This window comes from Gossypium arboreum, chromosome 11, assembly GCF_025698485.1.
Source record: "Gossypium arboreum isolate Shixiya-1 chromosome 11, ASM2569848v2, whole genome shotgun sequence".
Taxonomy (NCBI): domain Eukaryota; kingdom Viridiplantae; phylum Streptophyta; class Magnoliopsida; order Malvales; family Malvaceae; genus Gossypium; species Gossypium arboreum.
Window position 1 is genome coordinate 23,528,059 of NC_069080.1, and position 72,089 is coordinate 23,600,147.

Below are 72,089 nucleotides of genomic sequence, written 5' to 3' on the forward strand. Positions count from 1 at the left end.
GAGTTTACCTATTAAGTGAAAATATTTCAAATTTGGGGATAAACAAATTAAATTTCGAATTAATCAAATTGAGTTATTTAAATTATTTAAGTCAACTCGAATAAGTAATTCGAGTTTCGAATTTGAATCAAGTTAAATTTTACTATTCGAATAATTCGAATAATTTGCATAATAAATTGGTGTAAATATACTTTTGGTTTCTGTCAAGTTTGAAAATGAACAAATTGGCCTCTCTCAACAAAAATTACAAAAAATTCAAAATAATTTTCAAAAATCCAAAATAGTTTTTAAAATTCAAAATATTTATAAAAAATCAAAATTTATATTTTTAAAAATTATAAAATTTCAAAAAAATCTAAAAATATATAAAGAAAGTTAAAATTAAAATTTTCTAGAATAATAATTTTAGGGACTTAAGTTAATTAATGATTCAAGTTTATCATACCAAATTATTTATTATTATTATTTTACTTTGAAAAATTTTCAAATATATATTGTCGAAACCTTTTTTTTTTTTTTTTGTGAAAAGGAAAGGGTCAACTTGATTTTGAAAATGAAAACAAACATGAGAGTCACCACCAATCCTTTTTTATGAGGTGTGATCGGGTCACCTCATAAAAGTGGTCGTTTTTTAATAAATGGTTTGATTTATTTAAACAATGACTTTGGTCCACGAAATTCAGAAAGACGGGTTCGGGAGTCGGTTACGCACGAGGAAGGATTAGCATCCTCGTAACGCCTAAAATTGGTACTTAGTTGATTAATTAGTGCCTTAGTGTCCAAAAGGGCGTATTTCACATTAATCGAGGAAAAGGATTATATCTCGTAAGTTAGGACACAATGTCTTAAATTCCCAATATGCAAATAAACGCTGAAAATTTTATTTATTTTGAAAGATATTCGATTATCTCGGTTTTAGAAAGAAATCATATTTCGTAAGTTAGAATATGATCTTTTCATAAATCCCTAGATCATTTAAAAATTTATGCTTTAAAAACATTCGTTTATTCAGATTTATCAAGAAAATCGAAACCCCGTAAGTTAGGAAACGACTTTTCAAATCTCGAATTACGAAAAATTGTTTATTTAAAAAAATGAAATTTTATGTATCAAGTAAAATGTAACACGATTTCGTAGTAAAATGAAAAATGAATTATGGTGCCGATATGCATAATCGAATAAAAATGAGTGCGATAATGTAAATAACAATAATAATAGCAAAAATGTAAAATAAACGAATAAGATAAAACAAGCCAAAAAATGATAAATAAATAAATAAATATTAAGTAAAGAAATTTAAGAATGATGATAATAATAATATAATAATAATGATAATAAAATAACTAGTAATAATAGTAATAGAAAATAATAATAATAATAATAATAATAATAATAATAATAATAATAATAGTAGTAGTAGTAGTGGTGGTAAAAATAATAATAATGATAGTAATAATAATAGAAATAATAATATGTTAAATAATAATAGTAATAATAATTACTAAAAATGATAATAGTAATAAAATAAAATGATAATAATAATGTTAAGAGTAATAAAATAAAAATAAAAATAGTAATAATAATAATATTGATAATAAATAGTAATAGTAAAATAGTAAAATAATAATAATAATAATAATAATAATAATAATGATGATGATGATGAATATAAATAATAGTAAAAAAGATAATAATAAAATTAACTAATTTAATAATGAAGTAGCTAAATAACTAAAAGAGGGATTAAATTGAATTTAAAACAGAAAGTTTGGGGCAAATCTAAAAATAAATAAAAGAGAAAAGGATTAATTTGAAAGCGCGAATGACAAAGAGGGACCAAAAGGGAAATAATCCCTACCCTCCAAAATGCGTGTTTCAAGGGGGACTAAATTGGAAACCGAAATAAATTACATGGTAAAATTAAAAATAAAAGAATACTTAATTATAAAACGATAAAAACACACGGATCTTGAAATGGGCCGGGTGAGATCATGGGTAGGCCCAAAACGACACCGTTTCAGGTGCTTGACCTTTAAAACGGTCCAAGGACCAAATTGGGACGAAGGTGAAACTTTGGGCAAAATTAAAAAATAAAAAAATGAAGTAGGACCAAATTGGAATGCACCGCAAACGCCGAAGGACCAAATATGAAAATAACCCATTCGTTAAAAATACGCAGATCCTGCTGGCGGGTCGGGTCGATGCGTGGATCCTAGGCAAAACGAAGTCTTTTTGCGGCTTAAGGACACTGGCCAAAACGGCGTCATTTTAAACGCCTATATAAGTTAGATTTTTTTTTAAAAAAATTCATTTTTCATTTGTTTTAAAGAAAAAACATCTATCCCCCTCCCTTTTTTCTCTCTACAGGGCCTGAGGGTCCAGCCGGGTATTCGATGGGCCACCGCCGCTCGCCTCGGCCGGTGCCGCCGTATACGACAACTGAAACTCGAAAAGTCACCGATTTTCAACAAATTTTTTAGCATAAACTCTTTTCTTTTAGATTTATATATATATGTGTGTGTGTATAAAAAAGGATTCGAAATAAAATAATAATAATAATAATAATAAAAAGATCACCTCCTAAAGTTACTGCCTTGATTTTGTGTTTTGGTTCCTCTCATTTTTTTATGTTAAAACTCCGCTGCTTTTGGTATTTGAATCTCTTTTTTTTTTTTAATATTCGAAAATCTAATGTTTGTTATTGATAATCTCTCTGAAAAAAAATTACATTCGGTTTAATATGGCTTTTATAGCCATATTTTCTTTACAACTTGCTCTTTAATTGATTGCTCCGTTCTTATTGCAGATAAACGAGCAATGGATGTGACAAGAACAGTACTGCAGGCGCAGCTGGTTAAAAGACCTTAGGTGCGGCGCACCCAAGGTTTGTTTATTTTTTGTTCTTTTTTTTTCCTGATTGGGGTTTTGGGTTAGGGTTTTGGTTTTGGGTTTGGGCTTAGTTGTGTTTAGGTTATTTGGGTTAGGTTTGTTGGGTCTGCTTATGGGCTCGGGCAAAAATTGGGTTGTACAACTGCCCCTCTTTACTCGTTATCGTGTAATAATAACAGAGCAAAGACTTTTAAGAAAGGCCAATTTTGCCCGGTCTCACCAAGTCTTGACATTCTTTTGGTGCTTCTCTTCTTCAAGTAGCCTCCTCCCATCCGCTGTGTCTTACTACTTCAATCCGCTCCACTGCAACTTTAGAGAAATAAGACTTGTAGTTCCAATCTACTCCACTACAACTTCAAGGATATGAGATTTGTAACTTTTAGCTTCAATCTGCTCCACTGCAACTTCAGAGATATGAGATTTGTAACTTGTAGCTTTAATCTACTCCACTGCAACTTCAGGGAGATAAGATCCGCTATCTTCAGTCTGCTCCTACTGTAATTTCAGGGAGATAAGACTCGCAACTTCAACCTGCTCTACTGCAACTTCAGGGAGATAAGGTTTGTTATGATTTGCTCTACTGTAACTTCAGAGAGATAAGATCTGTAATCTTCAGTCTGCTCTACTGCAACTTTAGGGAGATAAGACTTGTAACTTTAACCTGCTCTACTACAATTTTAGAGAGATAAGGTTTGTTATAATCTGCTCCTACTGCAACTTTAGGGAGATAAGACTCGCAACTTCAACCTACTCTACTGCAACTTCAAGGAGATAAGGTTTGTTATGATTTACTCTACTGTAACTTCAGAGAGATAAGATCTGTAATCTTTAGTCTGCTCTATTGCAACTTCAGGGAGATAAGACTTGTAACTTCAACCTGCTCTACTGCAATTTCAGAGAGATAAGGTTTGTTATGATCTGCTCTGTTGTAACTTCAGAGAGATAAGATTTGTAACTTATAGCTTCAATCTGCTCCACTGCAACTTCAGGGAGATAAGACTTGTGTCTTTAACCTGCTCCACTGCAACTTCAGGGAAAGAAGGTTTGCTATCTTCGATCTACTCCGCTGCAACTTCAGGGAGATAAGATCTACTATCTTCAGTCTGTTCCACTGCAACATTAGAGAGATAAGGTTTGCGGCTTTAATCTGCTCCACTGCAACTTCGGGGAGATAAGATTCACCATGATAACTTTAACCCATTCCCCTGTAATTTCAAGGGTATAGGATTTGTGGATTTCACCAATCTTGCTAAATCGTCCCCTTAGGGACATGACCTGTAGAATCGATTTAATGGGCCTATACTTATGCCAAATAATTAGGATGCCATGATCAGAATAAATCAATGCTCCTAACTAGATGTATATGAATGATATCTGCATGAATGCAGAATGTCATGATAATGATCATTTCTTAATGTTTGGGTTGTCATTACTTATTGTTCATCAATGTTGCATCACTGACGTAATGTGTTGTCTTCTTGTTCAGTTAGTATCTCTAACAGAAGATTTGAAGAGATAGTCATAATTTGGACTATCTTTTCTCCAATGTTTCTAATTTTTGAATTTGGGTTAGTTCTGACCAGTGGTCTTGTTTCAAGTTCTTGTACCATTTAGAAACTTTTTAGAGTAATATGCAGAACTACTTTTATGTGAATATTATAAGTCCAATGATCATTGTTTCAATGAAAAATACTTGAAAAGACTATCACAATGTAGAAAAGATTATCACAATGAACAATATAGAATTTTATTGAGAGCAATGCTTGAAGTGGACAAATTAATCAAGATAGCAAATTTTGCTAGAGTACAAAATGAATAAGATAAAAACAGGTGCCCCAAATATCGCAGTACGAGCTTCTCTGTTCAAACTTCTCGAAGACCATTTCGAGCTAGATATGTGTTTAGGAGATCTAAAGTATTTATTAATGCCCCAAGCTATAACGCTCCTCCTTCTTACTAATTCTGAGAGAACAATACTACCACATGCCCCATTTTTAAAAATTTGAGCCGCCCGTTTCCGGGTTTTCAACTCAAAACCCTTTTGGTCTCAAAACGCCCTTTGCAGGTTTTCGCCTTGGCCTCTCTATTTTCTTCTTCTTTTCTTTTCTTTTCTCTTTTTTTTAGAAGTTCTCAAAGCGCCCTTTTATGAGTTTTCACCTTGGCCTCTCCCTTTCCTTGGTGAAGTACCTCTTGACGGAATCTGAATTCACAAGATTAGGCAAGTTTTTACCATCTATCTCAGCTAAAATCAACGCTCCTCCGAAAAATGCTTTCTTTACCACATAAGGTCCTTTCCAGCTTGGCATCCATTTATATCTAAAATCCTTTTGTATTGGAAGGATCTTTTTCAAAACCAGATCTCCCTCATGGAATTCTCTAGGGCGAACATTTTTGTCAAAAGCTCGCATAATTTGTTTTTGGTACATCTGACCATAATGGATAGCCCTTAGCCTCTTTTCTTCAATCAAATTCAACTGATCGTATCGAGACTGGATCCATTCTACTTCATCCAACTTCACTTTTGACAAAACCATAAGGGAAGGAATCTCGACCTCGATGGGTAAAACTGCCTCTATTCTAAATAGTGAGAAAGGCGTTGCCCTGGTAGAGGTCCTGACAGACATTCGATAAGCATAGAGGGTGAGTGATAGCTTTTCATGCCAATCTCTATAAGTTTTAGTCATCTTCCCCATAATTTTCTTGATATTCTTATTTGCTGCTTCCACCGCACCATTCATTTTTGGGCGATACGGCAACAAGTTATGGTGTTTGATCTTGAACTGATTACAGCCCTCTACTATTATGCTATTATTCAAATTCAGAGTACTGTCTGATATGATCCTTTCTAGCATTCCATATCGACATATGATCTCTTTCTTTAAGAACTTACAAATTGCCGATTTTGTGACACTGGCATATGAAGCGGCTTCCACCCATTTAGTAAAGTAATCGATGACCATGAAGATGAATCGATTCCCATTAATAGCTTTTTGTAATATCAGCCCAATCACATCTATGCCCCACATTGAGAAAGGCCATTGAGAAGTAATAACATGAAGAGGTGAAGGAGGCACATAACTCTTATCTCCATATATTTGGCACTTATGACACATTTTGGAGTAGTTAATACAATCCCCTTCCATAGTGGACCAATAATAACCAAATATCATACTTTTCCTGGCCATTGTAAAGCTATTAGTGTGTGTCCCACAAGCACCCTCATGGACTTCCTCCAAGATTTTCTTAGCCTCTACAATGTCCACACATCTTAATAGTACTTGATCCTTTCTTCTTTTGTATAGGATCTCCACATCCAAGACATAGTCAATGGCCAGACTTATAAACGTCCTTTTATCATTCTCGGTTGCCTAGTCCAAGTACTTACGGTTCCTCACATATCGCAGTATATCGTGGTACCAAGGGTGATCATCTTTTTTCTCTTCTTCGTCAATATTGCGGGAATGAGTCAGAGCCTCATAAATACTGATTCGGATAGGCTTCATGTCCTCTTGTTTTTTTACTTTAATCATAAAAGCTAAAGTAACTAAGGCATCAGGCATTTAGTTTTCATCTCGCGGGAGGTAACTGAAAGTGATGTCATCAAACTCCTCCAGCAACTCTAGAACTATTTTTCAATAATTGATCAATTTGGGGTCTCTTGTCTCCCATTCGCCTTTGAGCTACTAGATTACTAGTGCAGAATCCTCATATACCTCTAGCACTTTGATCTTTCGTCCTATGGCTGCACGGATACCCATGATACATGCTTCGTACTCTGCCATATTATTTGTGAAATCAAAATTCAGTTTGCTGGTGAAGGGATAATGATCTCCGTTTGGGGACATCAAGACTACTCTGATTTTATTACCTACTGCGTTTGAGGTTCGATCGAAATTTAACTTCCAAGTATGGTTTTTATGAGAGTCATTTTTAGTGGTTGCAACGTACATTAAGTCTTCATTCTGAAAATAAAAGTTTAAGGGTTCGTAATCTTCCAAAGTTCTACTGGCCAGAAAATCTGCTATCGCACTTCTTTTTACAGCTTTCTAGTTCACGTAAACTATGTCAAATTCAGAAAGTAGAATTTGTCATTGAGCCATTCTTCCATTCAAAGCTGTTGACTCCATCATATACTTTAGAGGATCCAGTTTCGAGATGAGCCAAGTGGTGTGATACAACATATACTGTCTTAGCCTTCGGGTTGTCCAAACCAAGGCACAACACAACCTCTCGATTGGTGAGTACCTTGTCTCGTATTCAGTAAACTTTTTACTAAGATAGTAAATAGCTCTTTCTTTCCTTCCCGACTCATTATGCTGGCCGAGTACGCATCCCATGGAATTCTCAAATACCATCAGATACAGTATCAATGGCTTATTTACGTTGGGCGGCATCAGCACCGAGGCATTGGACAAGTACTGTTTGACCTTGTCGAAAGTCTTTTGGCATTCTTCATTCCATACACCTAGGTTGTGTTTCTTAAGAAGATGAAAAATGAGGTCACATTTTTCAGTTAGTTGTGAAATGAACTGAGTGATGTAATTTAGTCTTCCTAGGAATTCTTGAACTTCTTTTTGAGTATGCGGTGGAGGAAAATCTTGTATGGCTTTGACTTTATTTGAGTCGATCTCAATCCCTTTTTCACTAACCATAAATCTCAGCAGCTTTTCGGACCTAGCTCCAAAGGTACATTTTGCTGGATTTAGTTTTAGCTGAAACTTTTTCAATCTTAAGAATAATTTCCTCAGGACTTGTACATGCTCCTTATCTGTTCAGGATTTTACGATCGTATCATCGTGATAAACTTCAATTTCTTTGTGCATCATGTCATGAAAGAAGTTTACCATGGCCCTTTGGTATGTCGCTCCTACATTTTTCAGTCCAAATAGCATCACCTTGTAGCAAAATGTTCCTCACATGGTTACAAATGTGGTCTTCTCCATGTCTTCAGGATGCATCTTTATCTAATTGTATCCTGATAAACCATCCATAAAGGAGAACAGTAAGTAACCAGCTGTGTTGTCCACCAAGGTATCAATGTGAAGTATTGGGAAGTTATCTTTTGCGCTGGCTTTATTCAAATCTCTATAGTCTACACACATTCGTACCTTTCTATCCTTTTTAGGGATGGGGACGATGTTGGCTACCCATTCTGAGTATTTTACCACCTTTAGAAATCCGGCTCGAACTGCTTTTTAACCTCTTCTTTTATATTTAACAAGACGTCGGGCCTCATCTTTTGGAGTTTTTGCTGAACTGGCTTATATTCTTCCTTTATAGGGAGTCAATACACTACGATATCAGTGTTCAACCTGGGCATGTCTTGGTATGACCATGCGAAGACATCCTTGAATTCTTGAAGTAATTTAATAAGGTCTCACTTCGTTTCTGCAGTGATATCAGCTCCAATTTTCACTTCTTTCTTTTCTTCTAAACTCACGATTTCTACTGACTCCTTGTGAGGTAAGATTTGTTTCTCACCTTATTTTACCATCCTCAACAAATCTGGAGATAAGTCACAATCTAGTTCATTTTCAAAACCCTGAGAATCATCTATACACATATCTTGCTCGAAAGGGGACTCTAAGTCATTAGCATCGTTGCTCATATTGTTGATATCTAGGGACATGTTATGGAGGTGAAGGAAAAATCCAAAGAACGAAAGAATCTATGAATAATTATTTACATGGTATGATTATGAATGAAGAATAAAAGAATATTTGAAGAAAAGTCCAAAGAACAAAATAATCTAAGAATAATTATTTGCATGATATGATTATGAATGAAAAATAAAAGAATAAAAGAATATTTGAAGGGAAGTCCAAAAAACAAAAAAATCTAAGAATAATTATTTGCGTAGTGTAATTACGAATGAAAAGAATGAAAGAATCTGCTAAAAAATGCTAGCAAAGATGCATTTTATTAAAATAACGATTTTGAACAAAGGCCTATTTCACAAAAAGGATTCTTAGTACTCCTAGGCCCAGAGCAATAAGTGTGTTTTGAATATTACTCTGTGTTAGTTCTAAAGACTACTAGAATCTCTTCCGCAGTCCAATTGTTCAGAACACTTCCCGGCTTATAAGGGCTAATGCTCGACAAATTCTCTCATTCAGTCCCTTCTTCATATGTAGCGTTGATGTCCAAATTTTTCGACGTTCCTTCTATGGCTTTCTTTCTTAGCGTCCCCCGCTCAGGGTGAATGATTTCTCTAAACACAAAAGTTTTCGATATTTGAGAAAAGATTATTGGTTCCCATTTGATCTCCTCCCCATTCAACCGTGTTTTCCTTCTTTCTTGCTTCTTTTCTAGCTCATTTTTCTTTGTCTCGTGTCCGGCTTGAATCTTAAGCCGAAGAGGTCTTAGTTGTCCTTCATCATCGGTACCTCAACATTTCCTTAGAGATATCTCCCCAATCCTCTTCCTGGTAAAACCCCCTTTCCGACAGTTAACTGCAAGCCCATTCTTATAGTCCTAGATATCTTTAGCATTGGGATCCTATTCCTTTTGGTAACGAATGTCGCATTCACAAATTCCAAAGATCGAAAGGAACATTAGGTTGCTTCACCGTTTGCCTCTAGATACGGAGTGTCACTGGTCATTGCTGCGATAATGTCATCTTCAGCATTTATCGTCACTAGCCGCCCTTCTTTTACGAATTTCAACTTTTAATGAAGCAATGAAGGTACTACCCCTGCTGAATGTATCCAAGGCCTCCCCAATAGGCAGTTATATGAAGGCTTGATATCCATTACCAGGAAGTCTACCTCGTATGTGTTTAGACTGATCAGAAGAGGTATTTCAATTCTACCCATTAACATTTTTTCAATGCCATCGAATACATTCACTATATTTTGGCAAGCTTTTATGTAAGAGCTATCTACAAGCAATCTGTTCAGTGTGGATAACGGTAGGACGTTCAAGCTGATCCGTTGTCAACCAATACCTCCGGTAGCGTATACCCCTTATAACGAGTGGTGATGTATAGAGCTTTAGTCGATCCCCTACCACCTGGTGGTATCTCATCATCATTGAAAAAGATAAATTTTTTAGCACTTATGTTGCTAACCAAGCGGTCTAGCTCGTTGACAGAGATATCGTTAGGGGCATACGTTTCGTTTAAAACTTTCATCAGTGTACTACGATGGACCTTCAAACTTAGGACTAAGGCTAGCATTGAGATACGAGCTGATTGTTTACGTAGCTGCTCCACACCACTGTACTTGCTGTGTTTTAAAAATTTTAGAAATTATTTAGCCTCTTCTTCACTGACTGGTTCGTTAACAAGAGGTTCGGTGCTGGTCGTTTTTTTTTTCTGTTCGACCGCTATAACTTTTCCTTTTGCGGGTTTCGCTCTTGCGTTTGCTGAATCGTAGCACCTCCGCTGCGTGTATAGGAACCCACATCTTGGTCCTTCTTTAAAGCGCCAACCGGGTTCTCTTTTCTTGAGATCGTCACATTACAGTCGTAATTCCATGGAACCTTCTTGCTGTCTTTATAGAAAAAGAATGCAAGTTTTTAGATTATGATTTTTGGTGGCATTCATGTTCCCGCTTCATTTTTTTGGGGTCTTGAAATGATAACTACTGGGTAATTGACTTTTTGGACCTGCGCCACTGATCCTTCTTCTGACGCGCATATATTTCCCTCTTCAGGGCTTTTGACCTCTTCATAAAACTCCACTTCTTTATTATTCATCATGTCTTGTACTAAAGCCCTAAACTCCCCGCACTCTTGAATTTCATGCCCCACTTCATTATGAAACTCACAGTAAATTCACTTTTTTTTAGGTCTCTTCTCCGAATCCAATATGATTAATCATCTTTTCATCACATCCCTCCAAACCCATTTCAAAGGGGTTTTAACTTCAGCAACCTCATATTTGACCTACTTGCTCCTACTTTTGTTTATCCCGTTTACCCCTTGGTCGGCATGATTGGGTAGTGGGTTTCCTACTACATTGGGTGTGGATGGGTCATCAAACTTTACAATTCTCGTTTTAATAAATTTTCAATTAACTTTTTGAACGTTGTGTAATTTTCAATTGAATGCTCAGTGATTCCAGCGTGGTATTCACACTGAGCATTTGCGTCATACCATTTGGGATATGGGGGTTGCATCGGCTTTAAGTAGAAAGGAGACACTACGTGTGCATCAAATAGGTTCTGATATAACTCCCTATATGTCATGGGTCTATACGTCATGGGTATAAGCCTGAACTGTAATCTTTCTGTGTTCGTCTTCGTATTGGATTCTTGTCTCGGGGTGTTCTAATAGTTGGCGGTTACCGTCTTTGTTTAGCTCACTGTAAATGACTTGGAATGACCTTTGTTGTACGTGTTCATGTTGTTCACATCGTTCTCCATTTTCCTTGTGGTTGACTTCTTGGTACTTTCCCCTACATCTATTTTGCAGCTCTTTATCGTATTCTCGATCATTTCACCGGTCATCACTATATCTGAGAAGTTTTAAGTGGTACTCCCCAAAATATGAGTGATGAATGAAGTCTTTAAAGTATTGATGAACAACATGGTGGTCTGTTTTTCTAGGAGAGGTGGCTGGACTTCTATAGCAACCTCCCTTCACCTTTGGGCGTATTGTCAAAATCTCTCATTCTGTTTCTTTTCCATATTCTGCAAGGTGATCCTATCCGGGGTCATATCCGTCACGTGACTATACTGTTTCATGAAAGCTTGAGCTAGGTCATTCCATGAGTTGATCTTGGTATGGCTCAATTGGTTGTACCATTTAGATGCTGTCCCAACTAGACTATCCTGGAATCAGTGTTTCAATAGCTGATCATTATTGACGTACCCAGTCATTCATCTACAAAACATGCTAATATGACCCTCAGGTCAGGTAGTCCTGTTATAGTTCTCAAACTCAGGAGTTTTGAACTTAGGGGGAAGCACCAGGTTCAGAACCAAGCTCAAATCTTTAGCACCGATCCCACAGTAATAGTCAGCACTTTCCATTGCTTTAAACTTCTCCTCTAACCACTTGCATCGGTCTTCCAATTGTTTCGAGAGTTCTACTCTCACTCTTTTGGCTTCCACCATGTCATCTAGATCGGGGACTATAGGATTAGTTGGGTTATCCTCTAGATTAGAGCTTGATCGTACTTGATAGTTGATTGGCATCGAGGCACTGACCTAAAATTGTTGGGGGCTGATTGTAATGGATGGCCTTCGTGTATACATCTTGGCTTGTGTCTAAGTGTTTGTCGGTGTAAAACTAGGAGGATAAAGAGGATTTTCATTATCATCTCCAGTATTGACCATAGGGCCCTTTTTCTTTTTCCTGTCCACCAGTCAGCAGTTGTGTTAGCTGATTCATCATGTTCCTTTGTGATTCCAGAATTTGGTCCCTCATATCCTGCTGGATTTTAGCCAATTGCTCTTGCATTTATGCTTGCAACTGTTCTTGCATCTCTTTTTGTATTTGTTCCGATATTTCTTGTTTTTTATCCATCGTTTTAGTCTTTCTTCGTGTGTTGTAAGGATGCGTTCTTGGCAAATTTTTTTCGATTTCTAGAATACTAAAATGATTTTTTAATTAGGGTCTTTTTATGAAAATTAATGCATATGATGCGATGAAATGCAAATGCATGAATGCAGAAAAAATGCGTCAACTCTGATTCAATTCCATTTAGAACAACTTTACTAAAAAACAAAAATATTTACATAGAAATGGATTACAGATACGGCCTAGCCCTAATGCTCAAAGTTTTAATTTTCCTAAGCAACCAAGCCAATTTTCGATCCCGGTCTGATTCTAACTCATATTTCACACTTAAGACATCTGCTTGAACAACTAAAGTCTGTAGATGGTCGGCCACCTCTCGAATCTGGGCCACAGCCTCACTCATAATGTAGTCTCTATCTCTAATTTGACCTTAAGATCGATGGAGTTGCTTATTACTCCGCTTATTACTTGCTTCAAGAAGCTCAAGCCAGAGCTCACTGTTTTGTAACGCAATCTCTAGTTCTTCGACCTTCCTTTTTAGCCATTCAATCTTATCCAAGCTCGCCTTCAGTTCCATTGCATAGTTACGACTACAATGTTGATAAAGCGATTTTTCTAATTTTGCTATTCTAGCTTTTAACCTGATTTTCTCATTTTGAGCTCCCGACAGACTCTTTTCTAAGACTTCTTTTCGACCTTAAGCGTCTTGATATTTTTTCTCCCATCGACTGGTTTTGGCTTTCTTTTCTTGGATCTCATGTCATCATTGTTTAGATGTTTTTCCCAACCTAGTGGTTCTCATTGATAGGCACAATTATAAGTAATCCGCTTTTAGACCATCTAAATCTTCCTCGGCCTTATTCTTTCCTTTTCCCCATTTCTCGATCTCCAATTTCTGAACATCAACATCAAGTTTCAAATGCATCTTTTCTTCTTGCAATTACTCTATCTTCTTTTCAAGTTCTGCATTCCTTCTCTCAAAGTCCCGCTTTATGATTTCTAACTCGGATGGGACCACTTGTCGATATTCTTCCATCGACCGCGTGCCCTCTTGATTTAGCTTAGGAATATTATCGTTGATTCTCTTACTCCGCCACCCATTATACTCAGTGGTGGTTATTGGGCCTACTACCAATCTCTTCACTCGGCGAATTTGATTCCAAGCGTTGGACATCTCTCGCACATTCTTCTTAAAATTATCCCTCTTATACGGAAACTCATACTGAGCTGGCCCATGGGTCGCTGGTATGAACTGTCTGGATCGGTACTACCTCAACACGAGTAAATGGGCATATCCCACAGCTTCTCAAACCCCAAGTAGGAGGACCCAGTCGAAATCCCCACATCGATACAAAATCTTATCGGGAACCAACCAAAGGGCTCTCCACTCGACATTTTCTTCTTAGAGATTTTGGAGGATCGCCATCCATCTTTCCTCTAATATGTTATCCCGTCTTGGTGTAGCCACTATTTCCTTTAATGGTGAGTAATTATCAGAAAATACCTGATATGACACTTTGTCTACCTTCTAGAAATAGCTATGGAACCAAGCTAGTAGTAGTTGCGCGCATCTTATGAATCGACCCTCACCAGTTCTGCGGCACGCATTCAAGGATCTGAATGTTTCGACTAAAATCGTTGAAACCGGCGTAACTCTCTTATCCAGTTGGTCAAACAGATCATAAACTGCCTCGTCAACATGCCTCAGTGCCTTAGAGAAGACCACTAACCCATAGATACTTAAAGCAAAAACATCCACTCTCTTATTCATGTCGAGGTGTGCTAAAATCAGATCTCGTAAAATTTTTTAGGGAATACATTTGCTTTCTTCTTTCTGTTTGATCCTAGTCGTAACCCATTGCTCACTCATTCTGGTGATATTCATCAATTTCTTCACAAAGGTCGGTACATTAGCGGCTCTAGAATATGCCTTGTCAATCGAAACCCTTGGATAATAAAGTAGGGCGGTATATTCTTCCATTGTGGTCACTAAATCTATGTTCCCGAAGGTGAAACAACTGTCGGCTGGATTCCAGAACTGGGCCAAGGCCCGAAATAGATGCTTGTCTATCTTGCTGTCAAGTAAGTAGGGTAAATCACTGTAATTTTCGTAAAATAGTTGTCTGACTTCATCACCCCATTGGGCCCATATTTCCTTCAATTCCCAAAGATTATTCTGTGTCACGCTGATACGAGTGAAGTCTCATAACTCCAACGTATACTTAGCTGCCAAGCTATCTCCTTTCTCCAATTGCGTTTTCTCCGACCATATACGGACGGCCGCATTATCTTCCATTTTATCAAGAAATTCGTTTTCCATGACAAGCTCTCTATTTAGTAATTGAACTTGAACCGACACCTTTTTATGATGAAAATGTCATGCGATCACAAGCAAAGCAAAAAACATAAGTCAGTACAATTCATATGAGATTAAACTAAGCAAGAAATAACAAGTAGAACACCTATTCAGGCGATCGCTAATGTTTTGGTGTAGCTCTACCTAAGGTGGGCTCCTATGGGTCACTATATGTGGTTCAGTTCTAAAGACAGGGTACTTGAACTAGCAGATTCCTTGATCCTCACCCATTATAGGCCCATATAGATCGAGTTCGGTTCAAAGGAATACATTTCTCTATGGTATCCCGGAAGCGATCCACTATCCTATACGGAGGTGAAAACCTCACGAAAGACTAGTTTCTCACTCCCACTTAAAGGGTAAGACCGAGCGGTCATACAATTCAATATGCAAAAATATTTGAAGACTCGAACCAACAAAGCAGGTATTATGACCAAGATCATAAAGATAACAGATGAAATGCAATGAAAAGATCGTATTTTAAATCGAATTTTCAATTTTCAACGAAAAGACATAAATTAATCAATTTACGGCTTGACTCTCTCATTTAGTCTCCAGCGGAGTCGCCAAGCAGTCGAAACTATTTTTATTTTTTTGGAAAAAAAAAGGTCGATTTGATTTTCAAAATGAAAACAAACATGGGAGTCGCCACCAATCCTTTTTGATGAGGTGTGATCGGGTTACCTCGTAAAAGTGATCATTTTTAAATAAACGGTTTGATTTATTTAAACAACAACTTTGGTCCACGAAATTCAGAAAGACGGGTTCAAGAGTCGGTTATGCACGAGGAAAGATTAGCACCCTTGTAACGCCCAAAGTTGGTACCTAGTTAATTAATTAATGTCTTAGTGTCAAAAATTGAGAACTTTGAAGAAAAACACGATCCATTGTTAAATTATTGCTTAATTAAATTTTTTGAGAAAAAGGGCTTATTTCATGTTAATCAAGGAAAAAGATTATATCCCGTAAGTTAGGACACAATGTCTTAAATTAGCAATACGCGAATAAACGCCGAAAAACTTATTTATTTTGAAAGATATTTGATTATCTCGGTTTTAGAAAGAAATCATATTCCGTAAGTTAGAACACGATCTTTTCATAAATCCCGAAAACATTTAAAAATTTATGCTTTAAAAACGTTCGTTTATTCGAATTTCTCGAGAAAATCGAAACCCCGTAAGTTAGGAAACGACTTTTCAAATCTCGAATTACGAAAAATTACTTTTTTAAAAAATAAAATTTTATGTATCGAGTAAAATGTAACACTATTTTGTAGTAAAATGAAAAATGAATTATGGTGCCGATATGCATAATCGAATAAAAATGAGCTCGATAATGTAAATAACAATAATAAGAGCAAAAATGTAAAATAAACGAAAAAGATAAAACAAGCCAAAAAAATGATAAACGAATAAATAAATATTAAGTAAAGAAATTTAAGAATGATGATAATAATAATATAATAATAATGATAATAAAATAACTAGTAATAATAGTAATAGAAAATAATAATAATAATAATAATAATAATAATAATAATAATAATAATAATAATAATAATAATAGTAGTAGTAGTAGTGGTGGTAAAAATAATAATAATGATAGTAATAATAATAGCAATAATGATATGTTAAATAATAATAGTAATAATAATTACTAAAAATGATAATAGTAGTAAAATAAAATGATAATAATAATAATGTTAATAGTAATAAAAATAAAATAGTAATAATAGTAATAATAATATTGATAATAAATAGTAATCGTAAATTAATGATGATGATGATGATGATGATGATGATGATGATGATGATGATGATGATGATGATGATGAATATAAATAATAGTAAAAGAAGATAATAATAAAATTAACTAATTTAATAATAAAGTAGCTAAATAACTAAAAGAGGGATTAAATTGAATTTAAAACAGAAAGTTTGGGGTAAATCTAAAAATAAATAAAAGAGAAAATGATCGATTTGAAAGCGAGAATGACAAAGAGGGACCAAAAAGGAAATAATCCCTACACTCCAAAACGCGTGTTTCAAGGGGACTAAATTGGAAACCAAAATAAATTACAGGGTAAAATTAAAAATAAAAGAATACTTAATTATAAAACGATAAAAATGCGGAAGGGCCAGGCGCGCAAATAACCCATGCACTAAAAACACGCGGATCCTAGAATGGGTCGGGTTGAACCATGGGTCGGCCTAAAACGGCACCATTTTCAGGTGCTTGACCTTTAAAATGGTCCAAGGACCAAATTGGGACAAAGGTGAAACTTTGGGGCAAAATTAAAAAATAAAAAAAATGAAGTAGGACCAAATTGGAACGCATCGCAAACGCAGAATGACCAAATACGAAAATAACCCATTTGTTGAAAACGCGCGGATCCTGCTGGCGGGTTTGGTCGACGCACAGATCCTAGGTGAAACGACGTCGTTTTGGGGCTTAAGGACGCCAGCCAAAACGGCGTCGTTTTAAACGCCTATATAAGTTAGATTTTTTAAAAAAAATTTCATTTTTCATTTGTTTTAAAGAAAAAAACATATCTCCCCCTCCATTTTTCTCTCTGTAGGGCCTGAAGGTCCGGTCGGGTATCCGATGGGCCACCACCGCACGCCTCTGCCGGCATCGCCGTATACGACGGTTGGAACTCAAAAAGTCACCGTTTTTCAACAAATTTTTTAGGGTAAAATTTTTTCTTTTAGATTTATATATATATGTGTGTGTTTAAAAAATGATTCGAAATAAAAAATAAATAAATAAATAAGATCACCTCCTAAAGTTACTGCCTTGATTTTGTGTTTTGGTTCCTCTCATTTTTTTTATGTTAAAACTTTGTTGCTTTTGGTAGTTGAATCTCTTTTTTTATATTCGAAAATCTATTGTTTGTTATTGATAATCTCTCTGAAAAAAATTGCATTCGGTTTACAACTTGCTCTTTAATTGATTGCTCTGTTCTTCTTGCAGGTAAACGGGCGGTGGATGTAACAAGGGCGGTGCTGCAGGCGACGACTGGTCAGAAGACCCTAGGTGCGGCGTACCTAGGGTTTGTTTATTTTTTGTTGTTTTTTTTTATTGAGATTTTGGGCTAGGGTTTTGGTTTTGGGTTTGGGCTTAGTTGGGTTTGGGCTTAGTTGGGTTAGGTTTAGTTGGGTTTGCTTATGGGCCTGGGCAAAAATTGGGTTGTATATATATGGTTTCAAATTTATGTGCTCTAACATGAAACTAGTTATACTGTAACAAGATTTTAATTTGACATGTTTAATTTTTTTAATTTAACTCGAACAATTTCACTTGATTTGACTTGACTCGAATTTCATTTCACTGGACTTGATTTGAAAATATTTTAAATCGAGTAAGAATGATAAAATAGGACTTGCCAACTCGAAATTTTTCACTTGGTTCGACTTGATTCGATCGAACACTCACCCCTAGTCTTGAATTGGTTAGCTACTAAATGTATTCAAGGGTCAAGCTAATTGCTCAAACGCCCAAAGGTTTATTCAAAATTTTAGAAGATTTGGACAAAAATATTAAGCTCGAAATATGAGCTTGGATAAAAGAATTAAATCAGTTTGAAATATGAGTCGAGCTAGGCTCCAACATTAAATGTCCTAGTCTATTTTCAAAATTTGTAATATATTATATTATATTATTTTTATATAATATATAATTTACAACACATAAAAATTAAATCTATAGTAATATTATAATGAGTAACTATTTGATGCACTGATGATGAAAATTTTTAAAGCACAAGCGATATTAAGATTTTGTCACATATCCTATTTTTAATTTTTTTAGATAAACTTAATGACACATAACAAAATCTTAATCCCTCACGACGTCCTTGAGTCGTTTTTAGCTACGAATAATGATCCGAAAATACAAAATATCAAATTCTATATCAAATTACATTTAATTACAAAGTCACACTTATTTTGTAATTTATTCAATTTAATCCCTAAAATCGGGACTAGCATAGTTTTTAATGTAGACCTTCGGATTAAAATCTGATTTCACATTTACTCATTAGGGACCTCCTACTTTTTATTTCTATTGAAATTCCACGAAAAATTTTCATTTTATTTAATTTGGCCCCTAATGTACAAATCTATCAATTAAACTTTACAATTTAGTCATTTTCTTAAACTAAACTTAATTCCTATCAATTTTACACTTAAATCTTCAAGAAATTAACAATGGAAACTTTCTATAACTTTAACAGTTTTACAAATTAATACATGGACTAGCTAAATCAAGCTCCCATGACTTCAAATATATAATTATAAAAAAAAAAACCTAATTTCACTTACCTATATATGGTCGTATGTGAAAGAAAAGTTTGAAGTTTTGCTAATTGTTGGCTATGGAGGACGGCACAAATGAAAAAAATGGTGAACATCCACTAACTTTTCTTATTTATAGTTTAATTTAATTAAGCTTTAATTTTAATAATCTTTATTAATTTAACTAATGAAACTTAACATCATCATCTACTATCTCCCTGTTAAAAATGGTCTAATAACCACTTTGCCACTTTCGATTAATTGCTATTTAAGTCCTTAAGTCATTTTTTAATTAAAAATCTATAACAATTGAACTTTTATGATTTAGTTTTTAAGCCACAAGTAATCACTAATTCAGCTAAATTACTTAACCAAAACTAAATTCATCAATAAACTAGCTCTATAAATATTCCTATTTAATATTTATGGATTCAATTTGTAGAAATAGGATCTCGCAATCGCATTTTTCGATACCACTGAAAATCGGGTCATTACATTAACTTTTTAATTTCCTTTATTTTCCTTTTTTAAGAATTAATTTTTATTTTTTTAGTAGAGAAAATTTCAAGAATTTAGAGGGAAAAACTTGAGCTTTTACATGAAATTGAGTTACAAGTGAAAAACTTGAGTTTTATTTCAACAGTTTAATAACGTAATTCCTGTATAAACCTAGTTTTTTTTAAATAAATATAATTCTAAAAAGAAAATGAGTGACCAAAATGAACACTTATAAAAGTTAGTGACTAAAATGAGTATATGTAATGACAAATTAACAACGGATAACTAAAATAATAAAAGTATATATGTAACAACAATGCCTAAATTACAAATTTTTATTTTTAGTGTCTAAAATAAAATTTATAAAAATTAAATGACCAACTATATAATTTACCTTGTATTAAACACATAAATTAAAATAATCTAAGGAAAGAAAGAAAAACACAGTAGAAAAACTATAGCATGGTTTCCTGTCCCTGTTGTTACGTACTATGTTTCACATGGAACCATGTGATTCCCTGCAATTCATTTAACTCAGTACTAAAACTTCATACAATAATATCTAGTTGTTGAATTTAATAATTATTTTGCTTCAACTTTAAACTTATTTAAGGTCACATTAATTGTCGAACGTGACATTTTTTTCTTTTCAATGTCTGAATTTAGATTCTATTAAGATATGATGATACGAGAAATTAATAAATTTTAATAATTTATAATTTATATTTTTAGATTTTATATAAATTTTAAGCATTTTAGATAAAAATGTAGCATAATTTCAAAATATTATATAGATATGATCATGGACTGGATCGAGTCGATATAAAATTGTAAGTTCTTTGTTTTAGGCATTGTCCCAACTCGAAAAATGAACTTAAAATTCTACTTAAACTCGATCCAAATTAAAAAGGCTAAACTTGAACCCGATTTGGCCCTTCCGTATTAAATTTTTATATAAAAACAAAATTAAAAATATAATACATCAAATACAGTAAAAACATTAAAACAAATGTTTCCCAACAATTAAAATACATTTAAAAAGTCTTTATACTTAAATAACACCAACATAGTTGCAACTTAACAAACAAATGCATCTAAAATAGTAGCAAATTAACAATAAAACATGAGTTATAAAATATCCAGACAATAATGTTGCATTATGCATCGTATTTTTCAGCTTTTCTTCTCATAGTTAAACTCTATTTTCAGTTTATTACCTAAACTCTGATTAGTGTAGATTATTTTAATATTAGTTTGCCACTTAAGAAAGTTTAGACTGATTCGAGCCAAAAAAATCTTACCTAAAGCTTAGTCTGTTTAAAAAAACGGGTCTTATTTTTTGTGTAAGTCTATTTTTCAAGCCTATATTTTTACTTTAACCCTTCCACTTTTCGAATAAATTTTTGGGTTTGGACAAGTGACCCGACCATATTATCACACTTTAATAAAACAAAATTTAGAGACTACATAAAAAGAATTACCAAATTTTTGGATTAAGGTGAAAAAAAAATTAAAGACTAAATTAAAAAAATTAAGTTTAATAACTAAACGTTGATTTATCCAAAATTAAATGTCATTTGGCATTACGAGGGGCATCATCTTCAAGTTGAAGAAAGAAAAACACAAAATCAACCAATTAAAATACACTGATGTTGCTATTAAAAAAATAATTGATACGACAAATGAAATATGACTTTAGTTTTAATAATAAAATTGAGATATTAAAGGTAGGAGTGAAATTATTTTAATCCAAATTTTAATATAATATTAGATTTTATTAATAGAAATGTTATAATTGAATTGCTAATAAATTTATATTTTAATATTATTAAATATATCTTCTATCCAGTTTTAATTCTTTTATTTAAAGATATATAAAAAATATTAATTATAATTTAAAATATAACTTATTTTTATAATTTTATAACTGAGTTTATCACCCAAGTTAAGAGTGATATCAATTCACAAACTCAATAAAATGTTTAAATATAAATATAATTAAGTTGGTGATATGTTAAGGGTTAGATCAATTCATTAAAATGTTTAAATATAAATATTAAATTAGATATAAATAGATATTGCGAAAAAAAAAATCTATTAAAATAATTTAAGGATAAAAAGTACAAAATTATAGCAGGCTTTCTGTCCCTACCGTGAAAGTGGGCTTTTTCATAAATAACCCATATAAATTAATATATTTATAAAAAAGACTCACTTGTAAAATTATGTACAAAAAAAATCTGTTTTGAACAGTGAATTTTCGTGTCGTCGTTGTCATTGATGGCATGTTGGCTCGTTTCAAAAAAATAAAAAAAAAATTAGTGTTGCCGTTGCCATTTGCTGCACCAAATTAGAATGTGATTATATAAAATATTCAGGGACTTGATAAAGTAATTATCTTTTTAGATTTGATGAAAAAGGGATTACGTCGTGTCTACGACGACACCCAATTAAATGTTTTAAAATTTTTCATCTATTGGTATGCTAGTATGTTCTCCTTTAAAATTAAATTTATATAACTCTTAAAAATATAAAATAATAAAATAAACCCTTTTCATTTTTTATTTTTCTAAAACAATAAATTTAAAAATGTATAAAATTCTTTTTTCTCTTATTTTTGACTTCAAAAAATTCTTGAGGGATATATTTAAGTAATTTAAATAAGAATTTTATATACTTTTAAAATTTATTATTTTCTAAAATAAAAAAATAAAAAGTTCTTTTTGTTTTTCTTATATTTTTAAGTGCTATCTAAATTTAATTTCAAAATAAGATAAATTTAACATAGAAATAAAAAGACACGACATCATGATGGCATTATCCTTTTTTCATCTAATCTAAAAGGGTAATTGCTTCACTAGGTCCCTGAATATTTTACATCTCACATTTTAATTCGGTGCCGTCAATGACAACGACAACACTCACAAAAATTATTATTATTTTTTAAAACTAATCAATGATTGACTCATTATGAAAAATGGTACCGTCAATAGTAATGGCAGCTCTGAAATTTACTGTTTAAAATGGATTATTTATGTGCATAATTTTATAATAAAATCATATTCGTAATTAATAAAACTTTTCATGAAATAAATAAATAAATAAATAAATAAACCGTGAAAGCGTGAGTCGCATTTTCCACGTGAAGCCATGTGATTTGAGTTTTATTCGCCCAACTCTGTACTGAAACTTCATAAAAGAATTATTGTCATTTCTGATTCTATAAAACATCTCCTAAAACAGAAAATCAACAGACTAAAATACATACAGAAAATATTTTGTCCCCTTCTTTCTGCTGTTCTGTTCTGCTCCGGTCTGTCTGATTTAGTAGTGTATTCTATCTGTCCACGTTTCCAGTCTCAAACTAGAAAATGGGTACCCACTCAGTTTTCAATCCAAACCCACTTCCCACCTTTACTTCGTCCACCATTTCCACTAAAGGTAACCATTTATTTAATCTCTATACTACAAACCCCATGATTTTTACTGCAATTTTCTTTTTACTGCGAAGCTATGATGGGGAATGAATGATCCTTCATGTTCTTTCTTTTTGTTTCTGAATTTTCCTTATGAGCTACAATTAATGCTGTGTCTTAATTCTTGCTGAGAAAATTAAGGTTAAAGGAAAACGTATCTTTGTTTGGGGGACTGGTTTAATCAAGTGCTCTGATTGAAGGCCTATTTGGGGGTAAATTGCTGTGTTTGCTTGTATTTAGTGAACCTAGGGAGGATTTCAAGTAGAGTTTATAACTTGTTCGATCCGAATCCGGTCCGATTTGATTTAAAAAGAGTAAAAAAAATAAAATCCATACCATTCAATCTGAAAATGAACTATGAGTTTGAACCCAAAATGATACGAAGTTTTGTGCCTGGATAACTTGGGTCTTAACCCAATTTTAAATGATTCGTGTCTGAAATGACTGAAAATCTAAAGCAAACAAAATGTTTACAGTGAGCCAACCCTAACTTGATCCCCATCTGTCCAATTGATTCCTCTTTTCTTTTCAAGCTTTGTCACTGAAAGCTACTTGGGTTTGTACTTGAATGTAGGGTTGTATTAAAGATGGTATAGAAATATTCTCATCCTATGTTTTTCTATGTCATTGGAAGAAACTTTTAGTGTCATATCTTATACTCATGTTCCATGTGTTCTACACTTAAAAAGAGAAATTAAGGTTTGCTTGGTTGGGTAGGAAAGTGGAAAGAAAACATATTTTGAGTGTCTTTAATAGGGAAGAAGAGTGAGAGAAAAGAGAGAAAGAGAAAACGACAGGTATGTGTGTTAGTTCAAAATTATGCATTTTTCAACTCTATTCAACAATGGATGGAAAGAAAACTACTTTTTCTTTTCATTTTTCTAACTACTTTTTCTTTTCATTTTTCTATCATTCCTACCAAGTGTCGGAGCAATGTAGGAAATATCAAAGGCAAAAATAGAAGCCCAGACATTTGAAGTTTAATAATCATATCATGAAAACTGTGTAGAACTACAACAAATGAAGCACTCTCAACTGCTAGGAACCACCTAAAATTGGAATATACCCTACGTAATGGTGGCAAATCAGTAAGCACGGGTCATGCCGTTTTTGACTATTTCGGGTTTGTGGCTATTGTGGTTTGATTATTTTCGAGTTTGAGCCAGTTTAGATTTTAGATAGTTAGATCATTTATAGATTTATGTAAATGTAACGATATCAGCATGCTATTGAGTTTGGTTGTTTAGAGTTCAACTTTTCGATTTTGAAATTTATTGGTTTTTTTTAAGCAGATTTTCATGTTTGGTTTCATTTTAGCACCGCTATTGCAAATCTTTGAACTTCACATATATCTCTTATACTGAATTCGAGTTACAAGTTTGATTGTTGATTGCAAAGTTCCTTATATTTAATCCTTGTATATAGTATCTTTTCTATTAGGGAAGTAACATTCAATTCTTTGTAGTGTTCTTTTATTGCTTCGATCTTATGCTTTTCGACTACTTTTACACCTCTAGGTGACAAGCAATGGCCTGGATGTCTTATGCTTAATGGAAAACAAATGCATGTAAGGCTTTCCAACGGTTTTAGGGCAAGAGCAAGATCAGTTATAAATGTCAATTCTACAGCAATCGAAATTCCTTGTCAATGGTACAATCTGGTTGCTGATCTAGCTATAAAGCCTCCGCCTCCATTGCATCCGAAAACATTCGAACCGGTTAAACCAGAAGATTTGTCTCCTTTATTTGCCTATGAATTAATTAAGCAAGAGGTTACCGATGAAAGGTTCATAGATATTCCAGAAGAAGTTATCGATGTATACAGACTTTGGCGCCCGACCCCTTTAATCAGGTAAGCTGTTGTCTGAACTGAAGTCTTTGTTTTTCAAAGATATTGTTGATGTTTCGGAATTATAATGTCTTTATTTTAACTTAGAGCCAAGAGGTTGGAGAAGCTTCTTGATACACCTGCTCGGATTTATTACAAGTACGAAGGTGTCAGCCCTGCCGGATCGCATAAACCGAACACTGCAGTTCCGCAAGTTTACTACAACGCACAGCAAGGGGTCAAGAATGTCGTGACCGAAACTGGTGCTGGCCAATGGGGTAGTTCATTGGCCTTTGCCTGCAGCTTGTTCGGTCTTGGCTGTGAAGTAAGAATAAGTTCTTCGATCGAATTATTGTTTCGAATTCTTCATGCTGTAAAGCTATGGACTTTTTCATTTGAAAATTTTCTGCAGGTGTGGCAAGTTCGTGCTTCTTACGATCAGAAACCATATCGGAAATTGATGATGCAAACATGGGGTGCAAAGGTTCATCCTTCTCCTTCTGACATTACCCAAGCAGGTCGTAAAATACTTCAAATGGATCCCTCTAGCCCGGGAAGTTTAGGGATAGCTATTTCAGAAGCCGTAGAGATTGCCGCTGCAAATGATGATACCAAGTACTGCCTGGGGAGTGTTCTAAATCATGTTTTGCTACATCAAACCGTGATAGGAGAGGAGTGTATTCGACAAATGGAGGCCATCGGTGAAACCCCGGACTTAATCATCGGGTGTACCGGCGGTGGCTCGAATTTCGCAGGACTTAGTTTCCCATTTATCAGAGAAAAGCTCAAGGGAAAAATCAACCCTGTTATACGAGCAGTCGAACCTGCGGCTTGTCCTTCATTAACAAAAGGTGTCTATGCATACGATTTTGGTGATACGGCAGGGATGACTCCATTGATGAAGATGCATACACTGGGGCATGATTTCATTCCGGATCCAATTCATGCCGGTATTGTTATTGATTATTAGCATCTGAGATCTTTAACTGATTGATCTGTATAATTCTTTCATTATTGATGCATTTTGCATCCTATAGGTGGCTTACGTTACCATGGTATGGCACCTTTGATTTCGCACGTCCATGAATTAGGCTTCATGGAAGCAATTTCGATCCCGCAAACTGAGTGCTTTCAAGGTGAGTTCATTCATCCGGATTCGAAAACCAGCAACAGACATCTTAATTGATACGATTAGTAACTTCCGAATTCCGATCAAATATATGAAGCTAAGAGGTATGAGTTTTCTTTGCAGGCGCAATACGATTTGCGCGATCTGAAGGGATAATTCCAGCTCCCGAGCCAACTCATGCTATTGCAGCTACTATCCAGGAAGCCGTTCGCTGCAGAGAGAGTGGGGAATCAAAGGTGATATTGATGGCAATGTGTGGGCATGGCCACTTTGATCTGGCTTCTTATGAGAAGTATTTGCAGGGAAGTTTAGTTGATTTATCATTTGAAGAGGAGAAAATTAAAGAATCATTGGCCAAAGTTCCTCAAGTGCAGGCATAGTTTAAAGATTCATTTGTTTTGTTTGAGATTTAAAATAATTTCAGAAAAATAAGCTACCTCTACTATCATAAAATGTATAATTTTAATGAATAAAGTTTATTTTATAAAATTTGCCTAGTTACCCATAAAAGAATTTGCAGATTCTAGTGACAGCTTTGGGAAGTGATTGCATGAAACTATGATTTCACGTCATTTATTTCCTTTTTCAATACGAGAATAAAAAAGTCAATTGAAAATGCTGAAAATCAAGAGGAAAAATCTGATTTGTTATTCTCTTATATTTGATTTGTTATTCTCTTAATGGAAAGAGATATAGATGATGTGGAATTATAGTTTCATACAATTTCATCTTTTGGAGGTAATGTTAGTGGATGCTTATCATAATCAAATGTAAATCTTATTTCATAGTCAAGTATAATTCACAATATCTGAAATGTATACTACAGTCGCTTTGTCTACCACTGAAGCTGAGTATATGGCGATTATTGAGACTTGTAAAGAAGCTATTTGGTTAAAGGGACTCTTTAGTGAACTCAATAAATACCTTCAAATCAGCACGATATTTTGTGACAGTCAGAGTGCCATCTTTCTTACAAAAGATCAAATGTTTCATGAGAGAACAAAACACATTGGTGTTCGGTATCATTTTGTTCGTGATATTATTATTCGTGGTGATATTGTTGTGAGCAAAATTAGTACTCATAAAAATCCTGCAGATATGATGACTAAGTCACTTCCTATAACCAAGTTTGAGCATTGCTTAGACTTGGTTGGTGTTCGTTGTTGACGTTAAACCCTTAAGGGGTTTTATGGAAGAGGTGGAGAACTTGTTCGTTAAGAGTTCGCGATGAAGAACTTGTTCATTGAGAATTCGTGTTAAGGTGGAGATTGTTAGAATTAAGTGACCCAAATCCTTATTTTTATAAAATACAGTGGTAAAATAAAATAAAAGAAGAATCCATATAAAATCACACTTCTTTTATTTTATTTTAGAATAAGGTTTTTTAAACCTTATTAAATTCTATCTATTTGATATTGATTAGAATAAGGTGTTTCATGCTTATTAGAATATGGCTTCACAAGCCTATAAATAGACATAGTCTATTCCTCTTGTAATAATTCGAATTCGACATAGTGAATTTTCTTCTCCTCTGCTTGTGATTTTTTTCCCGAAAGGGTTTTCACGTAAAAATTTGTGTTTCTTTATTTTATTTTATTTTATTTTATTTTAATTTTCACAACTTGTAATAACCTTAGTTAATTGCTGAAGATGAAATGTCTCACATAGGCATTAGAATAGACACAATACTGCCTGTAAATTTCGTTTTAAGTCATTCATGTAAAAAAAAACTTTTGCTTGAAATTAAATTTGATTATGTGAGAATATTTCTCTCTTGAGTTCTTAAGAACAAACAAACTAAATTTATCATGGCTTATTGTTTTGTGGCGTTTTTCTTTCTTTTCTATACTTTCGATTCTTTTTCCTTTCATAAACAATGGGTCGGGCTCTATTTGAATTTAATTCTTGTTTTCAATTATTTGTTGTATAGAAAACGGGCCACGTTCTATAGCATTAGTTCTTTTCTCGTACAAGTTGTTGAATCAATGATTCCTATCTTATTTTCTTTAGTAACAAATACTGTTTAATTCATATATGTTAAAATTATAATAAAATATTGAAGAAATTTATTTTATAAGGCTTAATACCATACCTTAAGTTGATATATTGGTGATGAAGTTTTTAATTTTAAACGAAGTTAATAATATGTAACGTGCATTGTTTATTTTAAAAATATTAATTTAAAATATGTGATAATAGTTTACCAAATAATTATTATGATTAGTATAAATAATTTGAGCATGCCACAAATTTAAATAGATGGGCAAAGTCTCTTTCTAGCTAAATGCCTTGAGTACTGTTTCCCAAAACTCCCATCTCTCCTTCCCAAATGAAGCTACATGCAATGGAGGCTTCTCCTCGTAGAAACCATTTTCAGCCAAAAATTCACTTCGTAGAATCCTAAATTTTTATGTATAAATAATAAAAAATATAAAAAATTAAAACTAAAATACATAAATGTGTGTTATATCTCTACCCGATTTGAACACGTGGCATTATGAGAAGCTACCTAAAAATCACTCATGAATGGCCCTCCGCCTCTCATCACTCAGTTGGTCATTAGGTGAATCGCCACCCGAATAGACCACTCGTTATATTACTATCCGCTTGAGGATCATTGTGGCATAACAACCTTATATTACCTCAATAAGGAGAATGTCCAAGCAATACAACGATTGACGACAATTAATGTGTAATTAACTTGACACTTGGCCAACCACAAGGACATGGCTTCTTCTCCTCTCTACCTCCTTACACTTTTCTAGCTCGCCTGTTGTTGTTTAGAAGAATCAACATCTATTACACCACCATCTTTTTAATTTTATTTCCTCCCCTAGTTCCCTGTATCACAATACTCAACAATATTAGAAGAAAATTATACATCCCCAATATGAGATTCATCAATCTACTTCTTAAACTTTAAATAAAAATTAGATATTAAAAAAAAAAAAAGACTACATTCTCCTATGAAAATAATTTCCAATTTTGAGAGGCACCAAGTGGAATCTAGAATGGGTGAAAGTTGAACAAGCCAACAACTGTAAAGTTTTCTCCTCTCTTACCAACTATGCCCAATCAAGCAATGAATATTTTAATCCAATTTAATTGGGTGCCCTTTTGTATACAATAAGCTTGTAGCTAAAGGGTTCTTTTCACCATTTTCATCAAAAAAATTGACTGATAATTCAAAATTAAAGAATTAAAGAATAACGAAACCAAATTATTCCTTGCCTTCATTACGATTATAGTGCCTGCAACCTTTAATTTACTGCTTTTTGCAAATAAGCCCTCACAAGTTAATTTATATTCTGGCTTATTGAGAATCGAATTATTGTTTAATTCATACATGTTAAAATTATAATAAAATTTTGAAGAAATTTAATATCATATTTTAAGTTGATATATTGGTGGAATTTTTAATTTAAGCAGAATTAAAAAGATGTCACGTCGCATATTATTTATTTTAAAATATTAATTTAAAATAAGTGATAATAGTTTACCAAATAATAATTATTATTATGATTAGTATAAATAATTTGAGCATGCCACAAATTTAAATAGATGGGCAAAGTCTCTTTCTAGCTAAATGCCTTGACTGTTTCCCAAAACTCCCATCTCTCCTTCCCAAATGAAGCTACATGCAATGGAGGCTTCTGGTAGAAACCATTTTCAGCCAAAAATTGTCCTTATTATAATCTTTGTCACCTTAGTTGTTCTCACAGTAATCCCTGTGCTTTACCCTTTGATAGGGTATCCTTTATACGTCTCAAAAGCCTCATCTTCCAGGCCCTTGCCCACCACCGCATACGAGTCTCAACAATCCGAATCCCTGCCTTCGATAAAGATATCCGAAGGAGAGGACTGCGACATATTCTTGGGGGAATGGGTGCCGAACCACGCCGCGCCGTACTACACCAACACGACGTGCTGGGCCATACACGAGCACCAGAACTGCATGAAATATGGAAGGCCTGACACTGAGTTCATGAAATGGAAATGGAAACCTGATGGGTGCGAGCTACCTGTGCTGAACCCAGCTCAGTTCCTGGAGATTGTTAGGGGCAAATCTTTGGCCTTTGTTGGTGACTCACTTGGTAGAAACCAAATGCAGTCCTTGATATGCCTCCTTTCGAGAGTAAGCCACTTAATTCTCTACTTTTCCATCTATACTTACTATCTTCATGCAATCCGTTCTTATTTTATGCCGATTTTATGGATTTATATTTAATATACTAAAAATAAAAACTGTTAATATTATTTATTTAAAAAAAAAAACTAATAATGTGACATGATTTTAGTATACACCATCAATGCATGATTTTAAAATGGAGAAAAATTGCTAAAACTGATTAATATGTCTTTGTTGAAATTCTAGTGATTAATATTGATTTTAGAGCTGAAACTTTTCTATTTTAACAGTAATTTGTGAAATAATTGTAAGTGGTCCCTCAACATTTTTGTCCAATCAATTATAGTTAGTAGCAACGTTAGTTTACCTAAGCCACATTAAGTAAATCAAAGATTAGGTAAAATTATGGGGTGGGAAATATGTGGAATCTTTTAGGAACATAGTTGTTCAATTATTAGTTAGCATAGTTAAAAGCATCAAAATTTTTTTATGTAAAAGATATGACTTTAATTATGAGTGATCATTTCACAGATTATTTTTAAAAATTATCTACTTATAATACATACGCCACAATAATTTATTCCGATCAATGGCACGAGCACATGAATTGTACTAAAATAATATATTTTTCTAAAAACATTGTAGATAAAGTCAAGTTCTCTAACATTATCAAGCTACTAACAAAAGCATAAATGCCAAAAGCTAAAAGCCAACAAGATAATAACTTAGAGAATTTATATGTTTTCAAGCCTTCTTTTTGTTAATTCATTATTTGGGTAATAATGCACAAAAATAAAAACATATGGTAAAATCTCATATGATGGCTTGATGATTAATGGTGTTCACCATTCCATGTATGACTTGAGTTTAAATCGTGCTAATTGCGTGATTGTTCAGGCTTTACCCTATTATTGTAATTAAAAAAAAACATATAACATCAAGTAATTCTTTAACTGTTATTGCTAAATATTTTTAAAGTTAACCTTAATTTTGATTCTAAAAACAAAAACTTAATTATGTTTTTTACTATTTTGGAAATGCTTGGTTGTAAATTGAAGATATTCAGATAATTTGTTTTTTGACAAATTATGGCCACTGAATTGAAGAATTCCCAAACATAAATCATCACTCTTTTGGCCATGTAAATATGATGTTCTTATCTTTGGAAGAAAAATTAAAAAAAAAATTGCCTGTCTTTGTCTCTAATAATTATTAAGATGTTTGGCAACTATCTAGATGGACATTCCAACTAATACCCCAGGAATCTTTCTACAATTATGATGAATTCATCACTATATTTTCATTTAATTTTGATTTTTTTCTAAATTTTAAATAATTTGAAGTTTAGTAAAACTATTCCTTCAAACATCTCACTGAGTTGGTGAGCCTTATTTTCTATTTATTTTATTAAACTTTTCTTTTCGTATTTTTTATTTTATAAAATTATATATATTAGATAAAAAATTCCATCTTTAAAGGAAACTAATGAAAAATTATTTTATTTAATATGATATTTATATGGGATTTTAAAAAAATTTACATGAATACGCCAAATTGATATTCAATAATATCACTATAAAACGATTCCACAATGGACCACCAAGTAATAGAATTTTTTTTCAAAAGGAAAAAGCAAAACAAAGAAAATTAAAAGTTTTAATATTTATAAAAATAAAATTTTTAATTTTAATATTTTAAAATTAATGTTAATTATTTTTTTTATAGTAAAGATAATTATTACAGCCGGCGTATTCCATACCGTTGATGGTAACGTGGGGCTCCTATGTCTGGTATAAGTTTGCTCATAGATCTTAGTTTAGTTTGTTTTGTCGATAAAACATTGAATTGCATTATTTTGGTCTTATATTCTTTTCTATTCGATAATGTTTTGCTTTGATCCACACCAATAGATTGCTTTTCTTATCTTTTTTAATATTTATATATTTATTAATTTTTTATTTTTTATGTAGTACAACTTGAATCATCTTGTTATTCATTGTTATTTTCCTTGCCTACTAAATTTTATTAAGATTTAAATAAAAAAATTAAATTGATTATTATTTCAGATCGAATATCCCATAGATGTTTCGTATACATCAGACGAGAGATTTAAACGATGGAAATACACATCTTATAATTTCACCCTTGCTTACTTTTCGTCAACATATTTGGTGAAATCAAAAGAAAGAGATGATAATGGTCCGACGCACACCGGCCTTTTCAATCTCTATCTCGATGAGTTTGATGAACAATGGACAACCCAAATCGAAGGATTCGACTACGTAATCATCAACAGCGGCCATTGGTTTTATCGTCCGTCGGTTTTCTATGAAAATCATCAAATTGTTGGGTGTCATTATTGCCTAATTGATAACGTTAAGGACTTGACAAAGTTCTACGGGTACCGAAAAGCATTCAGGACTGCTTTTAGAGCTATTAACAGCTTGGAAAACTTCAAAGGCGTAACGTTTTTAAGAACTTTTGCACCGCCGCACTTTGAGAATGGATTGTGGAACGAGGGCGGAAACTGCGTAAGAACGAAACCGTTCCAAAGCAAAGAGATAGCATTGGATGGTGACAATTTGGAGTTTTACATGATTCAAATAGAGGAATTCAAACGTGCTCAAAAAGAAGGGAGAAAGAAGGAAAAGAAATATCGGTTAATGGATACGACTCATGCGTCACTTTTGAGACCGGATGGTCATCCGAGCAGATATGGGCATTGGCCTAATGAAAACGTGACATTGTACAACGATTGTGTGCATTGGTGCTTGCCTGGTCCGATTGATAATTGGAATGATTTCTTGCTTCAAATGTTGAAGATGGAAGGAATAAGATCACATCAAGAGAGGCTTATTTCAGGTGGAAAAAGAATGAGATTTAAGTAAAGAATCTGAGTTTTTATTTATTTATTTATTATTATTATTATTATTATTTATTTCTAATTCGTCTTTTATTAGTCCTTCTTTTGTTAATTGTACTTTTATATCTATCCATAATTAATGCAAGTTCCCATTGAATTTGAGTGAGAAATAATAAAAATTTTCAAGGATGTTGCTAGAAGTAGGATGAATAAAATTCGATTCGATCCGAAAAATTCTATAAAAATTTAAATTTTGAATTACACAATTAGAATTATACGAAAATTGAATAAGAAAATGTAAAACTATATTGTTTTGATAAATATTTACCTTTTCTAAAGTTAAAAGTCAAAACAATTAAGTTAAAAAATAAAATTACGTCGTTGTTTATGTAGTTAAATAATCTTGTACTTCATCTACTAATTAAATAATTGGTTAATGTAAACGCAATATTGAATATAAATAATAAGATTCGTTAACTCAACTCGACTTGACTCAAAAACTTTTAACTCGATTCAACAGAATACTCACCTCTAATTAAAAGCAATAAAATGTACTTAAGCATATAACAACGATATGAAGCAAGCAAGTAAAAACCTTAGCCACCCAAACTAAAATATAAAACAATTCCTTTAAAATTAGAAATATTATAAATTAGTAAGATTAAATTTAAAATTTTCTAGTTGTCTTTTGCAAGCACATGTATCTGAACTTCAACTTCAAATTTTTTTTTAACAATCTCAGTATAATTTTTTATCATATATATGCTCTTTTTAACACAATATTTAGAGTTATTTATAATCACTCTTCAACTCATAAATAAGAAGATAATACATTTTAGTATACTCGAATTCATATTTTTTTACATCAATAATAATATTCATGACGACTAAACCAAAACTTAACCAACAAACTTAAAATATATGTTAAACAAAATATGGATGAAAGAAATAAAAGGAGTGTACATATAGACCACATCCCATGCGAAAATCTATCACCTTTCTTATCAGCATTCATTGGCCCTCCTTATCCAAATTTTTTTAATTATAGAGGAATAAAAATGTTAACAAGCTTTGCCATAATTTCGAAAGATATTCCATAACCACTCTCTATATTACCCCTTAATTAACACCCTAGGATTGTTTATATATTATAGGTACCAAAAAGTCTCTCAATTATTTTTCAACAAATTATAGCCCATATCTTCACATTTATTTATTTTTTCACTTGTATTTTTTTATAAATTAACTAAAATAATTGGGTTTTTTTTCATGATGAGTGAAAAGAATAAAAACCTTTCTAGAAAAACAAAAACAAAAAAACAAAAAGATATTTAGGTCGTATATGAAGACTATGGCCTACTAAAGAAATGTTGATTGGCATTAAGGCTTACCCAAAAGAAAAAATGGTTGCTTGATATATATATCTGAGCTGCACTCTAAAAATAATTCAAGAAAATAAGAAGAAGAATAATATGAGGTTGTTTAAGTATCAATTTGGATATAAAGTTTGCAAGGCTTTGGTGGGTCAAGAGTTTCTTCATCAAAGATTTATTGGATATGATTTGTTCAAAATCATGAATTATTATTTCATTTGTATTCCTCTAAATTAAATTATCTTTTGAGATAAAAGAAGTATGGGGCTACCCTTTTATATCTCTCTCTCTCTCTATATATATATATATATATTTATTTATTTGTAATTAATAAATTAAATAAAGATGTTTCTCTCGTATTTTTACTCATTAATAAAGAAGATATTTTATTATTTAACAATTCACATCAATCTTCTCAAAATTTAAATTCACACATCACGTTTTTATTTTATATATCATGTTGAATTTTATGACAGGATTTTAATTATATCTATTTTTATAATATAATATCTAAAATTATTTATAGTCTCACTTTAATTCATAAATAAGAGAATAATACTAATAATGTTCAAAGCTTAATCTGCTAGAAATTAATGTTTTATTAAGATACCATCTGAGATTTCTTTTATAAAGGTAAAGAATAAGGGTTGTGTCTACTTTATGGATGGTGGTTCACTTGACAGCTATGGACATCTCTTTCTTCTTACTATAAATATCAACAAATGTGATCTAAGAATACGTAATAAATTTTTGTAATAATTTCTTTCTTAATTTATATCAACAAATGTGATCTAAGAATAAATAATAAAATTTTGTAATAATTTCTTTCTTAATTTAGTTTTTATTTATGATGTAAATGGTTTATTAAATATATTTCTAATTAAATTCATGAATTTAAGATATTAGCATGAATGTTGGTTTAAATTCAAGTCGAATCATTAGTGTAATGAATTTGATTTATATAATTAAAGCATAATTTGTTGATATTGTTTTTGATAAGAACAAAAAGGTAAAAAAGGAAGAGAATAGGGGAATCGTTTCATTGTGATAAAGAACTTAATTATCATTCATGATGATGATTTGACAAATTCGTGTTCAAATCACGATCACCAATCAGTTGATGAAAACCCACTTTTCATCCATATTCTCAATCAAGTTTCCTCCCTACTTTTTTCCTTCAGGCTTCCCCCACACTATGAACTTCCAGCTCATTCAATTCTTCACAATGGAAAAAACTCTCGACAAAACAGTTTCCATTAAAGCTTTCCTTCTAACCCTTTCACTCATCTTCATCAGTTCAATCCCTCTAAGCCTTTTGAAAACTTCCCGTTCACGATTCTCATTGCCATTGCCATTCCCATTTCCCAGTAGCTCAGAGAAAAAATGTGATGTTTTTACTGGGAAATGGGTGCCTTATCCGCAAGGTCCTTATTACAGTAACGAAACGTGTCGGCTGATCGTCGACCAACAAAACTGCATCAAGTTTGGGAGACCAGACACAGAGTTCATGAAATGGAGGTGGAAACCACATGATTGTGAGCTGCCCCTGTTTGATGCTGCTCAGTTCTTGGAGATTGTCAGAGGGAAATCAATGGCTTTTGTTGGTGATTCTGTTGGAAGGAACCAAATGGAATCACTAGTGTGCCTCTTAGCTCATGTAAGTTGGACCGGTTCGACCTCTGGTTCGGGTTTTTTATTCTTACATAACTGAACTGCGCAACATGTGTATCTTTCAGGAAGCGTATCCATTGGATATATCTCGCAACTCTTCGGCAGATGTAAACTATTTCAAGCGTTGGTTCTATGCTGATTACAATTTCACCTTAGCTGCATTTTGGTCACCGTTTTTGGTTAAATCCGGAGGTGCACACATTAATGGACATTCCATCAATGGCCTCATCAGTCTTTACCTTGATGAACCCGATGAAGCATGGACGAACGAGATCGAGAAATTCGACTACGTTATCGTATCGGTCGGACAATGGTTCTTCCGACCGCTGCTGTTCTACGAGGCTGGTCGGCTTCTTGGATGTCATATATGTAATCAAAACAACATTACAAGTTTTTCCAAGTACCATGCATACAAAATGGCATTCAGAACAGCTTTCAGAACTCTTTTGACCCTTAAAAACTACACCGGGGTGACGTTTTTACGGACGTTTTTGGCGTCGCATTTCGAGAACGGAGATTGGGATAAGGGAGGGAACTGTCCTAGAACAAAGCCATTTACAAGCAATGAAATGAAGTTACAAGAGTTCAATAAGGAGTTTTACTGGGTTCAAGTTGAGGAATTGAGAGAAGCAGAGGAAAAAGGGAAGAAAATTGGGTTAACATTTGAGTTGATGAACACAACTGAAATCATGTGGATGAGACCAGATGGACATCCAAATGGTTATGGACATTCCATGATTAAGAATGCCAGTGTGTATGATTGTGTTCATTGGTGTTTGCCTGGCCCCATTGATACATTGAATGAGTTTTTGCTTTATTTGATGAAGAAAGATGTCCTCCTACAGTTGAAAGCAAAGTTGATGAGAAATGCCTGATCAAATTTACATTCAATATTATTATTCAAATATATATATATAAAAGATTTGTGGATTTGAGATTATGTTTGAAATCATATCTGTAAAAGCTTATTGATTCATGATACCCATTATTCTGACCCAACTCGTTTTTCAATTTTATTTATATTTAAAATTTCAATTTTACATAATTACTAAATAAATAAAATGTATTTTAAAAAATCACAGAAGAAATAAAATATATACATAAACAAGTTTAAATTACTGATTTCACAAATTCGGACTTGTTTGAAAAAATTTAAGACCCATATTTGTATTGTGTTAATATCATTCATAGCACTAGCTCGATCCCAATTCGACCCATGAATATCTCTCTACCTGATCCAGTACAACAATTAATCATTAAGCCAATAACAGAGCAATTGAAACGATGCAATGTACAACATGTGTGTTCTATACACAATTTTCAGGTAAAAAAACAGTATTATATTACAATAACAAGAATACATCGTTTTCTGTATGTGGAAAAACATTACGATAACGATTAGAGTAATCCCGATGATGTTCTTTAAAATGAAATCCTGATGAAGACCAAGATGTGTAAAGCTAAAATGTAGAGCACGAAAGCCGATCTCAGTAGCATGAGCCTTTGTTGATTCTCACTCCGGCCACCAGTGTGATAAGGAAGCTTGGGATTATAATCAACAGAAAAATCCGAAGAGGACCCCCTATCGGAAGAACCTCTTCCGAATCGATTCCGGGCAGCAGTTGCCTCAGCATTACTACTTTCTAGCTTTGTCCACAAACCGCTCAACCTCTCTAGTTCTTTCTCTTTCAAATGTATTTTACCGATAAGACCCTCAGCTTGTGCCTAAAACATTTAAAATGTTCCTTTCTGAAAATGACATCATAATAGAAGCCTATGCCAACACCACAAAGACAATTTAAAACAATCTTCTTTTAGGACAATGACCAAAAAAAGAATGTTAACGTGATGGAGAATACACATTACACGGAAAGCAACAAAAAGCCAAAAATATTGTTCCAAAGCACCTCAGTTATGATCATTAATTGCGGAAAGAAGGGCATTAAAACAACTTTTCTTTTTTGCAATAATGAAGTTAATCTTAATGGAGAAGACATATTAAAAGGAAAGCTAAGCAAACCCAACATTTTTCAATTCCAATGCACCTCAGTTATGAGCATGAAGAGCAAGCAGCCTACTTGGGGTATATGATCAATGGCTGAAAGCTTATACTGACTCCCAGGCATAACCTTTTTTATACATATGATTCAATCTACTTTAAATTTTATATGATAAATTAAATAACTAACCTGCTTTGCAGCTAGTTGCTCGATTAGGCTGTGAAGTTGTTTATCTAATGCCTTCTCTCTTTGAGCTGCATAATAGAAATTGATTAGTGAAAACCTATGTCAGATGACACAGTTCAGAGCGTCAGATAAGAATATGCATCTGGCACGAGTATATTCAATTTTATCCAAGTTTCTTTCATTTATTTAGAGGGTCCTTGAAGGATTATATCCCAATGCCTACACCTGAATATGTGTCAGACATAGATTTCTTATGTATTTATTCAATTTATCTTCCGCTTTTCTTTTCTTTTTTCTTTTTTTTTTCTCTATTCAAACAATAAAAGAATTCACTTTCATCATTCTAACAAGATTGCAATAATGATCTAAACTAATTCCCTTCAAACCTCGCCCGTGTAGGAACTACAAAATCCCATGGAAACTTCAAATCAAGAATTTAAACCAAGTTCAACCAGAGCTTAGAAAAAAGAAAAACTCTGGTATTGCTTCGGAATAATGGGTTCTTTACAGCTGATTACTTTCATTTTAGAAATGCATTAACAACACTAGGATACAAGCAAAACAATTTTTTTCCAACTTCATTTGTTACATATTCCACATAGTACATCTTTTCTGCTATATCCAATAAAACATGTGGTTTTAATTTAAGTGAGGAACATCAAAGTTTTATCCTTTAAGAACCAGAAAAGAAAAATTTAGAAGGAAAAAAACAACAACTTTAAAGGCATGCTGAAGCATGCAATGATTGAAAAAATATCATATGATACAACAAGGTAGAATATAGTCTCATTGAAATTTATGAGTTGTTGTGAGCTCATAAAGGAAGTACTAAAAGGTCTCTGATGTAAGGTACCTGGAGAAAGCTGCTTCGATGCTTTATTCTGAATACTTTCCCATTTATTCTCTAAATCTTTAACTGTCTCTTCCATTGAGATCTGAGAATATTACGGATCTTTCATCAGCAAAACAAAATGCCAAGCAGCAGCAACTTAACTAAAGTACTTATTTGAAAACAGGAAAATGAATTAATGCAGTGTGTAAAACCAGAAGAGAGATATAATGGACCAATTCGTTTTTCTTCTTCTCTAACTTGTCTAGTATCGCAGATTTTTTTGAAGCTTCGGCATTGGATTCATCTTCTGCACTCATTGTGGATTCAACCACAGAGTCAGCCGATTTTCTAGAATGGCTGGCATGAAAGTTAGTCTCAGCATCTTCTAGTTCAGCTCTCAGATTCTTCTCGATTTCATCCATCTCCTATAAAAGAAAATCCAAAGAAGATCTAAGATGTCATAAGAAGATAAACTGATGAAGGATTGATATATGCTAGTTAAGGGATAAGTAATCCAGGGTTTTATATTAATGGGTTTAATTGCAGCCTTATGTAGATTAGGCCATTTCAAAATATGTTTAGGTTATTTCCTTTCTAAGTACTAGATTTTAGGAATATGTTTAGGTTATTTCCTTTCCAAGTACTAGGTTTTAGGCTCATATTCTGGATTCTTTGTGTTATTTTTATCTTAGGTTTTAGGCTTATAACTTTCTTAATTATTTCCAAATTCATGGATATGCAAGATCTCTAAGACAATGTCTTGGGAATTTGAAATTCATCCGTTTAGACTCTATCAAATGCATAATTGTATCAATCTTAGCTAGCTTTTAGATAATGTTTAACTTCATTTCTCACAATTTCCATTAATGAATCAAATTTAAATCGATCATCTCAGAACTCATTTTTCTGAACAGCATATCTACTCGGTGCACCTGCTCTGTAAACTAAAGATACTTTAGCATGATTGTAAGGAATCCTACAATATTATTTACTTCTAAAAGGGTATTAAGTATAATTTGATGAATAATATAGCATTCATGAACGAAACATGAAAAACAAGTTTTGGGACCTTCGGCCTGACCTTTAACTTGGAACGAAGCATATCTGCTTCCTGCACCTTCTCGTGTATTTTACCATCACAATCTGATATAGCATTTTCATATGCAGTGTTTTCCTGTTGCAACGTCTCCTCTCGCAATTGGGCCTGGTCATAAGAAGTGCCAAATGATTAGTAGGAAAAGGAAAATATATCCATGGATCAAAACGAGCTGAGAAACAAAGAAGTAGCCTCAACATCAGTGCTAAAAACAATGGTATTGAGTCAAAGTCATTTTTTTCTTCACTCCTATAGTCCTATGTACATTATCCACTGACAGAGATAAGATCACAACCTAAGAAATGAAATTCTTGATGCAGCCTCTATTCTATATTATTCAATGTCACATCTCAGAAGCTATCATAAAGCTACAGCAAATGTCAGAAAAAGAAATGCTACAAAGCAGCAACAATTTTGCATAAATAAATTAATCAAAATTTCCGTAAGGAATGTATTGGACATAACAATTGGACAAAGTATGAGCGGAAGATACATGTACCTATCAAATATGAAAATGTTCAATTTATTAGTGTTGTTTTTTCACGTATTTAGATACAATACAAAAAATAAAAATAAAAATAAAAATCAAAGAATCACAACTTAAGAAAATAATAAGTACCCAGAAAAGAATTCAAATGAAAAACGTATACCCAGATCAGAAAATGAAATTAAGAATAGAAAATAAAATCTCAATCCCCAAAAGGAAAAGGGAAAATACCTGCTCACGGGTAGAAGAGTGAGCGTTGAGTTGGAGAGCAAGGGCGGCATTGGAAGCGAGGGAGTGGGCGTGAAGATGAGGGAGGCGTTGGGAGATGTCAGGAGGAGGCAACCTGAGACGTAGATCTTGGATCAGACGGGTGAGAGAGGAAGCCTTTCGATCCAATTCTTGCACGTATTGTTGCTGCTCTGGGGAGAAAATTAACGGGATATTGTTGAAGTCATCGTCTTGGTTGCTGTTGCCGCCGTGGCCTCCGACTACGTCCGCCGCCCATGCTAACAATCCCGCCATATTTCTTTTGTTCTCGAAGTTTTTCAGGCTTTCTGGTTTAGGACTGGGGTTCGCATCGCAATCCTTTTGTGTTATGTTTCTCCCGTTTGCCCCAAAATATGACAATCAATATCAATATGGGTAAACTACACGTAAGATGAGTAAGCTATTAGTAACTTTAACTTTTACCCATTCAACTTCAAATAGTTATTGTTAGACTTGTCTTTCATTTTCTATTTGAATGGTGTATATTAATTAAAGTTTTTTTAAATTAACTTCAATTTTTGATATGTTATTTTATTAATTGATGAGTATTAATTTACTATATCGATCATCAAATCATCACTCAAACTCATTAATCAAACTTTAAAGAAAAGTGACTTCAATAAAATTTAAAAATAGTTCAAGAACTTAAATAAAAACTTTTGAATAATTCAAAATTAAATAATTATTTTGTAATTTTTAAAGTTAAATAACCAAATTATAAATTTATTAATAATTTAGTGACTTCAAAATAAAATTTACCCAATATTATCTATATCTAAAAATTCAAATATATATCTATATATACAAAAATGAGAACGTAAAAGTTTAAAAGAAAAATACACTTTCCTTAAAAAAAAATACACTTAACATTGCAATTTGAAGAGAATATTGGTTAGATAAATATAATTATAATTTTTGAAAAGATGCATTAGAGTTTTTCGATTAAGAAAATCCTCACCCTTTAAGGCTAAATAAAAAATACATTAAAGTTTGCATTTATTTTTTCAATTTTATGTGAAAATTATTAAATATAAAATACATTAAATTTTGGTAAAAAGATCTTTTCAATTTCGAAAGTTAAAAGAGATTAATTTTTTTAGAAAAGAAAATTCTCCACTATCATAACAGTATTTATTTGTTTCAATAATTTTACAAAATGATTTTTAAATTAAATAATTTAAACTACAATTTGAGGAAAATAAAATAGATGAGTGGTTGAGGTTGAATAGGAGTCGATGTGTAGGTAAGGTTAAAATAATCTTTCAAATTTTTACAAAATTAATTAAGCTTTTCTAAGAAAAATGTATTTATTAAGTAAATTAATTAATTGTTTCGGTTATTCTTATTTCGTTCCTAACCATTAAATCAACTATAATGATGGTTCACATCATTAATTTTAACGTCACATTATCACATCAATTAAAAATATAAAATGATAAAAATTTATTAATAAATTTAAATAAATAAATGTTGAGATTCAAATAAATTTAAATATCAGTTTATTTATATTTATTTTAATTGTTAATGTCTTTTATAGTTTTTTCTATGGAAATATTACGATTCACTATATTAATATAACCACAATTGGCATAGGTTCAAGCCTCACAATATGTATGTGTTTATTTTGTTTTGTTAAATGAAAAGTCTAAAATACTTTCGAATAATATAATTTATTTTAATTATAAAAAATATTTTTATAATTTTTCTAATTGAATCTCGTGACACTAACTCAATTAAGAATTTAAATAAACTCATCAACATTGCAAACGTTGAAGAAAATCCCTTTCTTTGCAAACGTTGCTTTCTTCATTCCCTTCAACATTGGGGTTACAATTTGCATATAAATAAACCACTATGTGCTTTGATTGGCAAAGACACATAATCATTTGATTAAATTTTAAACCGGTGAAGCTAAAAGTACCTTGCTCATTACCATGTATTGATGGTATGGGCCCATCGCTATTACTAATTGAGCATTTCACATTCTATTTAGGCCTTGCCTCACCATGCCTGTCCCTTTGTCTAATTTCTTGCCTACAAATCTAAGTCTCCCAGCATTAAAAGTCAACATCCTTCTTTGGTTATTCTCTTTTTCACGTATTCAATTTTTACATATTTAACTCATCAACATTATTATCTTCCTATAATTTCATCTAACCCCAAATCTTGATCTCTTACGTTATTTTTGGTTGAGTTTTCAAATTCCGGAAGTCCTTATCTCTCAAGTTGTCGTTGCACCTTACACATACTAATTGACTGCCAATCTTACATATTGTCCATTTTCTTCTTAGCCTTCAATATCTTTCTAGACTATCAGTGAATGACATCCTTATATAACACGACTATGACAATCACATTCTAATCAAACATTCTATAAGCCATCATATTCAACTCTTTAAAAGTTATCATCAATTTAAATTTTTTAAACAACCAGGCATTTTAAACCCACACAAATTGTCATCCTCAAAAATCTCCATCTTGTAATCTATCTTGATGACTTCTACAATTGAATCTCTTATCACTTTAAGGATACTTTGTTTATACATAACACCAAACAATCCGGCAAATGAATTCAAACAAATACATTATAGGGAAAATCTTATGACATAAAAAATAAATGAGTTCATGATTGAACAGTTAAATATTGTCCATACACCACCAATACCTTTTTGGTAAAACTTTTGTGTAATATTCTAACAATTGAAACTTAACCATATAATAGTCATTTTCTATATCCATTAGTTGTTTTATTTGCAAAGGATCCCCCAACGTATATATCTTATTCAATAGTGCATTTAATAAAATTTTCATGCCCAATAACTTAGATGATCATTGACTTAAACCTGATTTTCCCCATAGTGTATAAACTTTTAAAAAAACTAGATAGACAGGATTCACTAAAAATTCTCAGTTGATCTCATCATCATCCATCCCCTTTGAAGATTTTTCCATGTTGCTCAATTTTCCCATTAACCTTATCTCTCAAAAAAATTTGTTCCCCCATAAACAGTATCCTTTTGGAGAGCCCTCCTACTTCCTCCATCTATTATGGCAATGACGGAGACAACTTTGTTATCCATTTTATCCTTTATTTATTTATTTATTTTTTTTGTAATACTTCTCTTTCCTCTTTTGAGAAATTTATTCTTTACATTTTGTTCAATGTTTTATTTTGAAAGACCAAAAATAACATAAAACTTTAGGATTTAAAGTTTTACTATTTTAACTTAAATATATATATATATATATATATATATATATATATATATAAAAGAAAGGGAGCTTAAATGCTTGCATCTATTCCTCCTTATCATCGATGTCAAAATAAGGAACTTGGCCTTTTCACATCAATGTTCATATTAACCTATAAAATATTAAAAAAAATATATATTTGCTTTGGTTGGTCACTGCTTAAAAAATTGTTAAAAGAAATCACGTGAACAAGTGGCAATGTATTACAATTTTGTTAAAAGACAAGAAGTTGCTAGCGATTAACATCAATTTATCCTTACTTGTAGGGTTAGTTTAGCAATATTTTTAAAGAGTATGTTTGAAATAAAAAATATTTTTAAGGTAAAAGGTATTTTTGAAAGAAAAGTGTTTTTAAAAATAAAAATTTTAACTTTTTAGATACGTTTTTTTTAAATTTCAAAATGTTTCTTAAAAATATTGTTAAACTAAGCTTTAATATTTGATATTATGTATAACCCTTTCTCTCTTTTAAATTAAGTCTTAATCAGCTCGGAAGCCTATATGGTTTAATGAAAAGGGAAAATAATAGTCTAATTTAAAGAAAATAAAGTTACTTGGCTTGAAATTGAAGTTAGAAGCAGACCAAGTTCCATCATTAGCTCAACAAACCTCTAAACCTTCCTGCTGAGTAAAAGTTATGTATATAATTTAATAAAATATTTATTTTATTTAAAATGATATATAGTTATCTGATCCGCAAATAATATAAAATAAATCTATTTAATAATACAAAGTTCTCATGATGTGATTTTGTTTATTGTAACACAGCATATTCATTATTCAACACAAACATGGGCGGTTGGAAGTGAGAATTGGGATCTTCAATTATTCCATTTTTCTCAGCGCTGACTTATTACTATGTATCATTTTAATTATATCATAGTGTAAATAATTTCATGTTCTAAATTCCTTTCCTTTTCTCACGTTTAAATTTTGATGAGTATATTTCACTTAAGGAGGTAATTTTCAAAAAAAATTATAATTTTATTTTATTTAATACACATTATTCCATTAAAAGAGAAACACAAAAACTTTAAAATTAATTTTATTTAATTTAATATCTATTTATTTTATTAAAATAATTAGAATTTTTGGGTAATAAATAGTAACCATAAACGCGATTACAAAGTTAAAAAAAACACTATTAACGGACATTAAGCAATAATTAAATTGCTAGCATTTTAAATAAAATTCTTCTATTTTAAATTCTCTCATAACTGACATTTTGATTCAAAGATAAATTATAAATAAGATATCTAAAAAAATTAAATAAAATTTTATGAATTTTAATTTTAAAATTTAAATATAATTGAAGGACAGATGCTGCTCTCTCAACCACACTTATGATATTAAATTTTTTATCATTAACGTGTCAAATAATTATCAATTATATATGTTTTAATTTATTTATGCTTTTTACTCATGCTATACATGAGTTGGTTGTATGTTTAAATTTAAATATCTTACATTTTTTTGTTAAAATTGGGTACAAAATTTAAATATTCAAATTTAAATATGTTATTTTCTTTGTTAAAATTGAATAGATAATTAAAATTGCAACCGTATTTAAAATTTTAAAATGAAAAATACTTTAAAATTTTAAAGTTAAAAATTTCATAATTTTTCTAAAATATGTATTAAATTATGTGCTAGTTTTATTTGGAAAAATGTTTTTAATTAAATTTATACTTTTAACATTAATTTGGACATGAAACTTCAAATATTAAATACAAATGTGAAATATTGTAAAATATTATCTACCAATTTCAAATATTTAAACAAATCTTCAAAAATTCTCAATATTTTTAACTAATTTAATAACTTAATATTAATATTCAAATATATAAATTTAATTTAAATTTATATGTTTAAAAATATATTCTAGATTTTATAATTAAAATGTAAAATTTAAATTCAATTAAAAATGCAATTTATGAAAATTGATTTAAAATTTAATTTTAACATGATGTTTTAAAATGTTTTAATATTAGAATAATAAAAGTATAATAATAATATTTTGACAAAATAATAAACATTTAAATAAATTTGTGTAAAGAGTATTCGTTTTTCAAATATTCTGAAATTTTAGTTAAAACATATGTTGGGTCAACATTAAAAAGCATATAAATAAATATATTAAAACATTAAAAATTCATGTTAGTTAAAACATAAAAGTAAAGGAATTACTCAAAAAAAAAAAAAAGCGAAACTGAAAATGAAAGGGATAAATAGGCAAAAGTTTATTTTTAAAATAAAATTTGGTTATTTAATTATAGATAATAAAATTTGGGTTTAAAATTTGAAGTTTAATTATTTAAATAGATCATTTTAAATATTTGATTATTCAAATTTATTTTTTTGCATAATATTATTTAAGATAATATAAATATATAATAAACATTTTAAATTTATTTGAAATAATGATAATATCTAATTAACATATAAATTACTTAATTTAAGAAAATACTTCTTTTAAAAATGTGATAAATAAATTTTAAATTTTTATGTCAAAACCAAAATTTAAAATAGATAATATATAAATATTTAAGCTAAATCAAATGGATAAAATATCTAATTAACTACTATTTAATTTTTAAAAAAATTCTGATCATCTAATTAAATATTAAATATTAAATATAATAATTATTTTTAAATACCATTTTAAATTTCAAAAATCTAATAATATATTCATCATAAAACTAATTGAAACGCGGAAAAGGAAAGCTAAATAAATGAGTGTTTATATCCCAACATGACTTTGGAAGATACTCCTTTTGTCTTTACATAGTTTTTCCAACTCATAGGTAAAATTCATTCCAATAAGTTTCGTCTATATTTGATGTATAGATTCATTAGTTGAAAGTAAGATGATACATCATCATCAAAATGTCAAAAAATATTGAAAGATTTGAAAATAAATATAAAAATACTAAATTTGAAATTTAAAATCGAAAACTTAAATTTAAATTTTATAACTAGAAAGAAAAAATAATTATAATTAATATTTAATAAAGCTAATATTATTTATTTAATCTATTTTTCGATATTTTTATTTTATACAAATGATAATATATTATTTTATTATTAATTGATAGTACATGTGGCCTATACATCACTTATGAATTAAATATAATTATTAAAGTTGTAATATTTGAAATCTCCCAGCTTAAATTATAATATAACAATAATTAAAAATTTACATCTTATTTATTTAAATACTTATTTTAAATTGTCAACATAAAATATTTAAAATCAATTAAAATAATATAATTTAGCCTTTGAGAAAGCTTTAAAAAGATTTCGATATCTTTTTAAAATATAATTAAAATATAATAATCAATTGGTTGGAAAAACCTGACCAATAACGAAGCTCAAACTTAAAAAATCATTGTTAAGTATTATGAATAAAAAAACATAAATATTTGATTTCCACCAGTTGAAATTTTTAATCAAATTATGCTATTAGACCCTATGCTTTGCATAAGCTGTAAATTTAGTATTTATATTTTAATTTGATTAATTTTAATCTTTATATTTTTGAATTTTAAATTTTTGTTCGGACCAAACAGTAGTAGTTAAATATGTTTGATTAAAATTTCTATTAGTTTTGTATTATGCATAAAGTTGTAGATTTACTCTATTTGAATTATTTTTAATTACTATATTTTTAATTCCAAAATTTCAGTCTTTATGAAAATAGGAGCTGTTAATAAAAATAGTAAGTTGACATACTATTACATATGCAATAATATATTTATCATATTAAATTTTGAAAATAAAAAATTTACATACTATATGCAATAATATATTTATCATATTAAATTTTGAAAATAAAAAATTTAACTCGTGAATTTAACAACTATCGTTTGGTTAAGACTAAAACTTCAGAATAGTACAAGGACTGAAAATGACTAAATTAAAATATAAGAATTAAATTCATAATTTAGGTATACTAGAAGGACTAATATCAAAATTTAACCATTCCTTTTTGAAAAGGGCGATAATGGGGCCAAGAAAAGAATGGTGTAGATACAGGGTTTGATGATGGTTGAGGGCAGGGGCACTAAGCCTGAAAAGAAAAAAAGGAAAGAATATTAAGTAAACAGCTAAGAAAGAGACAGTGCATGGGTAGGCTCTCATACATGTGATGAAAGACACGATTGACTCACTATTTCACTCCCTATTCCAAGTTGCCCCCACGTTTCCTCTGCACCATTTGTGGGCTCTCTTCTCTTCTTCTCTCCCCAAAACACGCTCTCTCTCTCCCTCTCCCTCTCTACACATTTCCTTTCAAAAAAAGAAGCAAGGGACAGCCTTTTCCTTTTTCTTTTCAACTTTTCTTTTGTTTTCTTGCTACTAATCAACACCTCCATCTCGGGAGCTTTTCAAGATTCCAATTTTCTTCACTTCTTGGAGAGCTAGGTAAGCATTTCTACTCTTTCCAGCTTCTTGGGTTTTTTCCCTCAGTGTTCATCCATATGGTAATCTTGCATTTTGCTTATTAACAGTTGCTTTTGTCGTTCTGTGGAAGTGAGAGCTCAGTCTACTGATGTGAATTTTTGAGATTGGCAATTTGGGTTTTGCCTTTTGGAGGATTTTAAACTCTGGGTTTTCCTCATTTCTTGTTTAAGTTTGGGTTTTTAGAGGTTGTTGGAGTACGGAATTGACTTGATTGGGTTTTATTTCTTTTGCCTGAGACTGACTTGTTGAGACATTTTCTATTGCCAATTTTTTGGAGTTTTATTTTTATTTTAGCTACGGAAGTTTTAATACACGTTTGTAAGGCTTGAATTTTGGCATTTTGTGTTGTGGAAAAGATGAGTGATTAGTGGATTCTCCATAGGAGACTCGAATTTTATAAATGGATATGAAAGTGTAGGGAATATATTAGGCTTGATCATTTATAGAAATATGACTTCAGTTTTACCTTCTGTAATTCCACCAACTTCTAATGATATCCCACCGCCACCGTCGTCTCCTACCTTGTCCTCTAATTCCTCAACCACTTCGCCTTCCCCTACTTCATCTCAGCCTAATCAAACTACTGATCCCCCACCATCACCCTCAAATTCCTCAACTCCACCCCTTGAATCCTCTTCAGCTGTCCCTACAGCTCCTCCTCCATCACCACCTCTGTCTCCACCACCGGCATTGACCCCACCACCAGTTTTGCCTCCACCATCGACCCCAGCTTCACCTCCTCCGTCCCCTCCAGCTTCCCCACCTCCATCACTGCCGACATCTCCGCCACCTTCAGCTCCTGATGCTCCTCCGCCCTCCGATAATTCACCACCCTCTCCGGTTTTATCTCCACCAACACAATCCAGTGCTTCTCCTCCTCCACAAGCTGCACAGCCACCTCCTGTTGCAGCTTCACCTCCACCTGCTGTCATTTTAAGTTCACCACCACCCCCTGATAATGTTCCAACACCGCCTGCCTCAAAGTCTCCACCTTCACCATTAGCAACACCACCACCGGAAAGCTCTTCCTCGCCTCCTAGGCTTACACCTCCACCACCCAGTTCTAAGACTGCTCCCGCTCCTGCCACAACTTCTCCCTCAACACCCACATTATCATCCCCTCCTCCTTCAGTTCCATCTACCTCCTCACCACCTACAATTTCATCTCCGGAAACCCCAAATACTACTGGAAGTCCTAGTTCATTGCCCTCAATTCCAACCGAGAAACCAACTGCAAGGCCAACTAATGGTACCAATGGATCTGAAAATGCGGCATCCTCTGGTAAGAGTGGTTTAGGCACAGGAGGGTCTGTGGCAATCGGCATTGGTGTTGGGTTTATAGTGCTCAGTCTTCTTGTGATGGCTGTGTGGTTTGCAAAAAAACGAAAAAGGAAGAGTGCTGGAACGAAAATTGGGTATGCCATGCCTTCTCCATTTGCCTCTTCTCAAAATTCAGGTATATGGTTGAAACATTGCTTATCTACAAGAGTTTATGCATATTATGTGTAAACATGCCATGTTTTTGACAAGTGAAATAACCTTTTTTATCTTAAATTATCACTTGCCAAAGATTTAAAGTCGAGATAGGATAAATTTTGTTTCCGGCTTGTGCAAATTATGTTTCAATTCCTTTTGGATATTACTTCAATTATGCCCTATAATGTACTTGCATTGCACCGCAGATTCAGCCTTTTTGAGGCCCCAGTCTCCACTTAAACTGGTGGTAGGAAGTGGTTCTAGTGGTGGTTTTTATTCACCGTCAGACCCTGGTGGGGTCAATAGTTCCAGGTCATGGTTTACATACGAAGAGCTAATCCAGGCAACAGATGGATTTTCGGAACGTAATCTTTTGGGTGAAGGTGGATTTGGTTGTGTATACAAAGGTATCCTTACAGATGGTAGAGAAGTGGCTGTAAAGCAGCTAAAAATTGGTGGTGGGCAGGGAGAGCGGGAGTTCAGAGCAGAAGTTGAGATCATTAGCCGAGTACATCATCGCCATTTGGTTTCACTCGTGGGGTACTGTATATCTGAGCATCAAAGATTGCTTGTCTATGATTATGTCCCAAACAATACCCTTCATTACCATCTCCATGGTAAGACATCTTCCATGCATTCTCTGGTTATGACGAAGTTGGATATAATTTTAAGTTCAAAGGTCAAAATAGTTTGCATGAATATTAATATGGTTCAAATTAAATTGATATCATGGATATTTATACCAACTCGGTGAGAGGATTCCTGTCTTTTAGCTTCTTTGGATTTGAACCACTTGAGCATCTGTACTTAAGTTGGGAAGCTCCATATTTTCCCGACTAACACTTTCATACACACAATCATCCCCTATACAGATTGGATTGAAGATAATTTTTTAGTTTTGTGCACTTTTATGGAATTTTGTAGGTAGAGGCAGGCCGGTTATGGATTGGGCTCTTCGAGTCAAGGTTGCTGCCGGAGCTGCTCGCGGGATAGCTTACCTCCATGAAGACTGTAATCTTTTGTTCTTTCTTCTTTTCTTTGTCGTACTTTGAAACCCTGACATATGCTGCAAACTATTTAATAATATGAAGAAAAAACAACAGTAGATTAAACACCTAAACCATTAATTTGCTATGCTATAAAAGTAATATGTACTTCAAATCCTATAAAATTGGTATGTTCCTTTGATCAGGTCATCCTCGCATCATTCATAGGGACATCAAGTCATCAAATATTCTTCTTGACAGGAATTTTGAGGCTCAGGTATTCCCTTTTCTACAAATATAAAGTTTTACCAGCATCATTATTTTGATCTTGAATTGCTTCTTGACGGTGCTTATGAATAACATAACAGGTTTGTTAACTCGAGATTTATGCACTACTTTTAGAATTTACAAATTGTACTGTTCCTTAGGACCTGCATTGGGATTTCTTTTGTCAAATCTAACTTTCTGTCTTGCAATTCAGGTTTCGGATTTTGGGCTTGCAAAATTAGCATTGGATTCAAATACCCATGTAACCACACGTGTGATGGGAACCTTTGGGTAAGTTAGCATTAGACATTGTTTGATAAATTGAAAAATTAATTACTGATTCTCAATCGTTAAAATCATACTATATTACTGGAAATTAAATACTGAATATTCAGGTTTTTTCTGATAAATGGATTTGTTCTTTTTTAGATATATGGCTCCAGAGTATGCAACAAGTGGCAAGTTAACTGAAAAATCCGATGTTTATTCCTTTGGTGTTGTTCTCTTGGAGTTAATTACCGGGCGCAAACCTGTTGATGATTCTCAGCCGTTAGGTGACGAGAGCCTGGTTGAATGGGTAAAAGGCTATTCCGCTATGTTTTCTTGTGTTTTCAAAAGTTTTTTCTTGTTTTAACATGCCTTTTGCTTTGGCTTTCTTCGTAAGTTTTAGCTTATTATACTGTTAGAATCTTCAAGAAATTTGATTTTCGTCTGAATAAAATCTGAGGTTGCAGTCTAATATTGTATGACCTTGATTGTCTGTTCATAACAGAATCTGTGGCAATGTTCCAATTTCAAACATATAATATGATTCAAACTTGTTACTCAGGCTCGACCTTTGCTTGCTGAAGCAATTGAACATCAAGACTTTGATATGTTGGTGGATCCGAGGCTGGAAAAGAACTACATGGGTCATGAAATGTTTCGAATGATTGAGGCAGCTGCTGCTTGTGTGCGACATTCAGCTGCTAAAAGGCCTAGAATGAGTCAGGTAAATAGATTTAAGTACTAAGGAACTATTTTGAGAATCATTAGAGGGTCATGTCTTATGTCAAAAAATATGTTGGATCATACTAGTACTCAAAACAAAATGGGGGAATCCGAGTAACAAAAGTAAGAAACTTGCGTGTTTATGTGTGTTCTTCCACATTTATTTCTTAGGTGGTGAGAGCTCTAGACTCACTGGACGAGTCATCGGATCTCACAAACGGAATGAAACCTGGCCAAAGTGAAGTCTACGATTCAGCACAGCAATCTGCACAAATCAGAATGTTCCAAAGGCTAGCATTTGGCAGTCAAGACTACAGTTCGAGTTTCTTTAATCACTCTCAAAGCAGTTGGAGGAGTCGAGACGATGGTAGTCAAGGTAGCTGGAAGAGTCGAGATAATGGGAATCCAAGTGGCGGCTGGAGTCGAGAACAAAGGGATAGAGATTACAGGAATCCGAGCGGTGGCTGGAGTCGAGAACAAAGGGATAGAGAGTATGGGAATCCGAGCGGTCGCTGGGGCCAAGAGCGAAGGGATCGGATGTCTTGAATGCACCTCTAATGTAAAGCAAATCGGATGAGTTTTCAATGCTTTACCATTACATGAGAGAGTTTAAAGGGGGATGTCTTGACTCTAAATTTTGGATAAGATTCATTGATTATGATCATTGGATCAGATCATTTGATGTGTAATATTGTTAATTTTTAACCCTTTTTTTTCCCTTTTTTCCTTCATTATTTTTTAATGAAAAAGCTTATATTTTTCCCTGTAAGAATGCATTTATTTTCTATGTTTTAGAACTATTCATATATAATTCTCCTTGTATTTATATTTATTAACAATTCAATATAAGTTTCTTTTATTGGAATGTAAATTTAATTAGCACATTATCCTTTGCTTTGTTTACTTGTAATATAAGATTTTATTATTTGGTCCATATAATCTTAAATATGATTTTTTTTACATAATTTGTTTGTTTCTTTTATTATTTTATTATTATATAATTGATAAAGTTTATTGTATTTTATTTTAACTATAAATGAATGCATTTTTGTAGTAAATTTTTTTAGGGTAAATTACACCATCAGTTACTCAACTTTTGGGTAGTTGACAAAACAATCATCTAGGTTTCATTTCAGTCACTCAACTTTCGAAAAGTTATAAAACAGTCACGTTATGAAAAAGTGACAGAATAGTCACTGATTAACAGTTTTCGTTAAGGGGTTAACGGGACTGCTGACGTGGCAAGTTAACCAGCTAATGTGGCAAGTTAACTTGCCACGTTGGTGAAGCAGCTGAGGGGTCTTGGTTTAGGGCGGGTTTAGGGAAAAAAATTAAAGGGTTATGAGTTTAGTTTTAGGGTTAGAAATAGATTAGGATTTAAGGGATTTGGGAAAAAAAACGAAAATCAATTTGGGGAAATTTCGGTTGTGATTTGGGGTTTTTTTAGGGTTGAAATTGATTTGGGAATCAATTAAGAAGGGTTAGGGTTAAAAATCATTTTAATAACCGATTAAGAAGGAGACAATTGGTCTTTTTTGTTTGGGGAGAAAAGAAGACGAAACCAGAAACCATTCAGTGTTTTTGATTCTCAGCGACAATGGGCAATAGAAGAGAAGCTACCAATGTTGTTACATCCACTTTAACGGGTAAGTTGTCGCATTTAGTTTTAATTTTTTTGGATTTCAATGTTGTTATTTTGATTTTAATTTTGATTTCGATTTCTATTTCGATTTTGATTTCAATTTTGAAACACTCATTGATTCTGATTTTGATTTTATTTGTTATTAAAGTGTATGACATATAATGTGTATTGTATGCCATGTGCATGATGTTTATTATTTGTATCTGCCGTTGTATGAATGCCAATATCAAATTGATGTTTGTTGTGTATATCTGCCATTGTTTGTATCTAAGCTGCTATATTGTATGTGGCAAAATCAAAATTTGAATGTCATTATCAAACTGATGTTTGCTGTGTATATCTGCCATTGTTTATATCCAAGCTGCTATATTGTATGTGGCAAAATCAAAATTTGTTATTTACCTTTTTTACTGTACTGGTTATTGTCTGTTATTGTTTGCCATGTGCATGACAAAAATGGTTGTGTTTGTATTAAGTTGTTTTTGTATTGGTTGTTGTCTGCTATGTGCATGACAGAAATGGTTGTGTTTGTATTAAATTATTAGATATTTTGTATTGGTTATTCTGACAGAAATGGTTAAAGTGTTTGCCTTTGTTGTCTACCTTTATTGATGAGTACTTTGTTTGGTAGGTTTAATTGATGACAATTTTAATGAGAATGAAGAAGACATGTCTGGTAGTGATGTGTCTGGTAGTGATGCATCTGAAAATGATGTGTCTAATAGGATAGATGTTAATTTAGATGGTTTAAACATGGATGGTATAGGAGTAGATGAATTGTGTGATAGTGATGATTCTGAAAGGTTAGATAGTACACATGAATCTGACTCAAATGGCCAAAATTAGCCTGAGTTCAACTTAGAGAATGACATGAGTAATCCTAGACTTAAAGGTTGGAATGTTATTTAAGTCTAAGGACAGTCTAAAAGAAGCTGCCAAGTAGTATGGTAGGTTAAACAATTATTTTATTAAGTTTCCCAAAAATGATTTAAAAATATTAAAGACAGTCTGCAGTGAAAAATGTCCTTGGTTCATATGGGCTTCTAGACTAAACCCTAATGACCCTACTGACTAGACTTGGCAAATTAGGAGTTCAAATCCTAGCCATACTTGTTCTAAAGTATATAAAAATAAGAATGTAACCTCAACTTGGATAGGTGAACATTATAAAGAAAAATTCATTGTTGATCTTGATTATTCTCTGAAATCATTACAACAAGATGTCAAAAGAGATTTGTGTTGCATAGCCTCACTAACCAAATGTAGGAGGGCTAAACTTAAGGCATTGGAATTAATTGAAGGAGCTCATAAGGCTCAATATGAGAAGATTTATGAGTATTTGTTGGACATAGGACACAAAATGAGGGAACAACAACAATCTATTATCTGGATAACAGGTTGTTTCAAAGGATGTATGTCTATCTGCAGACATGCAAAGATGGCTATAGGGCTAGTTGTAGGAGGATAGTAGGTTTAGATGGATGTTTCTTGAAGGGCTACTATGGTGGCTACTTGCTTGCAGCTGTTGGGATAGATGCAAATAATGGCATCTATCCCCTTGCATATGCTTTTTTTCGAAAGTGAAAACCAAGCATCATGGCTTTGGTTCTTGGAGTTGCTTGCAATAGACTTGGAAATTGTGAGCTCTACCAAATATCTTTCATGTCTGAGAAACAAAAGGTAAAACTCTATTTATTTATTTATTTTGTGTTGTTTCTATTTAGGGATTGTCAATGAATTAAGCTATTTTTTTTTCTAATTGTAGGGACTTTTAGAAGCAATATGTAACACCCCGTACCCGAGACCGTTTCCGGAGTTGAACACGAGGTGTTAACGGACTTAATTCATTAATTAAACAGCTCATACAATTCATTTTAAAATTTCCAGACAAGCTGGCTAACTGCATCACAGTCGCTTTAAAAATCATATCTCGAGTTACGAAACTCGAAATCCAATTCTGTAAATTTTTCCTGAAACTAGACTCATATATATATCTACTAATTTTTTCTAGAATTTTGGTTGGGCCAATTAGTACAGTTTATTAGTTAAAGTCTCCCCTGTTTCAGGGTTCAACTACTCTAACCTCAGTGTATTACGAATCAGATATCTCCCTGTACAGAGCTTCAATGACTATGCCGTTTATCTCTAATAAAACTAGACTCAATAAGTAATCTGTACATATAAAGCATGACTTCTAATTATCTTTGTAAAATTTATGGTGAATTTCCAAATTCAGAACAGGGGATCCAGAAATCGCTCTGGCCCTGTTTCACAAAAATTTAAACATCTCATAAAATATAGCTCATATACCTGTTTCGCTTATTCCATATGAAAAAGACTCATCAAGCTTCGATTCCATAACTTATTCATTATTTAATTCCATTTCTACTATTTTTAGTGATTTTTCAAACTCACGTCACTGCTGCTGTCTGAATCTATTTTATGGTAAATTTTACCTATTTCATGGTTTCCATGGATTAGCTAGCAATTTGACATACATAATACCAAATATGATCATGATTAGCCATTCCAATGGCTAATCATTACCAAGCATTTCTATCTCCATACCACTCAATAACCATATCATAAGACCATATATACAAAATGATTATAATGCTATACATGCCATACTCAAAATATACAAGCCATTATGTCAAGATGGTATACGGATAGTGTGAGCGTGCCTCCGACCGCTTCCGATTTCCGAGCTGGCTTGTCAACACTACAAGGAATGAAAAGGAGGAGTAAGCATAAATGCTTAGTAAGCTCACATGCAAATAGCAAGTAACATAACCATATAAGCAAACATAAAACATCATTTGCATAATCATCACCAAGACATTCATATCACCTTTTCATTTATCATCTTACCATATTGTTGTTATATCGAGTTTTCAACCCGAGGGTTAAGTACATACCTGTTCAAATAATCCATTTCACAACACTTACCAATACGTCCCTTTCATCTTGAGTATTCCTCCATTTGAGTAGAACTTTACCCGTTGAACACATCGAATATAATTCGGATACATGGAAAGTTTGCACATAAGTGCCACATATGTAGCAAGCTACCATGTAACCCGCCCATAAGTGAACTCGGACTCAACTCAACGAGCTCGGGCGTTCAGCATCCATAAGTGAACTCGGACTCAACTCAACGAGTTCGGATGCCTAGTTACATCTCACGAACTCGGACTCAACTCAACGAGTTGGACGCTCGATCCATAAGTGAACTCGGACTCAACTCAACGAGTTCGGATGCCCAAATATCCCAGTGACATGTCACTTGTATCCTAATCCATTCCTAAGGTTCAACGGGACCTTTTTCCCAATCATGTGTCTCAACCATCTTCTACGGAATGCCGATACGATACTCGGTAGTATTTCATATTTTCCAAGTATATCACATAATTTGACATATTATCAAACAATTATCACAAGTATAATATTTCATAATAATTATCATATCATTTAAAAAACATTAAAACATTTAAAATAATAACTATGTTACCAACATTTACATATGAACTTACCTCGTATGCTAAAATGGCTATTTTTACCATTTCGTCCACAACTTGGTATTTTCCCCATTTTAGCCCAATTTCAGTTTTCCTTGCTCTATCATTTAAAATATAGTCTAATTAGGACTCACATTATTCAAATTGACCCAAAATCATATTTTGGAAAAATTATAATTTTGCCCCTAAACTTTTGCATATTTACACTTTTGCCCCAAAGCTCGTAAATTAAAATTCAGCCTATTTTCTTATGTTTTATGACATGCTGATCATTTTTCCTTCTATGGCAACATCAAATTCTCACTCTAACATGTACTTATGACTATTAGGTATTTTTACCGATTAAGCCCTTTTGCTCGTTTTCACTTAAAACCGAGTAGCACAAGTTGTCTAACATAATTTAAAACCTCATATTCTATCATAAAACACCAAAATACACAAATTTCACCTATGGGTATTTTTCCAAATATAAACCCTAGGTTAAATTATTGCTAGCATAAGCTAAATCGAGCTAGGGACTCCAAAACGTAAAAATCATTAAAAACGAGGCTAGAACGAACTTAAAATCGAGCTTGGAAGCTTGAAAAACCCTAGCCATGGTTTCTCCTTGCTATATTCGGCCATGGGGTTGAAGATGAGCAAAATTGGCTTTAATTTTGTATTTTAATTCATTTTACCCTAAATGACCAAAATGCCCTTACTACTAAACTTTCCAAAATTCCATCCATGTCCAATTTTTGTCCATAGACTTAGAAATTGGTAAAATTGCTCTTTAAGGACCTCTAATTAATAATCTAATTCAATTTTATGCAAAATACTTCTAGAACACAAGTTTTGCAATTTATTCAATTTAGTCCCAAATTTCAAATTAAGCACTTTATGCATAAAATTTCTTCACGAAATTTTCACACAATCATGCAATCATATCATAGACCTTAAAATAATCATAAAATAATTATTTATATCTCAGATTTTGTGGTCACGAAACCACTATTCCGACTAGGCCCAAAATCAGGATATTACACAATATGTGTAGAAGCCCAAATTGCCCGGGCCCAATTATATGAAAACCCAACCAAACCTCTAAACCCACTAAAACCCTTAACCCATGACCCATTTACATCTACCCAAACCCAATTCAAAAGCCCATTAAGCCCCCAAAAAAACCTAACCCAAAAAAAAACAAAGAAAAAAAAAGAAAAAGAAAAACCTACCAAAAAAACCTAACCCAAAAAAAAAAAAAAAAAAAAAAAAAGAAGAAAAAAGAAAAACCTAACAAAAAAAGATAAAAAAACCTAGCCACCTAACCACTTTCCCACTTGCCCCATTTTTTCTCCCATTGTCTACCACCACCACCTACAAAATAGAAAAAAAAAAGAAAATCATGTAAAAGATGGCTATAAAAGCCATTCAAAAATCATGTAAAAAAAAGGAGAAGGAGGATTTTACAAAGATTGAAGAAGAAAAAACACAAAAATCCTTCAAATTTTGAACACAAAAGAAACATCAATAAAAGGTTGCATTTTTTCTTTTTCCTCTTCTTTCGAATCTTTTTCTTTCTTTTTTTTTGTGTTGTTTTTTTCTTTCTTTATATATACATATATTGTTAAAAAATTATTTATTTTTCCGCCACCGCCCACGGTGGTCGACGGTGGTGGTCGGTGATTGGCGGCGGCACGACGATCGATCGTGACCGCCCCCTTGGCCGGATTTCTTTCCCACTTCCTTCTCTCTTCCTCTCTCTTCTTTTCATTTATTTTTCAGATTTACCTTGGATTTCATATTATTTTGCTACTTAATTTAGCTTTAAATATTAATCATGTTATATATGTAATATTGTTATCACTATTATTTTTATATATTGTTATTATTATATTATATTTAGCTATTTATATATATATTTTCTTTATGTTTCGTTTCTTACTATTATATGCATATATATCTATTATTATATTTATTATTAATATTGTTAGCATTAGTACTTTTACTTAATGTGTATGTAGGTATATATGTACATATTATTAGCTTTTTATCATATGTGTATATTGTATATATTATATTTATATTATATATATATATTCTTAATGTTATTAGTTGTATACTTCTTGTATATTTCCATGTATATATTTTATATTGTCTCATGTACATACTCAAATACTATTATATATATACGTATTTTTAATACCATATCATGTATATATTATTATATTTATTTTATCCCTATTATATTTATTATTAATATTAGTACACATATTTTATTATAGGAGTATATATATTCTTTTCTTTATATAGTATTATTTTCATATATCGTTATATTTATTATTATACTTATCATTTTTCTCTATTGTTACTTACTATTTTGTTTTAAATTATTATGTATTATTTGGTATATATGTCTTTTATTATTACTCTTATTATCATTATTAGTACATGTCCATTATATATGTAGATATTTTTAATACATATAAGTACATATTCATGTAGTGTCGTTAGCATATATATATATAAAATATATTTTTGTTATTAATATTTCTAATATATGTTGTATATTTTCATTTTGGTATGTCATGTATATATATATATATATATGTATATGTATGTTTTATGTATATATTGTTATTTTCTATTGTCATTATGAATATATTATTTTTCTTATTATATTGGTAGTGCATCATTTCTATTTTTGTAAATATTAATATTGTTGTTTTAATATTCTCGCTTTTAACATTTCATTATTAATTGCATCGTTGTTTTGTATTATTTACTAATTCTTATTTTAAATAATGTTTTACTCATAATTTTAATTTCAATAAATAAGGCAACATGCCGATTTAATATTAAGTCATCGATTTCATCGCTATGTTGGGTGAATATCAATCGACTCGTGTTAAAACGGTACGTCCTTCTCAAAAGAAAACGAAACTTGAAATTTCTCGTGTTTTGATCGAATCACGATTCAATGTTACTTTGAACTTGCAATTTTGAAAATTAAGACAATACTTGTTTAATAAGATACCAATTTTGGGCGCGAGGGTGCTAATACCTTCCTCGCAGAATCGACTCCGAACCCAACTTTACTTTGGCTTTTGACGAGACCTAAATTCGCCTTCATTTTTGTGCAAGAATAAGTTTTCTTTTCTAAAAGGATGATTTATTAGGTGTCCGGTCACACCTTGAAAAAGATCGGTGGCGACTCCTTTGTTAATAAAATCGAAAGTTGGTTTTCAAATGTTTAAATCGCCACAATTAGCGTACAAGCGAAACTAAAATTTTTTTTACGTCGCTACAATTGGCGACTCCAATCGGGGAACCTTTTGAGAGTCGAGTCGAATTAAACACGTTTTGTCAAAATTTTCAAATTTCCTTGTTCAAAGTAAATATTTGGTCGTGATCCAAAATCTCGCTTTCAAAATTCATGCATTTGTATCGTGTTGTAAATATTTCTTCTAACTTGTTATTTGGTTGTTTTTCGCTTTTCAATTTTATGGTTTTAATTTTGGTTTAGTTTCTTTAAGTAAAACGTAAAGGTTTATGAGTTTTTCCCACACACCATGCACTTGCATTTTCGCATAACATGAGCTCTTTACCGGCCCCGTCCGCTTAAGTGAAAGTAAACGCCACGCCTTCGTGAGTTAACTCGTCCCTCCGCACAAAGCTAGTGAATACTTTCGGTTACATATGACTTATGCTTTCGTGAGTTAACTTGTCCCTCCGCATAGGCATAAGTAAATGTAATCCTCGAATTGAACTCGTGAGCTGTGATAGGCTATGACCGAGGCTCCGTGCTAATCTTAGCAGATGATAGTACGGCAATTCGAGTACCTATCTAGAACCAAAACCGCATATAATGAACCATACGAGCCACCTAACTAGAGCCATGCCGAACCTTTGTCCGCTTAGTAGTCCCCAAAATAAGTGCACGGAGGAATGCCTCTTGCCTTTTGCATTTTCACTTTCTATATAAGAGGATCGGTCATTTAATAAACTAGGTCGGGTAGTTCGATTTGTTGAAGTTCTCTATGTTTTTCTCGCTCAGTATTAAATTACTAATCAAGTTTGTTTGTCTTTGCTTTATTGTTTTTCATCATGCATTATAGGCATCATATTAGGAAGGTGTTGATTAAAGATTGGTTGCCAAAACGTGTTTCTAATGGAGGAGTCAATTATACGAGTGACCAAACGTTGTGTAATACTCCTTTGATTAAGGAAATGCCTAAACAGGGGCTATCTTGAAATTAACACCAAATTTTTGCATATTCATTCATAATCGACATTCATTTGACATTCATGCATTCATTCATACATTGCATATCCCATACTCGGTCGTGAAGATAAAATATATAATTCGCAGCTTGTAATACCACAAGATCGGAACCACGTCATCCGTATAAAACTCGCCGACAAGCTAGAGTAATGGAGGCTGAATTCAATGAGAAAATTGAAAGATTGAAAAAGGCCGAGAACCAGAATGGGAGCCTATGGAATTCCCTCATTTGTCAATAACATTTACGTCTCATGGAATGATATACTCGAGGCGTGACAATGCACAAGGCACAATGTTAATGATCGAAAAGGGTTTTCGAACATCAATATAAATGTCATTGACAAAGGAGTCGACACAAGTAAAGATGTCTCAAGAATACGTCTTTATCCCCCGGTTTCATGTTGAACAATTGACCGCCGAGGACCTTCTTGTAGTTTATAAGTCTTGAGTAATGCTCAAACATTAACATTCTATTGTGTCCCTAGATATAATAGAATTCTTTTGTAAGAGCTTGCATTCGCTCTTTATCATTCAAATGAATATCAATGAAGATGCATTTTGTCATGATCTTCGCATTATCACTAATTTCATAATCATTTTCTCATTTCATAGCTTCGTCCTTACATTTGCCTCATGCCATGCCATAACATTTCGTTTGTTGGTTCCAATACTTGGATGCCCTCTATAGTCTCTTTTTTCATTCAACTTTCGGTGCTCGGATGTCAACAAAGATGAACAAACCCGTTCTGAGTCCCGAAATCAATTTTGAGAAGGTTGTTTGTTTAGGAGAATTGAAGTCAAGAAAATGTCAAGACTATGTCTCGCTCTCGACTTGCTAAGAATGATGGAACAAGAGGATAAACAGATTTTGCCTCATCAAGAATGTTGAAACAATAAATCTGAACCAAGAAAGGAAACAAGAAGTGAAGATTGAAACTTCTATTTCGGGGCACCGTGCATAATTTGATTGCTTTGTTCATGAGTACAAAGATGTATTCGCGTGGTCATATGAGGACATGCCAGGATTGGATGAAAATGTAGCGGTCCATAAGTTCCCATTAAAGCCAGAATGCAAGCCTATTCAACAAAAGCTAAGACGGATGAGGTTTGAGATGTTGTTGAAGATAAAAGAGGAAGTCAAGAAGCAATTTGATGCTGGCTTCCTACAAGCCTCCAAATATCCAGAATGGGTGGCTAACATAGTCCCGGTGCCAAAGAAATACGGCAAAGTCTGAATGTGCGTGGATTATCGTGACCTGAATCGAGCAAGTCCTAAAGATAATTTTCCCTTACCACACATTGATACGTTGGTGGATAACACAGCAAAACATTCATTGTTTTCTTTCATGGACGGATTCTCGGGGTATAATCAGATCAAGATGGCCCTTGAGGATATGGAAAAAACTACTTTCGTAACAATGTGGGGAACATTCTGCTACAAGGTGATGCCATTTGGGTTAAAGAATGCTGGGGCAACATATCAGAGGGCTATGGTGACGTTATTCCATGACATGAGGCATAAAGAAATAGAGGTCCACGTCGATGATATGATTGCTAAGTTTCGAGGGGAAGAAGAGCATGTAGCGAACCTGAAGAAGTTGTTCGACTAACTGAGAAAGTTCCAGCTAAAGCTCAATCCGTCCAAATGTACGTTTGGGGCTACCTTAGGAAAATTGCTTGGCTTCATTGTCAGCGAGAGAGGCATTGAAGTTGATCCAGATAAAATAAAAGCCATTCAAGAGTTACCACCTCGCAAGCACGCAAAAGGAAGTTAGAGGATTTTTAAGGAGATTAAACTACATCGCCCGATTTATCGCTCAACTTACCAACCAATGCGACCCAATCTTTCGGCTTCTTTGAAAATATAACCCGGAAGAATGGAACGAGAAATGCCAGGTAGCCTTTGATAAGATAAAACAATATTTGTCCAGTCCTCCAATGCTAGTACCGCCAACTCCTGGAAGACCATTGATATTGTATTTAATCGTGTTCGAAAGTTCAATGGGTTACGATCGGGCAACACGACGAGTCGGAAAGAAAGAAAAGCGATCTACTACCTCAGCAAAAAGTTCACTGAATATGAGGCAAAATATTCGTCCATTGAGAAATATTGTTGCGCTCTGGTTTGGGTAGCTCGGAGACTCAGACAATATATGTTGTATCACACGACATGGCTAATTTCAAAGCTGGACCCAATAAAATACGTGATGGAATCGCCAGCACTATCAGGAAGAATGGCACGATGGCAGATCCTCCTTTCGGAATATGACATTGCCTATGTAAGTCAAAAGTCGATAAAAGGGAGAGCAATAGCTGACTTCTTAGCAACTCGAACGACAGAGGAATATGAGCCTTTAAGATTCGATTTCCTAGACGAAGACTTAATATGCATCACAGAAATAGAATCGAGTCATCAAAGAGAAGTCATAGAAGATGTGCTTTGATGGTGCGCCAAATGCTTTAGGGCATGGAATTGGAGCAATCTGGTATCACCAGACGGAATCATTATCCGCTCACCGCAAGACCGAACTTCTTCGCACCAATAATATCGCAGAATATGAGGCTCAGATCATGGGGCTTCGTGCACTATCGAACGAAACATCAAGATCTTGGAGGTGTACGGGGACTCAGCCCTAGTGATTTACCAAATCCGTGGAGAGTGGGAAGTGAGGGACTCAAAATTGATTAAGTACAGTGATTTAGTGGCTGGATTGATCAAGGAATTCAAAGAAATAGCTTTTCATTACTTCCCACGAGAAGAGAACCAACTGGCTGATGCCCTCGCCACTTTGGCTTCAATGTTCAAAGCAAGTAGAGAAGCGAAATAATGCCCTCAAAATGAGCATATACGAGGTCCCCGCACACTGTTGTAGCATTGAGAAAGAAGTAGACGGACGGCCTTGGTTCCATGATATCTTAGAATATATCAAGAATCAAAGGTATCCCGAACAAGCGAATGAGAACGATAAAAGAACAATTAGAAGAATGGCGTGGATTTGTTCTTAATGGGGATATCCGTATAAAAGAGGAAAGGATCGATGCTTTTGAGATGTGTGGATGATGTTGAAGCCAGAAAAATACTTGAAGAGGTCCATGAGGGAATTTGCAAAACGCATGTCAATGGTTTCAATATGGCCAGAAAGATCATGAGACTCGGTTATTATTGGCTGACAATGGAAAATGACTGAATCAATTTTGCCAGAAAATGCCACAAATGTCAAATCTATGGCGATAAAATTCATGTAGCCCTTCACCCCTTCATGTCATGACTTCTCCGTGGCCTTTTTCTATGTGGGGCATGGATGTCATAGGGCCAATTTCTCCAAAAGCATCAAATGGACATCGATTCGTTTTGTGGTCATTGATTACTTCACAAAATGGATAGATGCCGCTTGCTTGCCAATGTGACGAGGACTGCAGTTTGCGTGTTTTTGAAAAGGAAATCATTTGCGGTATGGTTTGCTCGAAAGAATCATTTCAGATAGTGCTACGAATCGAACAATAAGATGATGAAAGAAGTGTGTGAGCAGTTCCAAATAAAGCATCATAACTCCTCGCCCTATCGCCCAAAGATGAACGGGGCTGTTGAAGCAGCCAATAAAAATATTAAGAGGATCATTGGGAAAATAACTGAGACATATAAAGATTGGCACGAGAAGCTTCCATTTGCTTTGTTTGCATATCGCACATCTGTGCGAACATCTATGGGAGCAACTCCTTTCTCTCTGGCTTACGGAATGGAAGCTGTGCTACCTATTGAGGTTGAGATCCCCTCCCTGCGAGTCTTAATGGAATTAAAGTTAGAAGAAGCAGAATGGGTTCGAGCTCGATATGATTAGTTGAACCTCATCGAAGAAAAACGTCTAAGAGTAATTTGTCACGAGCAGATGTACCAGAAGAGAATGATCGCGGCCCATGACAAGAAAGTATGGCCAAGAGAATTCCACGAAGGAGAACTCGTACTGAGGAAGATTCTCCCAATACAAAAGGACCTGCGAGGAAAATGGGCACCAAATTGGGAAGGACCATACGTCGTAAAGAAGGGCATTTTCGGAGGACCTTTGATCCTTACCGAGATGGATGGCAAGGAGCTACTGAATCCAGTGAACTCAGATGCTGTGAAGAAATATTATGCTTGAGATGAAAACCCGAAAAGGGCATCAAAAAAAAAGGATCAAGGCGAAAACCCGCAAAGGGCGTCTTGATTAGCACAAAAGATTAGGATGAAAACCCGAGAGGGCGTCCTAATGAGGTAAACCTGGCTTAAAGAGCGTGGCGTTTTAACAGCGGGTCAAACAGTGAGACTACAGTATTTGAAGCATTTAAAGCTCAAATCTTCTACACAAGAAGCCGCGCTCGAAAAGATTTTTGATTGAGGAACGAGGAAGAGTTCATGTGTTGAATATCTAGAGCATTTGTATCCATTGAATACGATCCTTTCTTTCTTTTTGACATTTTTTTACTCTCATTGGTTAACTTGCTTTGTTTGCCACATTTGAAATAGATGAATATGAAATATCATTTTTGTCCCTATCTGACCTTTTTCATGCATCTCATTATGTGTTTATTTACATGATAAATGGTGAAATGACACACTCTAAGCAAAAGAAATGTTAAGCATTACCTGGATGAAAATTTGATAAGCATAAGAGTCTCAAAGTAAGAACAAAGTTCAATCGGGGCAAAAGAGTGATATCGAGAAACGTCGATTACTCGTGAAGCTTGAAGATGTATAAGGCTCGAAGAGAAAGTCGAGAATCAAAGCAATGAACACAGATCCTCAACAATCGTGGCTAAATGGACATACGACAAACATGCTTAAGGAGCACTGCATAATCATGTAGGCATAAAAGCATTTAAGACAAACATGTGTATATCATGATAACATCATACATGGCATATACAGGTACTCCAACAGAGCAAGAAATCTTGAATGAAAGTCGAACTGAATCAAAGGAAAAGACACCCGAATTCTACCAAAGGACAGGTTTTGGTATTTTGATGTTTTTAATTCATGCTTTTCAAGGAAAATCAACTCATATTGCGAGAGATGAGTTGAGCCTCAAGACACGTTGAGGTATTTTTAATTGTTGTTTTCAAAATCAACTCATATTGAGAAGTGAGTTGAGCCTCGGGACACGTTGAGGTATTTTTAGTTTTAAATTGACTCATATTGCGAGAGGTGAGTTAAGCCTTTTAATTTTTGTTTTTCAAAATCAACTCATATTGCTAGAGGTGAGTTGAGCCTCGGGGCACGCCGAGGTATTTTCAATTTTGTGTTTTAATCAACTCATATTGCGAGAGATGAGTTGAGCCTCAAGACACGTTGAGGTATTTTTAATTTTGTTTTCAAAATCAACTCATATTGAGAAGTGAGTTGAGCCTCTGGGCACGCTGAGGTATTTTTAGTTTATGTTTTAAATTGACTCATATTGCGAGAGGTGAGTTAAGCCTTTTAATTTTGTTTTTCAAAATCAACTCATATTGCTAGAGGTGAGTTGAGCCTCGGGGCACGCTGAGGTATTTTCAATTTTTGTGTTTTAATTTCAACTCATATTGCGAGAGGTGAGTTGAGCCTCAGGTCACGCTGAGGTATTTTCAATTTGCTTTTCAATTTACGTTGTTCAAGAATCAACTCATATTGCGAGAGGTAGGTTGAACCTTTTAATTTCTACTTTTCAAAATCAACTCATATTGCGAGAGGTGAGTTGAGCCTCGTGACACTGTTGAGGTAATTTCAATTCTGTTGTCAAAAAATCAACTCAGATTATGAGTGGCGAGTTGAGCCTCGTGTCACACGCCGAGGTATTTTCAATTTCCGTTTTCAATTTTTGCCTTTCAAAAAATCAACTCATATGCGAGAGGTGAGTTGAGCCTTAGGACATGCTGAGGTAATTTCAATTTCGTTGTCAAAAAGTCAACTCAGATTATGAGAGGTGAGTTGAGCCTCGATCACACGCCGAGGTATTTTCAATTTCCATTTTCAATTTCGCATTTCAAAAAAAAAAATCAACTCATATTGAGAGGTGAGTTGAGCCTCGGGACACGCCTGAGGTAATTTCAATTTCTTTTCAAAATTCAACTCATATTGTGAGAAATGAGTTGAGCCTCAAGACACGTTGAGGTATTTTCAATTTCTGTTTTCAAAAAATCAACTTATATTGCGAGAGGTGAGTTGACCCTTGGCTCATGCGCTGAGCTATTTTCAATTTCTATCTTTCAAAAAAATCAACTCATATTGCGAGAGGTGAGTTGAGCTTCAGATCACACACAGAGGTATTTTTTCAATTTATATTTTTCAAAAAAATCAACTCACATTGCGAGATGTGAGTTGAGCCTCGGGTTACATGTCGAGGTATTTTCAAAATCTGCTTTTTCAAATTCATTTTCAAAATCAACTCATATTGCAGAAGTGAGTTGAGCCTTGGCTCACGTCTTTGAGCTATTTTCAATTCTTTTTTTTCAAAAAATTCAACTCATATTGCGAGAGGTGAGTTGAGCTTTTAATTCTGCGAGAGTTGAGTTGAGTCTTTTAATTTTGCTTTTCAAAAATCAACTCATATTGCGAGAGGTGAGTTGAACCTCCATCACATATCGAGGTATTTTCAAAATCGCTTTTCAAGTTAAGTTTCAAAAATCAACTCATATTGCGAGAGGTGAGTTGAGCCTTGGCTCACGCTAATGAGCTATTTTCAATTTCGCTTTTAATGTCTGCTTTTAGAGAGTCAATTCATATTGCAAAAATGAGTTGAGCTCGGGATCACATGCCGAGTAGAGAATAAAGATTGAAGCTGATTGAAGACGCCGATTCGCCTCCTTAAAGTTGTAGTGGAGTTGATCGAGGCATCGATCTTGCCTTTTCGAGTCGCAGAAGAGAAGACCAAAACCTTATCTCACCGAAGCGATAAAAGAGCATATTGAAATTGTAGATCTTATCTTTCCGAGTTACAGTGAAGCGGATCGAAGCCACAAATCTCATATCCTTGAAGTTACTTTGGAAGCAGATTGAAGCTACAAGGCATATCTCCGAATTTGCGTGGATTGAACCAAAGCTACAAGATGCGGTGGACTGAAAAGAGACTAACTAAACAAGAAGAGTTCCAAAGCAAGTCAAGACCTAGCAAGACCGGCAAGTTTGGTCTTCTTGAAAGTCTTTGCTCTATTATCGTTGCACGACAATGAGCAAAGAGGGCAATAGTAGAAGCCCAAATTGCCCGGCCCAATTATATGAAAACCCAACCAAACCTCTAAACCCACTAAAACCCTTAACCCATGACCCATTTACATCTACCCAAACCCAATTCAAAAGCCCATTAAGCCCCCAAAAAAACCTAACCCCAAAAAAAACAAAAAAAAAAAAAAAAAAAGAAAAACATACCAAAAAAACCTAACCCAAAAAAAAAAAAAAAAGAAGAAAAAGAAAAACCTAACAAAAAAGATAAAAAACCTAGTCACCTAACCACTTTCCCACTTGCCCCATTTTTCCTCCCATTGTCTACCACCACCACCTACAAAATAGAAAAAAAAAGAAAATCATGTAAAAGATGGCTATAAAAGCCATTCAAAATCATGTAAAAAAGGAGAAGGAGGATTTTACAAAGATTGAAGAAGAAAAAAACACAAAATCCTTCAAATTTTGAACACAAAAGAAACATCAATAAAAGGTTGCATTTTTTCTTTTTCCTCTTCTTTCGAATCTTTTTTCTTTCTTTTTTTTTGTGTTGTTTTTTTTCTTTCTTTATATATACATATATTGTTAAAAAAATTATTTACTTTTTCCGGCCACCGCCCACGGTGGCCGACGGTGGTCGGTGATTGCGTGCGTGACGACGATCGATCGTGACTGGCCCCCCTTGGCCGGATTTCTTTCCCACTTCCTTCTCTCTTCCCTCTCTCTTTTTTCATTTATTTTTCAGATTTACCTTGGATTTCATATTATTTTGCTACTTAATTTAGCTTTAAATATTAATCATGTTATATATGTAATATTGTTATCACTATTATTTTTATATATTGTTATTATTATATTATATTTAGCTATTTATATATATATTTTCTTTATGTTTCGTTTCTTACTATTATATGCATATATATCTATTATTATATTTATTATTAATATTGTTAGCATTAGTACTTTTACTTAATGTGTATGTAGGTATATATGTACATATTATTAGCTTTTTATCATATGTGTATATTGTATATATTATATTTATATTATATATATATATTCTTAATGTTATTAGTTGTATACTTCTTGTATATTTCCATGTATATATTTTATATTGTCTCATGTACATACTCAAATACTATTATATATATACGTATTTTTAATACCATATCATGTATATATTATTATATTTATTTTATCCCTATTATATTTATTATTAATATTAGTACACATATTTTATTATAGGAGTATATATATTCTTTTCTTTATATAGTATTATTTTCATATATCGTTATATTTATTATTATACTTATCATTTTTCTCTATTGTTACTTACTATTTTGTTTTAAATTATTATGTATTATTTGGTATATATGCGTCTTTTATTATTACTCTTATTATCATTATTAGTACATGTCCATTATATATGTAGATATTTTAATACATATAAGTACATATTCATGTAGTGTCGTTAGCATATATATATATAAAATATATTTTTCTGTTATTAATATTTCTAATATATGTTGTATATTTTCATTTTGGTATGTCATGTATATATATATATATATGTATATGTATGTTTTATGTATATATTGTTATTTTCTATTGTCATTATGAATATATTATTTTTCTTATTATATTGGTAGTGCATCATTTCTATTTTTGTAAATATTAATATTGTTGTTTTAATATTCTCAGTTTTAACATTTCATTATTAATTGCATCGTTGTTTTGTATTATTTACGAATTCTTATTTTAAATAATGTTTTACTCATAATTTTTAATTTCAATAAATAAGGCAACATGCCGATTTAATATTAAGTCATCGATTTCATCGCTATGTTGGGTGAATATCAATCGACTCGTGTTAAAACGGTACGTCCTTCTCAAAAGAAAACGAAACTTGAAATTTCTCGTGTTTTGATCGAATCACGATTCAATGTTACTTTGAACTTGCAATTTTGAAAATTAAGACAATACTTGTTTAATAAGATACCAATTTTGGGCGTCGCGAGGGTGCTAATACCTTCCTCACAGAATCGACTCGAACCCAACTTTACTTTGGCTTTTGACGAGACCTAAATTCGCCTTCATTTTTGTGCAAGAATAAGTTTTCTTTTCTAAAAAGGATGATTTATTAGGTGTCCGGTCACACTTTGAAAAAAGATCGGTGGCGACTCCCTTTGTTAATAAAATCGAAAGTTGGTTTTCAAATGTTTAAATCGCCACAATTAGCGACCAAGCGAAACTAAAATTTTTTTTTTACGTCGCTACAATATGTATGTTGTTTCCTAATGCAGAAATAAGACATTGTGTTAGACACCTACATGTCAATTTCAAGAAGGCTGGTTTCTGAACAAAAGAATTGAAAGATTTGCTTTGGAAAGCTGCCAGAGCAAGCACAACAAGGGATTTTGAGGATGCCATAGATGAACTGGGGAAAACCAATCAGCATGCTTATGATTGGTTTGAAGGAAAAGAACCCTACTCACTGGTCAAGGCCATTCTGACATGTTGGTGAATAATCTTTCTGAATCATTTAACAAGGTAAACCCCTATGTTTTATGTTTCTTACTAATCATTAGCAATTCACTAATCATTTATGTTGTTTACTGACAGATGATACTAGAAGCAAGAGGGAAACCTATTCTGACCATGATGGAAACAAGAAGGACCAAGATTATGTTGCTTATTGTCAAGAAGAAAGAAGAAGCTGACAAATGGAAATGAATATTGTGTCCAAAGATCAAGAAAAAGCTGGATGTAAATATAAAAGATCCCTTGAGGTAAAGTTACCATTTTTAATCTTTCTAATGCCTTTATTTTGACTTCATGTTGCCTTTATTCTGACTTTATGTTGCTGGTCACATGCTGTTTTAGTGAATGTTTTTTAATATGCATGCAGTGATTGTTGGTGTGTTGACTATTTTTTAATATGCATGTAGTGAGTATTTTTTATAATATGTATATAGTGATTGTTTTTTAGGGGGGTGTGTGTATCATTGTTGGTAGGGCTGCTCAAAAAGTTGTTTTGGTGATTATTTTTTAACCAAGCATGCTTACTGTTTTTTAGGTGTGTTCCATTACATGCTGGTGGGGACAAGTATCAGGTTGAATGTGGTCCTAGTAGCCAGCATGTGGTGGACTTAGTTGAGAATTGCTGCTCCTGCGGGAATTAAGATCTCATCGGCATCCCTTGTATGCATGTATTGGCTGTCAT

The 72,089-nt window shown here is 32.9% G+C and overlaps 5 protein-coding genes and 1 long non-coding RNA gene across 10 annotated transcripts; 4 read left to right on the plus strand and 2 right to left on the minus strand.

The window, feature by feature from the left end:
• The first annotated feature begins 22,644 nt into the window (after nt 1–22,644).
• Nucleotides 22,645–26,448, plus strand: LOC108450714 (uncharacterized). Of its 4 annotated transcripts, none has more exons than XM_053020889.1 (7): nt 22,645–22,944; nt 23,903–24,102; nt 24,497–24,830; nt 24,915–25,131; nt 25,219–25,756; nt 25,844–25,942; nt 26,059–26,448. In XM_053020889.1, exons 2-7 carry the CDS (start codon nt 24,081–24,083, stop codon nt 26,313–26,315), a joined length of 1,467 nt encoding a protein of 488 aa, XP_052876849.1. In that variant the 5' UTR covers nt 22,645–22,944; nt 23,903–24,080; the 3' UTR covers nt 26,316–26,448. The 4 variants fall into 4 exon arrangements, with proteins under 4 accessions (XP_052876849.1, XP_017603944.1, XP_052876850.1 ...); XM_017748455.2 differs by having other exon boundaries at nt 22,646–22,944; nt 23,903–24,077; XM_053020890.1 differs by having other exon boundaries at nt 22,646–22,944; nt 23,903–24,067.
• Nucleotides 26,449–29,563: 3,115 nt separating this feature from the next.
• Nucleotides 29,564–33,106, plus strand: LOC108450631 (protein trichome birefringence-like 19). Its single transcript, XM_017748347.2, has 2 exons — nt 29,564–30,070; nt 32,131–33,106. The coding sequence occupies exons 1-2, from the start codon at nt 29,564–29,566 to the stop codon at nt 32,950–32,952; spliced, it is 1,329 nt and encodes a 442-aa protein (XP_017603836.1). The 3' UTR covers nt 32,953–33,106.
• On the minus strand, nt 29,631–30,389 carry LOC128284184 (uncharacterized). The gene is made up of 2 exons (XR_008274533.1): nt 29,958–30,389; nt 29,631–29,886 (listed from the first exon to the last, which is right to left on the minus strand). It is a non-coding gene; the product is annotated as an uncharacterized LOC128284184 (long non-coding RNA).
• A 2,158-nt stretch (nt 33,107–35,264) lies between the features above and the next one.
• On the plus strand, nt 35,265–36,970 carry LOC108451900 (protein trichome birefringence-like 19). Its single transcript, XM_017749607.2, has 2 exons — nt 35,265–35,957; nt 36,037–36,970. The coding sequence occupies exons 1-2, from the start codon at nt 35,421–35,423 to the stop codon at nt 36,844–36,846; spliced, it is 1,347 nt and encodes a 448-aa protein (XP_017605096.1). The 5' UTR covers nt 35,265–35,420; the 3' UTR covers nt 36,847–36,970.
• A 318-nt stretch (nt 36,971–37,288) lies between these two features.
• On the minus strand, nt 37,289–41,241 carry LOC108450131 (spindle pole body component 110). 2 transcript variants are annotated; one of them, XM_017747617.2, is made up of 6 exons: nt 40,804–41,241; nt 40,071–40,193; nt 39,202–39,414; nt 39,011–39,092; nt 38,161–38,225; nt 37,289–37,696 (listed from the first exon to the last, which is right to left on the minus strand). In XM_017747617.2, exons 1-6 carry the CDS (start codon nt 41,092–41,094, stop codon nt 37,394–37,396), a joined length of 1,077 nt encoding a protein of 358 aa, XP_017603106.1. In that variant the 5' UTR covers nt 41,095–41,241; the 3' UTR covers nt 37,289–37,393. The 2 variants fall into 2 exon arrangements, with proteins under 2 accessions (XP_017603106.1, XP_017603107.1); XM_017747618.2 differs by having other exon boundaries at nt 39,223–39,414; nt 40,804–41,240.
• Nucleotides 41,242–48,383: 7,142 nt separating this feature from the next.
• LOC108453625 (proline-rich receptor-like protein kinase PERK8) lies at nt 48,384–53,142 on the plus strand. Its single transcript, XM_017751846.2, has 9 exons — nt 48,384–48,513; nt 48,600–50,008; nt 50,235–50,645; nt 50,953–51,039; nt 51,221–51,291; nt 51,496–51,572; nt 51,711–51,858; nt 52,111–52,272; nt 52,443–53,142. The coding sequence occupies exons 2-9, from the start codon at nt 49,003–49,005 to the stop codon at nt 52,815–52,817; spliced, it is 2,337 nt and encodes a 778-aa protein (XP_017607335.1). The 5' UTR covers nt 48,384–48,513; nt 48,600–49,002; the 3' UTR covers nt 52,818–53,142.
• The last annotated feature ends 18,947 nt before the right edge of the window (nt 53,143–72,089 follow it).

Bases quoted from the DNA above. Each gene is read 5' to 3' on its own strand.
- LOC108450631 (XM_017748347.2), top strand. From the start codon at position 29,564: ATGAAGCTACATGCAATGGAGGCTTCTGGTAGAAACCATTTTCAGCCA. The intron at 30,071-32,130 runs GTAAGCCACTTA...TTATTATTTCAG, and splicing joins TGATATGCCTCCTTTCGAGA to ATCGAATATCCCATAGATGT.
- LOC108451900 (XM_017749607.2), top strand. From the start codon at position 35,421: ATGAAAACCCACTTTTCATCCATATTCTCAATCAAGTTTCCTCCCTAC. The intron at 35,958-36,036 runs GTAAGTTGGACC...TGTATCTTTCAG, and splicing joins TAGTGTGCCTCTTAGCTCAT to GAAGCGTATCCATTGGATAT.
- LOC108450714 (XM_017748453.2), top strand. From the start codon at position 22,875: ATGGGTACCCACTCAGTTTTCAATCCAAACCCACTTCCCACCTTTACT. The intron at 24,831-24,914 runs GTAAGCTGTTGT...ATTTTAACTTAG, and splicing joins CGCCCGACCCCTTTAATCAG to AGCCAAGAGGTTGGAGAAGC. The intron at 25,132-25,218 runs GTAAGAATAAGT...AATTTTCTGCAG, and splicing joins TGTTCGGTCTTGGCTGTGAA to GTGTGGCAAGTTCGTGCTTC.
- LOC108450131 (XM_017747617.2), bottom strand. From the start codon at position 41,094: ATGGCGGGATTGTTAGCATGGGCGGCGGACGTAGTCGGAGGCCACGGC. The intron at 38,226-39,010 runs GTACCTTACATC...TCTATTATGCAG, and splicing joins ATCGAAGCAGCTTTCTCCAG to CTCAAAGAGAGAAGGCATTA. The intron at 37,697-38,160 runs GTTAGTTATTTA...TAAATGTTTTAG, and splicing joins AGCAACTAGCTGCAAAGCAG to GCACAAGCTGAGGGTCTTAT.
- LOC108453625 (XM_017751846.2), top strand. From the start codon at position 49,003: ATGACTTCAGTTTTACCTTCTGTAATTCCACCAACTTCTAATGATATC. The intron at 51,573-51,710 runs GTAAGTTAGCAT...GTTCTTTTTTAG, and splicing joins CGTGTGATGGGAACCTTTGG to ATATATGGCTCCAGAGTATG. The intron at 52,273-52,442 runs GTAAATAGATTT...TTTATTTCTTAG, and splicing joins AAAGGCCTAGAATGAGTCAG to GTGGTGAGAGCTCTAGACTC.